Source organism: Entelurus aequoreus, linkage group LG24 (assembly GCF_033978785.1).
Source record: "Entelurus aequoreus isolate RoL-2023_Sb linkage group LG24, RoL_Eaeq_v1.1, whole genome shotgun sequence".
Lineage (NCBI taxonomy): Eukaryota > Metazoa > Chordata > Actinopteri > Syngnathiformes > Syngnathidae > Entelurus > Entelurus aequoreus.
Window position 1 is genome coordinate 16,039,109 of NC_084754.1, and position 72,089 is coordinate 16,111,197.

Sequence of the window (72,089 nt, forward strand, 5' to 3'; positions counted from 1 at the left end):
GTGAATTTGCAAACAGCTGAAATTATGCACAAAGCAAACTATAACCTGCTACCCAAGAATATACAACAATTCTTCTCAAAAAAAGAGGAGAAATATAATCTTAGAGAAAAACGTAATTTAAAACATTTGTTTGCACGTACAACACTTAAGACCTTCAGTATATCAGTATGTGGAATTAAATTATGGAATGGATTAAGCAAAGTAATCAAACAATGTACTAATATGATCCACTTCAAGAAACTCTTCAAACTTAAAAGTGTTTACAAAGTACAAAGAAGAAGAACCATGACAAACATTCTCAATTTATTTCATCCATCCATTCATTCATTCTTAAAGTAATCTTACTTATCTCATCATATGAAATATGACTTACTTCACCAATTATTATTATTAAATTCTTACTATTATTTATTTATTTATTTTTATTGTGATTACTTATGGAGTTTATTGTGAAAAAATTGTGAACAGGAAGTGAACAAAAAGTTTTGCAACTGTTATGTAAAGAAAAGGGGTAGGATTAAATAAGCTCTGCTTCTTCCTAATCCTTTTCGAACATGTTGAAAAGAAACTGGAAATTGTGATGTATCATGTTGTATGCTTGCATGTTCAAAATAAACTCAAACTCAAACTCAAACTCAAACCAACATTGAATGCCTGTGACATTCGATCCCTCAGGCGGTACTGCATCAAAAAGCGACATCAGTGTGTAAAGGATATCACCACATGGGCTCAGGAACACTTCAGAAAACCACTGTCAGTAACTACAGTTCGTCACTACATCTGTAAGTGCAAGTTAAAACTCTACTATGCAAAGCGAAAGCCATTTATCAACAACACCCAGAAACACTGCCGGATTTGCTTGGGACCTATCTCCCAAAGAAAATGTGTGGCGCAATATGAAGCCTAAAATACCTCAACGGAGACCGCGGACTGTTGCACAACTTAAAATGAACATCAAGCAAGAATGGGAGAGAATTCTACCGGAAAAGCTTCACATTTTTTTTACTGAGTGTTGTTAAAAGGAAAGGCCATGTAACACAGTGGTAAAAATGCCCCTGGGCCAACTTTTTTGCAATGTGTTGGTGCCATTAAATTCTAAGTTAATGATTATTTGCAAAAAAATAAAAACAATTATCAGTTGGAACATTAAATATCTTGTCTTTGCAGTCTATTCAATTGAATATAAGTTGAAAAGAATTTGCAAAGAATTGTTTGCGAATTGCACAACGTGCCAACTTCACCGGTTTTGGGTTTTGTAATTGTATGTAAATGTATGTTCATTAGTTTTTATGAGTCCCTTCTTTTGCAGTATATTTGATCACCATTAATTTTTTGTAATCAGCCTGACTTAATGTTTGATAAATAACACTTGCTTTCATATCAGTTGACACGGTTTATCCTAAACTGTAAGTAAAGGTTAGATACCATTATTGAATACCATTAAAATCAAGAACCAAATTACTTATTCAGTGTTAATATTTGAGTAGGCCCCGTGCCCCCTCTGTTGTCCTCTGGGCCCCAAAGTCAAAAAGGTCATTTTTAACAATACTTTTTTAAAACCATTATATTAAAGTAATGTTCAAACAACCATTGCAGACCCAGGATGTTGAGTACTGTGGAGTTTTCTGGTATTATTGTTTATCATTATTATATATATTTTTTATTTATTTTTTCATTTTTAACCTGTCCTGCCCATTCATATGAGCAAATATTGTTGATCTAAAAGCTGTGGTATACTTCCTCTGTTGCATTGTTGTATTACTAATATTATTATATCTAGCTTATGATAGTGGTTGTACAACTGCATTGAATTCAATTGAAAATGGGTTCTTAATATATGGGTTTCATTGTAGATGTGTAAGAGGGGGTATAATATATAGAGCTGACTTACGCAGCAACAACATAATTATGTATGTGGACTAAAATGAAGGAATGCAATTTAAAAGGATCTTAAACATACCACACATAAAAAATGAAAAATATGTCACTGACCTCTGATGGTCATTTATTGTACTGCAAGGGAAAGTTCATGCACAAAAGACAACCTTGCCCCAATCAAAAGATGAGATATTTGGGCAAAGTGATGGTGAATAACACTAGTGTGTATGTGGTTTCCTACACAATAAGCTTCTCCTTGTTTGCTTGCTTAGTCAGACTCTCCAGCAGGCTCTTGTCATCCTTATCTGGAAAACAAAATGGAATCTCTGTGCATGTTTACACTGAAAAAAGTCAGTGTTCAAAAACAAGGAAAATACACGCAAAAATTATTGTACTTGAACTAAGGAAAATTATTTGCCAATAGATCAAAAAAATTTGGCTTGTCAAGACCTTCCAAAACAAGTAAAATTAGCTAACCTCAATGAACCCAAAAATACCTTAAAATAAGTATATTCTCACTAATAACAAGTGCACTTTTCTTGGTAGGAAAAAAAAAAAAGTCATTTTTTCTCAATATGTTAAAAAATATTCTTAAATTAAGTAATTGCTAGTGCCGTTATCTTGACATAATGACGGCATTACATTTCTTGAAACCAGCATACTTATTGTAAAAATTAGTTAATTTTTCTTAATGGAAAGGCAACAAGGCAACTGCTTGTTACTCTCGGGGTCTACAAGCCGCTCAGGCAAATCATTTTGTCTAAAAATGCATTTTCCCATGGAGAACATGACATCATCGCGCCAAGTGCGAGGAATATATATATATATATATATATATATATATATATATATATATATATATATATATATATATATATATATATATATATATATACACACACACACACACAGCCCGGCCCCCGGCCACATTTTTTTAATTATAATTTTGAAGAATTTATCTGAATGTGCATGAACTATTTCTGTTCAAAATAGTTTGAAATGTCACATGCTAAATGCTTAAATATTAACTGTCAGTTTACTGTACTGTGCCAACTGTATTATGAGTACATATTTTCTATTGTTTCATTTAAAATAAAACAGCAAAGTCCATTTGGCTGTCATCCGTTTTAATTATGAGACACGACTGTGTCAAAGTCATGATTTTTTTATTTCATGCTCGAAATAAGAAATTATTACTTTGAAAAAGCAGTTTTATACCTGTGAGTGTTGATGACACAGCTTTGCAACAGTTGATATTCTGGTTTCAAGCACCTTTTACTCAATATAGCTCATAAAATCTCAGCAAAAAGCTGTAATATCTTACTGAGATCATTTAGGACCAAAACACTTCAAACCAATAAAATCTGCTTAGTGAGAAGAATTATCTTATCAGACAGAAAATAAGCAAATATCACCCTTATTTGAGATATTTAATCTTACTTAGATTTCAGTTTTTGCAGTGTACGTCTTTCGCCTTCTGTGTACAACTCACCGAAGATGACCAGGCTGCACGAGCACTTCGCCATCCCTAGTGGATTTTCCAGCACGAGAGTGTACTTCCCACTATCCTTAACAGCGCAAACAGGAATCACCAGAGTGCACACTCCATTAGCCGTCCTCTGCCAAAAGCGAGGGCGGTCAGACATCTTGGACTCTCCTTTGTACCAGGAGGCCTGTGCTCACAGGACGCACACCGTGAGAACAGGACATTGCAAAGAGTGCACATTGGAATATATTGTGGAGCTATACCCGCGGCGTTGGCATGCCCTGATAGGCACAGCTCATGGTGCAGTCGTGGCCTCGGTGCACAGCGTGGTCCTTCAGGGGAAGAAGGAAAGAAGGTTTCACCTGACGGGGGGGTGCAGCATATTCTTTCAGGCGAAGACTGCTGATGCACTCTGGAGGACAAAAGCGCAGGAAAATCCCACTCAAGTCACATATGAATGCAAACGGAATGGGTGTACCGCAGGGGTCTGTTCTTGGTCCATTGTTGTTCCCGGTGTATATTAAGGCTCGAAGAATCCCAACTAACGCTTAACGTTAACTGTATCCATATGCTTTTAGACCCGTATTTTGTTGTTGTTGAAGGGAAATCAAATGTGATGCGTCTGTAAAATGAATGTACTGCTTTATTCCCCCAAGATGGCGCCGCTGTAATGGCTGCTGGTGGCAGGAGCTCTGTGCTCTTGCATCATCATTTTGTGTTCCTGATGTTTCCCTCTTGTTTTCATCTGGGGTTTTTTTGCCTTTTGGTTCGGGATCCTTTGGGAGTGTGTGACAAGACGTGGCACTTTTGTGACTTCTGCGGTGCTTTTTTGTGAACTTCTGGATCTGCCTCCCGGGAGCCTTTTGGCCATGGAGACCAGCTGCTGTGTCTCTGTTATGTTATGTTATGTTATGTTATTTTCATTTATTATTTATTACTATGGGACAGCGTGGCGAAGTTGGTAGAGTGGCTGTGCCAGCTATTGGAGGGTTGCTGGTTACTGGGGTTCAATTCCCACGTTCTACCATCCTAGTCACGTCCGTTGTGTCCTTGGGCAAGACACTTCACCCTTGCTCCTGATGGGTGCTGGTTAGCGCCTTGCATGGCAGCTCCTGCCATCAGTGGGTGAATGTGGAAATACTGTCAAAGCGCTTTGAGTACCTTGAAGGTAGAAAAGCGCTATACAAAACAAAAATCATTATATTAAGAAATCTGTTATAATGAACAATTATAATCAGGGTGGTCTAAACTTTCTGGATTTCACTACACTAAACAACACCTTCAAGATTAATTGGATACGACACTATTTGAAAGACCCTACCTCAATTTGGAACTTCATTTCTCATCATGTATTTTCTAACCTTGGAGGCCTAAAATTTTTGCTATTGTGTAACTACAGCATTGATAGGATTCCTGTTGCTCTTTCAAACTTCCACAAACAAGCCCTTCTGGCATGGTCTCTTATATACAAGCACAATTTCTCACCTACCAAATACTTCATTTGGAACAATAAAGATATATGTTACAAAAGGAAATCTATTTTCCTCAACAATTGGTTCAACAATGATATTATTTTAGTGAGTCAGCTTTTCAATAAGGAAGGTCAACTTTTTAATTACCAAGAATTTCTCAACCACTTTAAGATCCCTGTAACTCCCAAACAATTTGCCATTGTATTTGATGCCATTCCAACGGGTGTTGTTATGTTGTACAGGGCTTACTCATCTCCTCTTTCTGCTGTAAAAATTGTGAATGATCCACTTGACACTCCTGTGGGGAAACTTTGCTTTGATCAGAAAAATAACAGAAAAATCCGCAGCTTATTCCAAAATGATTGTGTGTCTGTCTCCTACGTAATTGCGCTCTGGAATAATATTGTGAATGACATCTGCTGGGTCAAAACATGGTCCCTTCCTAACAGGTATTTACTTACCAACAAAGTCAAAGAGATATCTTTTAAAATCATTCATCGTTATTACCCTGTAAAGACTGTGATGGTTAGATACAAGAAGGACATTGATGTTACCTGCACCTTATGTAACATGCATCCAGAGACTGTTTACCACCTGTTTTGGACTTGTGAAAGCACTCGATCACTATGGCAGGGCATCTGTCGCTTCATCCTGGACAATATTCATGACAAATTTGTGCTTTGTTTTAAAGATGTGATATTTGGTTTTACACTATATGAACAAAAATTTGAAAAGGAATTTTACCTTTGCAACCTCATTATACTATTGGCTAAGTTTTATATTCATAAATGTAAGTTTCTCAATACCCGACCTGTCTTTTGTGCCTTTAAAAAAGAGTTAGAACTGTACATTAAGACACTCTCTACCTCTAGCAACCAGAAAGCTGTGAAGACGATTATGCTGTGTTCCAAATGTGAGTTGTTTACTGAAATTGAGTGAGCCTATGGCTTTGCACTTTGTTTATATTATATATATGTTTTTTTTGCATTCTATTTTAGTTACTTTGAATTTATAACCCCCTGGCGCTGCTTTGTATTCTTTTTGTACTGTTTTGTACTACTTTTGTACTTATTTGATTGTTGAAATGTTGAAATGTATAAATAAAACTTTAATAAAAAAAAAAAAAGAAAAAAAAAAAAAAAAGAAAAGCGCTATACAAGTATAACCCATTTATCATTTATTTATCATTTATTATGCGCCAACTTTTTTGCTTATTTTGCATCTACAGTAGGGAAGGGATTCATATGGCCCATTCTTGGGTGGATCTAGCGTGAAAGGAAGGGTGGGAGATTAATAATTTTGCAACATAGTCTGCTGAAAATGAGGGAAAGCGCCACTTTACATAGCAACTGACGCTATGGTCAAAGTTGGAATTTCCGCGAAACAAATTCTAAGCTATTCCACACTCTACTGCCACCTGGCGGCTAAAGTGGATAGTGCACCTCCAATTCGTCACGTTTCATGTGTCCGGTAAACCGCGACAAATGGGGCCATATGAATCCCATTCCTACTGTATTCACCTAACAGTCTGGCTGCTATCTGGCTAGCGTTCTAACTGTTTACGTTTTAGTTCGGCTTTTCAGCATTCACACGCAATTTCTACCAAAATTGCATTTTCTAGCTACTTTTATTATTTTCCTCATCTTATTAGCCTCCTGTGTGTTGTAAATTAGCACGTGCTAAAACACTCAAACAATACATCTTGTTTGTCCAATGAAATTGTGACGTCCACATCAAATAAACAATAAAAGTCAAGGCCACAGGAATGATCTTTTTTTGAAGTGTCTTGAAAACCAATTTAATAGAAAAACCAAAAGAAATAAGTCCAGTACCTCTTTCCCTGGCGATGATGAGCGCTTCACTTGAGTCTAAGGGATCACTGTCTCCGATAGAGTTCTGCGCTACAACCCTGAAATAGTACTTCCTCCCCGGCAGCAGTCCGGTGACGGTGTACTTGCTGCTGAAGACACACTCAGCCACGGTAAACCACGAAGGAGTGCTGGTATCTCGCTTAAGGATGACGTAATGGGCTCCTTCATTATCATCAACCAGGTCTGGAGTGTGATCCCACTGTAGGGTCACAGTCCCCGGGACCTCTTCCACCAAGCGGAGGTTCTTTGGGGGCCGAGGGAAGTCTGACAGCAACAGGAGAGGTTTTATTAAGAAACACATCACAAAAAAGAAATGGGAAAGAAAACAGTCTTGACAAACCTGTAACCCTGACATTGACGTTATGGTGAGCCTCTCCGAAGTCGTTCTTCAGGTGGACACGGTACTCTCCAGAATCACTCCGCTGGGAGGAGGGGAGGAGGAACTGGGAGTGATTGTTGCTTTTGGTGATGACTTCTCTTCCTGTGGTGATGCTGCCATCTTTGAACCAGGTTACAACTGGTGGGGGGGAGGCCTGTGGTGACAAAGCAGGTCAGGACGAGTTTGGACGAGGCGTTCACGTGTAGCTTCCAGAAGCATCTTGCACCGATTTAATTTATTTTAACTACTTTTTAGAACTCTTTTTATATATGTGTGTGTGTATGTTTTACGATTTTACGCTAAGGCAAACACATTTCCTCTTTTTTAGAGGATTAATCAAGTGTATCTAGTAAGTAAGTAAGTAAGTACATTTTATTGTAGCACTGTACAAAACATAGGTGAAGTAAAACAACAATTCAATTAAAACAACAGGGGCAACATCATAAAAAGAATACAAAGTAGTTTAAAAATTATAGTTAAAAGGTGCATAAACTAAAAGCTTTACTAAAAAGAGACATTTTCAAATGTTTCTTAAAAGTGTCAAAACAGTCAAGATCACGGAGGGACTGGTGCGAGTTGTTCCAGAGTCTGGGAGGTATAGCCTGGGAGGCCAGGTCTCCACGGGTTTTAAAAAAAGTTTTTGGGATCTTTAGAAGACCCTGGCCTGAAGACTGGAGGCTGCACCCTGAAGAGTAGGGGCATAGTAAGTCAGCGAACAGAACGTAGCCAGAACGTAGCTACTTGTCTTGTACACTATTCTTGGTTCCCTGGATTTGCACTGTGTGTTTTGTCTCTTCTGGATTCCCTCCTGTCTTCTTGCTGCCTTCCTGGATCTCCACCTCTTGCCTGTACACAGAGTCTGACGCTCGCCCTTGCCCTTGACCTTTCGCTTATCCACGGACCTGGACAACCAGAGCACCTGAGTGCTCTTGAGGGTGGATTGATGTCACTTCCTGTTCCGGTAGCTGAACTGGCGCTCGCAAATTTTACTCCAAACATTTAAGTTTAATAATGTAAGGAGGAAGTTTGCATGTCTGGAGTAACTAGCCGGTGCGCTGTTACAAAGACGAGATGGCGCCCGACTTTAACTCCAGACTCCAGATTGTCTTTAAAAAGACAATCGACACTCTGATCGAGGAAGTTGCTACGACCAAGGATCAGCAGAAAACTATCATGGCCCTTGTTGTGCAGCTGGATCAGATGAGGGCTGACAATCTGGAGAAAGATAAGAAAATCGCAATACTGGAGAACAGAGTTGCTGATATTGAGCAGTACACACGGATCAATGATGTGATCATAACCGGACTTAGCATCAAACCCCGGTCTTACGCAGGAGCTGTGACCCCAGCGAATGGAGGGGAGTCGGCGGAGTTGGATGTTATATCAATGGAGCGACAGGTAGCGGTCTTCATGCAGGCCAAGGACATACAACTGGACTGTAACAGTATCGAAACATGTCACCTTTTGCCCAGGAGAGGAACAAACGACAAGCCGAGCGTAGTGCTGAGATTTGCAAACAGAAAGCACAAGATCGCGTTGCTAAAACAGGGAAGAAAGCTAAAAGGAACACACGTATACATGTGATGTACTGAGGGGCCCCACCATGCAACGCACGGAATGTCAGGACTAAAACTTTTAAACTCAATGCGGAATTTAACTGGAAGCCAATGAAGACTGGATAAAATGGGGGTGATATGGGCTGTTCCGGTCAAAAGTCTGGCAGCTGCATTTTGTACAGTCTGAAGTCTCTTTAGCGTTGACTTGTTGAAAAAAGTGAAAAGAGAATTGCAATAGTCAATACGAGACGAAATGAACGCGCAAATGATTATTTCGAGATCCAATTTTGACAACAAATTGATCACCTTAGAAATATTTCTGAGATGATAAAAACAGTTTTTGGTCAGTTGACGGCCGTGACCCCCCAAAGACATTGACTGATCCAACACAACCCCAAGGTTTCTGAGGCTGCTTTTAACAGATGCACCCAGAGCACCAAGGGAGTTCTTGATCTGGGGGATCTTTTTATCGGGAGCAATTATCAGAGTTTCCGTTTTGTTAGAATTTATCTGGAGGAAATTTGAGGACAACCAGTTTTTAATACAGGATATCCACCTATCTATCTATCTATCTATCTATCTATCTATCTATCTATCTATCTATCTATCTATCTATCTATCTATCTATCTATCTATCTATCTATCTATCTATCTATCTATCTATCTATCTATCTATCTATCTATCTATCTATCTATCTATCTATCTATTATTATACGGCTGATGGAGTCTCACAGTGAAGCTCAGCTGAAGACAGAGTGTACTTCCTGCACAAACCACCATCTGACTCTTCATTTTACCCCGAGGATCAAACCTGGGAGCCACTGTGGGATGAAGATCTAAGTCAATAAATCAGGAGGACGAATAGACCGTGACAGAATGTAGTTGTTTTACCAGGAGGAGGCATCGCAAGGACCCCTTCAGACAGTTCAGTGGGCTCCCCCAACCCTCCTTCGTTCACAGCCCGGATACGAAAGTGGTATTTCATTCGCTCTTGAAGTCCCCCCACTGTGAAGCCGGTGCCAGCAATGGGGATCTTTGTAGATTTAGTCCACTCTTTGGCATCTTCAGGGCGGACTTCCAGGACGTAACCTGAGGGTGTGTCCCCCTGCTCTGGAGGTGTCCAGCTCAGAGAGATGGATGTGTTGGTGGAGTCCGAAACAAGCAAGTTCTTCACAAAGCTGGGAGCTCCTACAAAACAGTTGTTGTTGTTATTAAAACCCTAAGACAAAGGTAATAAAAAGGAAATTAAGTGTAAAGGACTCACGTATTGGGTCTTTGGCCATAACAGCGTTGGAACTATTGCTGGGACTACCTGACCCTGCTTGGTTTACACTGGTCACTCTGAACTCATATTCCACATCAGCAATCAGCCCGTCTACCACAAATTTAGAATCTGGCAATGACAAATTAAACACAAGAATAAAATAACTGACATGATCTGTGTGATACTTTTTGTGTTGTGTTCCTGTGTTTAGTGTTTCTTCCTGTCAAGCGCTCTTCATTTTGTTCTACTTCCTGTTTTATCTTGCAGCGACTTTGCCACTGTTTCTGAGCGCTGTTCTGCACACATCCTCCTGATTAGTGATCAGGGGAATCACTTGCCTTGCATCACTAATCAGGAGGGTTTATCTGCCAGTGGTGGCCTGGCTCAGATGGTAGAGCAGCCGGTCATAAAATTGAGGGTTTCTGGTTCAAATCCAGCATCCGCCATCCTAGCCACTGCTGTTGTGTCCTTGGGTAAGATACTTCACCGACCTTGCTCGCAGTGCCACCTACACTGGTTTATATGTAGCTTAAAAATTGTGTCGATAATTGGTTTCACAATGTAGAGCGCTTAAAGTCTCCAGAGAAAAAGCGCTATGTAAATATAATTAAGTTCCCTTCACAGTGTCACCTTCGTTACAACAATAGTTTGTTGTCTATTGTGGATTTGTGTTGTGTGCATTAGCTATTTCTAAGTGCCTTCAGCTTTTGTTCCTGTACTGTCCTTAATTAAAATAACTCGTAACTTGCATGTCACCTAATGTCTCTGCATCCTGGAGTCACACTGCCAGCAACAATGCAAGCATGTGACAGTAGTAATATTGATATTACCTACAGGCAGGGCTATTCGACCAAACTGATCGAGAGGCCACATTTCCAGAAAGCTAAGGACCAAGGGGATGCCCTTCTCTTTTTGATATTATTCTTATTTTGAGAACCAAAGTCTCTCCTGTAGTTGTTTTTGAGAGTTACATATGTTTCACTGTTGTGCAAAACACGTGTCCACTGCAGAGGATGCTAACTCTCAGATAAGACAGGTAAGATGTCAATGCAAGGATCTGCCATAACTTAAAAACTTAACTTCACCAATTGGCAAATTCTTATTTAGAGGAGTTTGATGACTCAGCGGTCATGAAGTGAGCTTCCTTTTTTACAGCAACCACCCCCAGTTTTTATTTTTTTAACCGAAGTCAGACTTGAACTGTTGTGACCCATTGGCTTGAAGCCCAAGTCATGCGATCAAACCCCGTACCCGTGTGAGTTTAGGCTGTCTCCTTGATGCCAGTGAGATAAGCCACCACACAGGGGATCATAATTAAGAGGAATTTGCTACACTCTTGACAGAACCAGTTTCGATATTAGACTTGCACCTGTGACACTTCGGTCTGTTTTGTCTTTAAAACTAATGCTCATCCCTTGGTGGGCTGAAATGATCGGCCTGTTGGTTCACAGCAAAACACATGAACTAAAATCTAAAATGTCGTAAAGCCACCTCTGACCTCTTCTAGTCGAAGCCTGCTGTGGAATATGAAAACCACCACTGTAGGTTTCAAGTCTGACCTGGGATCAGCTCCTTGTTGACCAGCAGCCACATATTGCTCCCCTTCTTTCTTCTCTCCAGGTTGTAGCCAAGAACTGGTGCTCCTCCATCATGACCTGGCGGGTTCCAGCTCACCGTCATGGCGTCCTTGGTGACATCAGACACCTGAAGCTGGGAGGCCGTGCCTGGAGGCTCTGAGTGGATTTCAGCAAAGGTACTTAGATTTTTTAGAAGCACCCTGGATGTTTTCTCGGTGTAAACAGTTCCTACCTATAGGCTCTCCGGCACACACCTCCTCTGTCCCCAGAGGGTCACTCATTCCCTCCGAGTTGACGGCTCTAATGCGATACTGATAAACTTGCCCCGCCTCCACTGTGTCGTCGCTGAAGACAGTCGAGCTGCTTTGGACTTCCCCCACCCTGGTCCACGACTTCTTAGTGGCCTCACGACGTTCCATCACAAAGCTGGTCACCTCCTTACCGCCATTGTCCCTGGGATGCTTCCACTTCATCTTGATGCACTTCCTGGAAAGCTCCAAGAATTCCACCTTGCCTTGAGGAGGTTTAGGGTGGTCTAGAGAAGAAGAAGACATCTTGAACAAAAGTTAATTGTATGTTGGCTGAATATGAATCATCACCACCCACCAATCACTTGGAGTTGCAAGTGAGCTGTGGTCGTGCCGCAGTCACTTTTTAGTCGAAGCTGGACTGCTCCGCTGTCCTCTCGCACACATCTGCTGGCACAGCAATAAACATTAGTGATCATGAGGCTTGAACATGTCAGAATGTCTGCCACCCACCTGTTGATCACGAGAGTGGTGCTGTCAGAAGTCCGCTCCACCTTCATCCTCTCATCCTCCACCATCTCCACACCGTCCTTGTACCATGTGACTTTGGGAGGTGGTTTGGCTTTGAAGGGGATCTTAATGGTGGCGGTCTGGCCTGCCTTTACTGTTACTGGTTGGCTCCCCAACATGTCCAACACAGAGGAATCAATCTCTGGAGGATCTAAGACATAGAAATACAGTTTTGCTGGAGGTTTCCTCTGCACACACACACACACACACACACACACACACACACACACACACACACACACACACACACACACACACACACACACACACACACACACACACACACACACACACACACACACACACACACACTCATACACACGTATTCTTGTATTTGTTAACTTCTTGAGACCTCCAAAAAATGCCTTATATTTATAGATATATAAAGATTTGTATTTACAACATGAATAATATATACATACTATGCAAATATAAAAAAGGTAAACTTTTAGTTAATTATTTTATTTTTCATTTTTTGTTTGTAATTTGTTTTTAATCTTCATTATTTACTTCAAGTTATTACAATATGTCTCTATATACTGTACATTAAAAAAAAAAAAATGTTGGCCAAAGGGTGGGCATTTAAATTTTTTACACACAATTGTTATTATATATGTTGGCCAGAGGGGGAGCACTTCAAATTTTTAAACACACTTGTTATTTCATATGTTGACCAGAGGGGGAGCACTTTTAAAACCAACGTGGTTGGGGGCGTGGTTAAGAGGGGAATATATTTAAGCTAGAATTCACCAACTCAAGTATTTCATATATATATATATATATATATATATATATATATATATGTATATATATATATATATATGAAATACTTGACTTCCAGTGAATTCTAGCTATATATATATATATATATATATATATATATATATATATATATATATATATATATACTGTATATATGTATGTATATATATATATATATATATATATATATATATATATATATATATATATATATATATATATATATATATATATATATATTTTATTAAACATATAAATAAAAGAAATACTTGAATTTCAGTGTTCTGCAGACTATCCAGTAGATGGCAGTATTGTCCTGTTTAAGAGTGTCACAATATTGCTGTTTACGGCAGACGAACTGCTTTACGGTAGACTAAACGTGACGTGTGTTGTTGTGTGTTGTTACCGCGCTGGGAGGACGTTAATGAAACTGCCTAACAATAAACCCATATAAGAAACCAAGAACTCGCCCTCGATCATTCTACAGTTATGACGTCATTGGGCAGGCAAGCTGTTTATATTGTGGGAAAGCGGACGTGAGAACAGGCTGTCCCCACTCAGGTCCGCGTTGAGCTGGAGGGGGCGTGGCCTCCAGCTCCGGCTAAATACCGGGAGTTTGTCGGGAGAAAATTTCTGCCGGGAGGTTATCGGGAAAGGCGCTGAATACCGGGAGTATCCCGCTAAAAACAGGAGGGTTGGCAAGTATGCTTTTCCTTGTTGGTGTCTCAAGAAGGGCAGAAATACAAGAACACACACACACACACACACACACACACACACACACACACACACACACACACACACACACACACACATACACAAACATTCTTGTATCTGTTACCTTCTTGAGACCTCGGAATAATGCCTATCACTTTAGAACCACCCTTTCTAGATATATAAAGATTTGTATTTACAAGCATTAATGATATATACATACTATGCAAATATAAAAAAGCTTATTGTGAAAAATTTGTTGGAATTTCAAAAGAAAAAGATCATGTTTCACAAGAACAACTTGGAAGTTTTGCAGTATCATAATAAAAGTCGTAATTTTACTCAACGGAAGTCAAAATTTAACAAGAAAAACTGAACATTTGTGCAATAGTATGATAAAAGTTAGAATTTTGCTCAATAACAGTCGCAATTTTACAAGAAAAGCTTAAAATTGTGGCAATTTTATGAAAAGAGTCGTAACTTTACTCGACAAAAGTCGCGATTTTATAAGAAAACTTAAAAATGTTGGCACTATTATAATTATCATCGGAATTTTGCTTTGCAAAATTATGACAAAAGTCACAATTTTACTCCGAAAATGTCGCCATTTTACAAGAACAACAAAACAATTGGCAATATTGTGATACAAGTCAGAAATGTTATATGACAAATGTCACCATTTTGCATTAAAAAGTAATACTTTTACATAAAAAAGTAATACTTTTACATAAAAAAGTAATAATTTTATGAGAAAATATTGCAATATTACAGAAGCTGAAAGAATATGAGAAATTATTCCCAATTTTATTAGAAAAAAGTCGGCACATTGTGAGAAGAAGACTGCTTTTAGTAAAAAAAAAAAATTGGGGGAATTTTTTGTTTGTAATTGTTTTTTAATCTTCATTATTTACTTCAAGTTATTACAGTATGTCTCTATATACATATTCATTTGATTCATTTTGGCCAAAGAGGGCGCATTTCAATTTCTTACACACACTTGTTATTGCATATGTTGGCCAGAGTGGGATCACTTCAAATTTGTACACACACTTGTTATTTTATATGTTGACCAGAGGGGGAGCATTTTTAAAACCGACACAAAATCCATTTGAAAAATCCTTCCTTTTTTGGACCACCCTAATTGAGATAGATTTCACCACCAGGGGTGCAAATGAGACATTCTCTATTAGATGCAATGGTTTTCCGTATTGGGACCATGATTTATGTCCTAACTTGTTCACCGGTCCTCATATGGAAGGTTTTTTTTCCTTGTTGATGTCTCAAGAATGGTAGAAATACAAGAACACACACACACACACACACACACACACACACACACCTGCAACAGTGAGTACAGCTTCACTCTCGGCCCCCTTTGCTCTGAAGGTGTACTTGCCCTCGTGAGCATCAGTCAATCCTGAGAAGATCAACTTGTGGACAGCTCCTTGTTTGACCACTTGAACGCCCCCCCGCCCTGTAATCTGTCCAACATCACACATTACTTGGGAAGTCTGTTCTCAGTCATTCAGGTTGAAGACGTTTCACCTTTCATCTAAAAGCTTTGTCAGTTCTAAATCTTAGCTGTGAAGTCTCCTGTTTACAGTATGACTGTGTATCCACCTCTGAGCGGTCACCATAGAGTTGTTGTTGTTGTTGTTGTTGTTGTTGTTGATTTTGACCAGTGTGGCTGCTGAACAACCACAATGTGTGACAAAGCAACTCATGTTTGGTGACTGAAGGTGACAATCTGAGGACATGCATTGTAAAAGTGTTTATCGTAAGGCCACAGGAAAATACTGGCAAATAATTGTATTAGTTTCACAGTGGCATTTACAGTAATTTACTGGAAAAAATCTTCACAGCAATTTACTGTAACTGCAGAGCTGTGCTTTACAGTTATTTACGGCGACGGCGTGGCACAGTTGGGAGAGTGGCCGTTCTAATCCCCACCTACTACCAACTTCGTCACGTCCGTTGTGTCCTTGAGCAAGACACTTCACCCTTGCTCCTGATGGGTCGTGGTTAGGACGTTGCATGGCAGCTCCCGCCATCAGTGTGTGAATGGGTGAATATGGAAATAGTGTCAAAGCGCTTTAAGTACCTTGAAGGTAGAAAAGCGCTATACAAGTATAACCCATTTATTTTATTTATTTACAGTTAAGTTAAAACAATATTCTGCTGTAACATATTAGCAATTGTCAGTTTATATATAATTACTCTCTCATTTTAACAGTGTACTGCCACCTACTATACAAGAGTAGCAACACAGTCTACTGAACCCCTTTAGAGACAAATCACTTTGAATTTACAGTAATCAGTTGTGGTATTTTTACAGAGGGATATGATTGCTTGTGCTCCAAACGAAATGTTTATTTATTCCGATTCTAAAACTATTCATAATTTTCAAGAATTCATTTTTTAATGCATTTTATTTGATTTTATTCTTTAAAAAAAAATTGTTATGGATTAAAAGTACTATGATTATTGATATTATAATATTGATAATATAACACCATTATTGATATTATTATTATTGATACTGTTGCTTTTATTAATTTTGGGGTTTCCTTTTTTTGTAGTATTGTATTAGTATGTCTTCTCAATTGCTTTGTAAATTTGTATCTTAAGTATTGAAAAACTGGGGTTGCTTTGGGGTTGGGGTTTTTATTTTTTATTTTGTCAGATTGATTAACATTCTGTGAATTTTGAAATAAAATGTAAACAATACATTTAAAAACAAAAACAATTTTTAGGCCAACACTATAAGTCGTATGTCATCCACCAAGAGGAGATTTTGTAAACTATTTTGAAAATATTTGATTATAATTTGTATACAAAATAATATATTAAGACAATCGTGTTGAATCAAGAAAAGGATTCTGAATCGAATCGTCACCTAAAGAATCGTGAGTTCCCCAAAGATTCCCACCTCTCATGATTACAGTATTTCACTGTGAAATATCAGTTAAATATGGGTATTGAATGTTGTACATTCATTTGTTGTAATATTACAGTACATATTGATAACAGTATTTTATTGTGAAAAATACTGTTAAATGCTGTGGATCGTGGGCAGACGATATAGATGAGGGCGCAAACCTCGTTCTTTGTTCAGGGAAGGCTTTTTTTAGTTTGACAGAGATTGCTTCTTTCACATCTCTTTTGGACAAAAGGTAAAACATCTTTAAAACATAATAAGAGTCCAGTTCCCCCCCTACTCAAGGACATAAAAGCTCTTACGTTTTTGAAGGGTGTAAGGACATTTTGGATTTCTATTTCCTATTTTTTGTGCTCAGTAACAAAAATATCAAACATTTAATGTCTTTTTTTTAATGCTGACTCTTTTTTAAAGGACTTTTGATCAGATAATGTCACATACATGCCATACATGTGACACAAAGGGTAGCCGTATAAACAATGCCATCACTGTCATAAACATGTGCCATATTGTGAAACCAAACTAAACAACAATGACAATCAACATTTCGGGAGAATATTTGCACCGCAACACAACATAAACACAACAGAACAAATACCCAGAATTCTCTGCACTACCAACTCTTCCGGGACGCTGCACTATTTTATTTGGTACATAGTGTAATGATAAGTGTGACCAGTAGATGGCAGTCAAACATAAGAGATGAGTCGCAAGTAAACAACGACAACATTTTAAATGTTCCATTGGAAAATATAGAACACTACACACGGCGCACAAAAATCTATCAAAATATTTTAGTAGTAAATGTTTTCGTGCCATTTATAATATAAAGTAGTGTAAAGTTCTTACTTATATCTGTCAGTAAACTCGCCATGAAAGCGCTAAAACATACCGGCGTAGTGAGTTTACATTATTCACCCAAGGAACTTTAGTTATTAGAGTTCCGGACACATTTCCGGTGTGGTTGTTTCCGGATGAGGAGATGCTGCACCGTTATTGATTTAAGTAAAGTCTGAATGTCATTAAAACAGTTAGGTCCATCTTTTGACACTTCTTCCACCCCCGTCCTTGCACGCTACACCGCTACAACAAAGATGACGGGGAGAAGACGCTGCCGAAGGTGAGCCACGTAAATAAGACCGCCCACAAAACGGCGCATCTGGAAGCGACTGTCAGAAAGCGGCTTGAAGATGATCTGTAAAACATAATCTATGCAACATTTTGACCAAAGAACCACCATTACATGTTATGTAGACCACAAGGAAGTGTTTTACATTTAGAAAAACATAATAATAATATGACTCCTTTAATGCGCCCTATAATCCGGTGCGCCTTATATATGAAAAAATATATTTTTTTAAATAGACCATTCATCGGCAGTGCGCCTTATAATCCGGTGCGCCCTATGGTCCGGAAAATACGGCATGTAAAAATATGAGGCAATAATAATGAGGCAATTAAACATTTCATATTCGTATACTGTACTGTATATTGATGATTACAAGACCCTCAGAGAAAACGAGTTGGACTCCCCTGAGTTACATCTTGGCCTGGAAAACGTTGAAGACCCCTGATTTAAAAAATAATACACTCATTTTGTCTGTCGAATACAGCGAGGGCCAATAAAAAAACTATCCCTAGGTTGCACTTTGGACATTAATGTAATTTAAAAAATCAAGTCTCATCTTGTACCTCCTGTCCATCTTTCAGCCACACTCCATCCACTTTTTCGTCATCCAGGACCACACAGAGCTCCGCAGGGCTCCCTGTAGGACACTGAAGGTCTGACATGCCACTCTTAACCGAAGCAAAGCGCTCTGCCAGCGTGACAAAACATAATGGATCCAAGAATAAAAAGTAATTTCATAGCTGAAGTGTGGGTTTGGCAACAAGGCTGACAGATAATTGTACCTTCCACGCCGAGTCTGGCCCAGGTGACGTATTCCTGCGAGTCGTTGTCCTGAGTGCAGACCACGGAGTATTCTCCCTCATCTGTTTGTTCACACTCCTCGATGACGACCTCTGCCCTCTTTCCCTCGCGCATAAAGGCGTAGCGTCGGCTGGCTGTGATGTCACTCCCGTCCTTTAGCCAGCGAACGTGCACGTCCTTGGAGCTCATCTCACACTCCAGTCGGGCCTTGCCTTTCTCCTGTGCACGCACGTTCTTCAAGGGGCTGGTGAAGGCGATGGGAATCCCTGGAGAGAAAAAAACCCAGATCATTTCCAAACATCTCGCTGAGGGGTCTCATACAGAAAAACTACAGTGCATTTGGAAAATATTCACTTTTTCCACATTTTGTTATGTTATGGCCTTATTCCAAAATGGAATAAAGTCATTTTTGTCCTCAAAAGTCTACACACATACCATATTGTCAATGTGAAAAGTTTTTTTTTTTAATAAAATTTTGCATATTTATTAAAAATAAAAAATTACATGTACATAAGCATTGACAGCCTTTGCTATAAGACTTTGTAGATGCACCTTTGGCTGCAATTACTGTTAGTCTTCTGTGCGCCTCTGGACACACCTGAAGTTGATGAGAGCTCCACATCCTTCTTAAGCCAGCGTGTCCTGCGTTCCAGTGCCAGAACATAGCTACTTGTCTCTGTACAGTAAGCCCTTCACGTCTCTAGCTCTCCTTGCATATGTGCTTCCTCGCTCTTCGTGTTTCCCCTCCTCTGTGCTCATTGTGTCTTGTCCTGTGTCGTCATCCCGCAGCTCTTCTTCGTTCCCTGGTTTCGAGCTGTGTGTCTCGTCTCCCCGGACTCCCCTCTGGACTTCTTGCTGCCTCCCTGGATCTCGACCTCTACGACGCCTCGCTCAAGCCCTTGACCTCTTGCCTGCCCACGGACCTCAGAGCCTGCCTTGCCCTCTCTGGACTTCCGCAGCTTTCTCAACACGCACCTTTAACACCTCCCGGTAACACTCACCACGTAATCGCCTCACATAGACACACACCACGTATTTGGGTTAATTACACACGTCACCTACTTGTGCTTAATAAAACGCTGCAAGCTAAACGACGTTCCTGCCTCAGTGCCGTCTCCTTTCCCCGCTGTATTGTTACAATTACAGTTTCAAGTCATTTTAAATACGATGCCACAAGCTTGGCACACCTATCTTTGGGCAACTTCGCCCATTTCTCTTTGCAGCACCTCTCAAGCTCCAGCCATCAGGTTGGATGGGAAGCATTTGGTTTTCATCCAGGTGGGTAAAGTGTCTTGCCCAAGGACACAACAGCAGTGACTAAGATGGCTGAAGTGGGAATTGAACCTGGAACCCTCAAGTTGCTGGCACGGCCGCTATATCAACGGAGCCACGCCTGAATTGGTACTGTACTAATACCCTGTACCTGGGAATCTGTATCCAAAAGTACCCATTTTGGTGCTATCTATCTTGTCTGTTCATGTGTTAATAAATATTAATTTATTTGATAACACAATACATTTTTTGGCATTTAACAGTTAGCTGATAATAACGGTGCTGCGCAGTTGTTATATCTTGTTGTCTTACACTTTTGAATCTCATTTGCGAGTATTACATATTAGACTTTACATGCAGTTGCAATTCCAAGACGTTAGATGGCAGTAGTGTAAAGGCTGCGGTGTGTTGGCTAAGCCATATAGTAGTCTTTATCTTTGGGCTGAATGTGCCAGTATTGTATTTTGTTGTGCCCTACAAAGTGTTTATACCGTAAGTATTGTACTTATTACACACCAGCTGTTTGATTGTAACGTCCTCCTTAGTTGTAGTTTTCATTACCAAATCTGGAGGTGTTGAAATTGCCATGTAAAAATGCTAATGCTAACCAGTAGCATGTATATGGCAAACACATTATTATTTAGCATTAAGCTAGCAAATTTTGATAAGTGGTCAGGTTCAACAAAGGTATTGAAATATGGCACCGTTTGATTTGACTTGATCCGGTACCCAGTAGTACCAATGGAACTCAGTCTGTGCCTTTAAAGGTACCGGATGTGTTACCCATCCTTAAACTGTAGGTGTCAAAGCAAATCGATGTAATATCTGATAGTATATCTCATGAATAATTAATTCATTTATCCAACTCGCCGAGGACCAGGGAAAACAAGATGTTGGTTAAAAATTGACCAATAAACCAAATGTCACGCTAAAAATGTAAACCGAACGACATGATACACCTTGTTATTGTACCCTCATTATGTAGTGAGAGAGAACAAGAAAGGCAGTGAGTAATTAACCTAACCTTAATCCTTGTTCTACTCATCCTTTAGTCCCAAAGAACATGTGTTCTACAGTATGTGTAATATTTACATCACTCAGATTTCACTTTTACTGATTTCTTTACACTCCGATAAATTATTGAGAATCATGATGAGCTTCATTTGGAAGGCAAACGATTCTGTTTTCTGAAGATACTGAGGACCAAAAGATGGAGCAGCTCATGTTCCACTGATTCTGCATCCTCGTTGTGATTAAAAAGTGTTATTTATAAAAAAGTGTACTCTCCATACTCTCAATGAAAAGCGGCACAGTGGCAGAGATGTCCCCGATGCTGATGGTGTAGTCTCCGGTGTCGCTGACTTTCACATCTTTAATCTTCAAGGTGTAGGTCAGACCATCTTCAGACAGCGACACATTAAACTTTTCATCCCTTTTGACCTCCTTTCCTTTCACCTTCAACCACACACATAATCATATGTCAATATATTGTCCCCGAGCTGGGGAATGTTCAATGTTTGAAACTTTACATGTGACATAAGTTACTGAGCATGCTACTCATAAACTACTAACCTTCCAGATCAGAGGAGCATTGGTCTTCTTGGAGAGACGCACCTCAAACACAGCAGTCTGGCGCTCTCTCACTTTTTCGGGCTTGAACTCAGACAGGAATTTCAGAGGTTCATCTGACAGAAACAAATGTAAAAAAAAAAAACGTTACACTGGTTTTAGTAGGGCGGCAGTAGGTTGACCGCCTTTGTGCAGCCCTAAGGCCCAAAAGTTCCTTATGTGATATGATTGTTCAGTTTGAATGTTAACTGTCTGAAATTTCGGCAAAGTTTTTTGTTTGTATAAAATTGCCTTGTGTTTTTGATTACATCTTTGTTAAAATAGGAAGCGTAATTCTCAGAGCGTAAATGAGTTAAACTGTCATTAGGATATGATAAGATAGACTTTTATTTACCTTACAATGGGGACATTATGTGGTTGCAGTCAAAAAGTCCACAGAACGTATTAAAAGTTGAACAAAAGTTACAAAATAATAACATAATAATACATTTAATTTCATAGCCCCTTTCAGGAAACTCAAGATCACTTTACAACAATATAAAATACAATAAAACCAAGGCATATAAATAAACAACACAATATAATAAAAATAGGCCAAGGGTATTTGGTGAGTTAGACGGAGTAGGCAGACCGGAACAGGTGTGTTTTGAGTTTAGATTTGAAGGTGGGCAGAAAGTCGCAGTTACGGAGGTCAGGTGGTAGATTGTTCCAGAGCTGGGGAGCAGAGCGACTGAAGGCTCTGCCCCCCATAGTGATGAGGCGGGCAGGAGTAACAGAGAGGTGGATGGAGGAGAAGGATCTGAGGGAACGAGTGGGGCTGGTGACCTGCAGGAGATCAGACAGGTATGGAGGGGCGTAGTTGTGGATGGCCATGAAGGTGTACAGAAGGAGTACAAAAGTGCCTCCCCTCGTTGCGCAGTCTCAAAGAGGTTTAGACCGAAAGGTAAAAAAACACATGAAAACAAGAGGGGAACATTTAAAAACACATACATACATATACACATACTGTATATATACATTCACTGTACAAACATACATGTACACATACTGTACATATACATTCACTGTTCAAACACACATACTGTATACACATACTGTACATATACATTCGCTGTACACACATATACACATACTGTATATATACATTCACTGTACAAACATACATATACACATCCTGTACATATACAAGTACATATACATACATACACTCATGCATATAATCACGTTTCATCAAACATATATTAACGTTGTTGCCCTAGGGGAAACTGGGTAACACATGGCACACTGACAAAGCTTAACCTATTGTTACTATAACAATCTATAAGGTTAATATAGTTGGCTTCTCTTTCTTCCCCTCCATTTATCTGCTTTCTTTTGTATTTCAAGTTATCATTACATATATGTATTGTTGCATTTGAACAATTGTATTGTTGATAATAGAGGTAATTGTCGTTATTTTTCATTATCAATAGTGCTATTTCTATTGGTATTTGCATTGGTCCATTTGTAGTGTAATATTGTTCATTATCATTTCAGTATTATTATTTATTTCACTAACTGTTTCTTCGCTATCACTTTTACCATCATATTTGTACATATCCTATTTGCTGATGTTGTTCTATTGTTGTTGTAGTTGTAGTTGTTGTTATTGTTGTGTTTGCTGTTGTTGTTGTCTCTCTGTCTTATCCCCCTCTTGTCCCTACAATTTCCCCCTCTGTCTTCCTTTTTTTTCTCTTTCTATCCCCTCCTGCTCCGGCCCGGCTGCACCAAACGATAATATAAATCCATTTAATAAAGTCAAATACAAATAAGGCAACAAGAGAAGTATCCCACACTTCTCTTTTGTAAAGTACATTTGTACAGCCGATATGGGCATCTACATCAACTTGCCTGAGTAGCTGGACAGGACAAAAAAAAAAGAAAAACAGAACACAAAGTGTATATGTAAAAGAGCACCGAGCTTATGCAACCAGCTGCTACTTCAGCGGCGCCATGTTTTCATGCAGCAACAAAAGTAAAATGCAATGAAAAACTAAAAATGAGAAGAAAAAAAAATACTGCTGAAATGCAATGAAAATGATCTTGGGCAGTTACAGATAACATAGCAGATGAATTATTGACCTATTCAATTCTGGAATTACCCAACCCACCAGTGCCTCCATGGAAATGCCCCCCTCTACCTCAAAGAACTGCTCACCCCCAAATCCTCCACACGACACCTCAGCTCCGGACAGGCTAACCTCCTCCAACGTCCGAGGACAAAGCTCCGAACTATGGGAGACCGGGCTTTCTGCTCCGCCGCTCCCAGTCTGTGGAATGCTCTCCCCTACCACCTGAGGGCACCACAGACTGTGGATGCTTTTAAAAAAGGCTAAAAAAAACTTCTTTTTGAAAAAGCCTTTTTTTTTTAGATATACCGGTATGTGTGCTAGTTCTAGCTATTAGGCTGTTCTAGTTTTTATTTTATTTTACTATTTTATTTTACTTGTTGGGGGCAGCTATTTGTGGTTCTAGCGTTGTTGTTTTTTAAATGCACTGTAGCACTTTGAGGTTGTTTATTCAATGTAAAGTGCTTTTACAAATAAAATCTATTATTATTATCATTAACCTAAAATATTCCAGTCTGTAACTTTTTTGTTCTGTATATTTTGACAAAAAGGCCATAAAACGTAAAATTTATAAATTGATCTGAAGGTGTTAAAAGATTTCAAGCCTTGAAAGTAAAACAATATATAGACATTTATTGCTGACTTATGACATTTTATTATTAGCGGATCCCTTTCGGATTCTAAGAGTGTGTATAGTCAATCTTAAGCTTGCACAAGGGTTAATTAAATGCTTGGGCTTTGGAACCGGTCATGGTTCAAGTCTTAGTGTGGACGAGAAAAAAAATGTAAACCAGTTTTGTCTGCTTCCAAAAAAATGGCAGATGTCACAATGAGAAAAAAGTTACGATGATGTGAATGACTTGCCTATGACTTTAAGTTTTGCTGACTGTCTCTTATCTCCAACCTGCAGGCTGTAGGTGCCCTTGTCACCCAGGCCCACGTTAGAAATGCACAGCATGTGCTTGGTTCCCATCTGTTTGATCTCATATTTGCCATGAGAGTACTGGAGGCGCAGCAGTTCTGTGCCCTGAGAACAAAAATGCCAGTGATGGAATGCTCAAGTTAAAAGTATGACATCACCCAAACAGACCAGAAACCACTGCATCCTTATGTTTGGATCTTTCAGTTCCAGAACGGTTTCAAACACAACGTTGCTGCCTGCTTTGGCAGTGATGTCCTCCAGGGGGTTTAGCACACGAACCACCTGGGAAACATGTTTCAAATACAATTATTAGAATCATTTCTGCATAAACTGTCTTTTTATGTGAAATGTGTTCTATTTCAAACTTTTCGTTTTTATTTCTGCTGGTGCATCAAGGGCCCTATTCTTGCGCTGAAGTGTTTTTATAACGCGCTTGAAGCTATGCATGTTTTTCTTATTCGCATTCTCCCATCCAGCCTGTGTAAGTGAGGCACAAGTGCTTAAGTCGTAAATGAAAATTACTAATGAGGCAGAATTTACCATGACACCATTTTTTTTGGCTTTGTGAAAATTTTACATCACCGGGTTTTCTTAGCATTTGATAACGCTTTTAATTTGAAAAGACCGTATCCATCCAGGCAGTCCTTGTCATGTGTATGTGTATTGTCATTGTGTTCTAGTGTGTGTGTGCACGCTACAACAGCTTCTTCTTCTTGGCTGGATGTGAATAATAATATGTAGATGAAGACTTTGTTTGATTGTTATTATAACCACCCTGATGTTGTATGAAATGTTGAGAATTCTGTTTAGTACAATTGTTTGTGACGCTATGACGCATTAGAGGGGCTTGACTGGCCAACTGTGTGTGTGGGTCTGTTGCGGCTTGAGCTTTGGAGCATAACAGTTTGATATTCACTGTCAATAAATAAATGCAATCAATTGATAGACACTACAATATAGGGGTTTCAAAAAAATTTGATTTTCAAATTAATCGTGATTCTTATTTGTAACAAATCTTAATCGATTCAAATAAATCAAATATCGATTTAAAAAAAATATAGATATATTTTTAAACATGTCCTGTCCAGCCACTCGAGCAGATCATATTGTTGATGTAGATGTTACGGTGGGGTCGCATGTTAATGCGCGGATCGTTTCCCCAAGATGCAGACGGAACTCCGGAGGCAGTGTGCAGGTAGGACAATGATATATTTTCCATAAAATCAGACAGGAAAACAAACAAAAATAGAACAAGCGTGCTGATAGCGCGGGAAGCTATGAAAAAGCTAACGGGAAAACTTAGCATAGAAACAAGACGTAGGAATCACCAATCGTAATTTGTTGCGTAGAGCAAACAAAACAGCCAGACCAAGTGTGGTGAAAGGCAGGTATAAATAGCTCTCTGATTAGTGCCCCGGAGCAGGTGAGCATCCCGAACATTAATCAGAGGCCGGTGAAAATAATCAGCACCCATGGCAACCAAGAAACACAAACCCAGGGGTGCTGAAAACAGATCTAAGGGAGTCTTAAACTAAACAAAACATGATCCTGGCAACAGATCATCACAGTAGATGCCCATTTACGCTGTACATATTTACTTTAGATAAAAGAATAGTTCTCTTGTTGCCTTATTTGTATTTGACTTTATTAAATGTTTGGGTAAAATTCTATTAAATAAAACCAGTTTCGATTTTAAGTATTATAGAAATTCATCAGCGCTGTTTATCTATTTTTTGGAGGAATGTAGTCAAATATAGAACTGGCACCCAATGTTATTAAAAAATATATTGATTTTGAATCAAGAATCATTTTGAATCAAGAATCGAATCGAATCATATGGTGCTCAAAATTCACGGCCTTACTACATTATATATGTCTTTGCCATTTAATAGTCACATAGTTCAATGATCAAGATCCAGATGAAATCGTTTTTGCGTCTGTTTTCGCTGTGGTCGCACTCAAGAGACGACGATGTGAATTCTGATTTTTGATAGTTAATTCAGAGTCATTTTATCCTCTTCTCAAAAGATGTTTCCAGGTGTCTCAATTGAAGCGATGAGAATATATTTGGTACTTTTCTCAAAGTTTATTATTTAATTTTAAAAGTACGGTCTACACTGCATCCAAACTTCAAGTGCAATATAATGTATTACCTTTCAGGGGCGCTGGACTTATTCCAGTTTTAGAGGCGCATAAGTACAAGCACTTGAGTCGATGGGAGAATACGCAATAGGCCAGATTTGACAGGGAACACCCACATTTGAGGGTTGTTCCACCCAGAGTGCGAATCTTGGATGAAGGCGGACAGGGACAGTCTGAAGTTGAGGGGAAGAATACTGCATGGCCACTTGAGCACATGGGAGAATGGGGTCCACAATGAATAAGTCTATGAAACATGTATCAAGTCTATGGCACACCTCCACTTCCACTTTCTTCCTCATCTCCTTCAGCCTCTTCAGGATTCCCCTGAAGTCGGTGAAGCCATACTCTGCACAGATCCTCTCATAGTCCTTCTTCTCAGCCCCAGACAAGATCTTCAGCATCTCCTCTTCTGTTGGAGGCTTCTTCTCCTCTCTCTTCTCCACACTGCTACATAAGAGGAAAGGAATTGGGTAGGACCATCTGCCCAAACACTTTATTAGACCCACCAGTTCAGACAGATGCAAAAATATTTGTTCAAAAGTATTATTTTGTCGGATGATTATTATTGTGGTAGAACTGCACTGCCTGGGGACGTCCAGTATTATTGTCTTGAACGATACACAAGCCTCCAGCTAGGTGGCAGCAATGCTCAAACTAATCATCAGGTTGCTTGTTCAACCCAATAGAAGCACACATGAACACTGACAGAGCTGATAGAGGAGAATAACGGAGACATTTCTGAATTGGAAATAAATGGATGAGGCATCAGAAGCAAGGAAAACAAGTTTAGTGGCTTAACAGTGACCAAACTTAAAGGGGACCTATTATACAAAACCACATTTTCAACGTATTGGTACCTCTTTTGGTGTATTTGGGATCTGCATAAGTCCAGAACATTTGAAATCAAACCATGGAGGAATGGTGGAGACATTTATATATATAAAAAAAATTATCTTGAGTTCTTTCATAAGTTTGGAATTTGAATTGAGTTGAGTTGAGTTGAGGCATTAAAAAAACAATGAATAGAACACATGTGGAGTTATGTACATAACAAAAAAAGATGAAATAACTGGAAACATGTTTTATATTCTAGTTCCTTCAAAAGAGCCACTCTTTGCTTTGATTACTGCTTTGCACACTCTTGGCATTCTCTCGATGAGCTTCAAGAGGTAGTCACCTGAAATGGTTTTCACTTCACAGGTGTGCTTGTAGCTCATCAAGAGAATGCCAAGAGTGTGCAAAGCAGTAATCAGAGCAAGGGGTGGCTATTTTGAAGAAACTAGAATATAAAACATGTTTTCAGTTATTTCACCTTTTTTTGTTAAGTACATGATTTTTAATGTTTCGTGTAAAATGGCCAAAAGCCATTGGAGCCAAGTTTGGTGCCATACCACGCCCACATCTTATGGCATATGAAAAATCTGTTCGCAATGTATCATCACCTCTATGTGTAGCCCGTTTGGCCAAAGTCCCTAGGAGGAGTTTGTTTAAGTACGACCCCTCTTTTTCTCCGAAAAATATAAGACGAAAACCAAGACGGCTGACTTCCTGTTTGTTTTCAGTTATGGGTTCCTGAGATTTTTATGTGTGTCCCGTCATGACAGACGCCTCTTGCGATTTTCCTGTCAACACGAGAGACTGGTAGAAGGGGCCATTTTTTTCAAATTTTAAGGGTGACGCTAGAGCAGGCCTGGGCAAATTTAGAGAAAAAAAGGCCGGTATATCTGATTTTTAGGAACACTATTATAAAACCTCAAAATATTGTCTGATTGAATGCTACAAATATATTGTACACGTTATGACAGACCGCCTTAAAAACACGGAATGGAATTTTACGTTTTTTTTTACTGAATAAGACACCCAGAATGTACATGAAAATAAAGAATGTGGGATTTACAATACTAACTAAGAACGATAAAACACTGAATATGAACGTCACACTCCCTCTCGATCGACATATTTTACAATCAAGCGAAACGCAACAAAAATGCAACAAATACAACGCAATATGAACGTGAAGGCTAAAAAAAAACCCACCTACAGTACAATCTGAAAAATCTGATACATCACTAAGCTTTAGAACTTTGCTATGAAAATCTCCTTTCGCGTCTGTCCCTGACACCCGCATTTCAGGCTGGCCGCTGTGGAAACACTCTGTGGAAACGCTCCCCACCCACACTGCTTGGTGCCTTGTCTGAGCTGCTGTGACTTAGGTTACCATAGTAACTAGTATACCTACTTAGTGGCCTAGTGGTTAGAGTGTCCGCCCTGAGATCGGTGGGTCATGAGTTAGAACCCCGGCCGAGTCATACCAAAGACTATAAAAATGGGACCCATTATCTCCTTGCTTGGCACTCAGCATCAAGGGTTGGAATTGGGGGTTAAATCACCAATAATGATTCCCGGGCACGGCCACCGCTGCTGCCCACCACTGCTGCCCACCACTGCTGCCCACTGCTCCCCTCACCTCACAGGGGGTGATCAAGGGTGATGGGTCAAATGCAGAGAATAAGTGTGTGTGACAATCATTGGTACTTTAACTTTAAATGCAAAAGCGCAGATTCCAACCATTGAACTACTTTGTATAGTTCAAAACTTACGGTCATTTGAAAACATCACTGCACATCATAATGGCAGCTACAGTTTCCATCTTAAAGATCTAAAAAAATGATTTGGGAATGTCCGGCGGGCCAGATTGAAAAGCTCAACAGGCCGCATGCGGCCCCCAGGCCTTAATATGCCCAGGTCTGTGCTAGAGGGACAATTTTGAGCCCAAAAATATTAAATATTTCGCCATACCCGACGTAGCTGAACAATAAGGGGACGTTTCGTGCATGTTAAGGGATTTAAAAAGGCGTCCAAACGTATAGAACAGTGGTGTCGAACTCATTTGGGATCGGGGGCCACATGGAGACAAATCTACTACCAAGTGGGCCGGACTGGTAAAATCACGGCACGATAACTTAAAAATAAAGACAACTTCAGATGGTTTTCTTTGTTTAAAAAGAGAACGAGCACATTCTGAAAATGTACAAATCATAATGTTGTTGTTTTGTTTTACACTTACATGTTGCGGTTAATAATATTCGGTTTCTGTACCTTCCGTTCATTCTATTTCCAATTCTGAAACGCAACTCAAAAAACAAAGTTAGATCCGTTTTTCGATTTGAAAACAAACAAAAAACGGTTGATTGTCATTAAAATATTGCCATCAAATTGGATTTTTTGCTGTTTACCTTTTATGGATTTTTATTTTTCCAGATAAACACAAAAATCGAGTATATGTTCATCCAAAATGCAAAAATGCGTGGCTATCTGTGTGATGACAAACTGAACCGGAAGCAGTTTCTTAGATTTCCCTTTGCGTTTAGCATGTTTTTAGCATAACGGTAACATCTTTGTTCAGCAGGAGTCCTATTGTCATTTTAAAAAAGTGTCATTAAATAGTTGTCCAACTTTTGTTTCGGAAATGAAAATAGAAAAAATGGCCCGAAATGTGTTTTTTTTCATTTGCATTTAAGAATTGGAAATAGAATGAACGGAAGGTACAAGGACCGTATTCTCTCTTTATTTGTGTTTATTTATACTTTTTGAATAAATTATGTGATAATGTTCTTCAGTCAACTCATTGGTGTTCATTTTCAATCTATCTAGATAAAAAAATATCAAAGTCAAATTACAGCATGTTATTTATGTTGTTTGCTCATTTTCCTCGACTGGTGCACTAATCTACAAAGATACAAAGAATTGCTATTGCGACATCTAGTGGACACATTTAGAACAGCAGTTTCTTTCATTCAAAAATTTCGACTTATTTTTATACTTATCAAACTAACCCCTCGGGCCGGATAAAACCTACGTTTGACACCCCTGGTATAGAAGAAAAAGAACGCAGCAATTTCAATAGGGCCAGAGCAGCGGAGCAAGGCCCTCAAGGTGAGATGCATAGCACTGCCAAATAACCATGCAGATTTGTACTCAACAATATATGCATACGACGGAGCGTGCAAGCTTTGTGCGAGTTTGACAGCGTGAGGATGTTGACATCTCAGAAGCATCGTCCCCCTGCTGTGTGACAACATCACAAGCACTCCTTCAGATCCTGCAGATATTTCTGGATGCATGCAAAACATTATGTGGGCTGGGATGAGATGAGAGGGAATGTTGACACGTCTGGGAGTGTCGAGGCTGGTAGGTAAAAACCTACCATTTCTTCAGCTTTTTTTTAAAGTCCAGTGCTGGATCTGGCAACAAAACCAAGAAAAGAAGTGAATAGAGTGCACGGTCACACTGTGAACTGTCATACAGTATAAACTGACTTTCTGTCACAATAAGCGATATGCTGTAGATGGCTTCGCCGTGCTCATTGGAAGCAATGCATTTGTAGACATCGGCATCCTCAAGGGTCAGGATTTTTATCTGAAACGAAGCACAGTGACCAACAATTAGTTTGCACTGCACAGCAGTACACTTTTAAAACAGCAGAGTGCAGTGTGATGCTTAACTTGGTGCATATGAGGCAGTTAGCCAAGGGTGATGCATATGTCAGCACCCACAAGTTAATTGCTTTAAAGTAGCTATTTGAGCTTCACTTAAGATCCCCGGGCTGGTACACAGAGAGAGCTAAATCCACTTTGGAGTGGTTATAGATAAAAGGATCAGAGAGCGTTTACTTTCTATATACTTCTGGTCGTGATGCTTGCTGTGCTGTCTCAGTTGACAGCACCAAGTTGGTAAAGTTCCTTTGCTTAATGATAGGCTGCACACAAGTGCTGACTTCTGCCAGTTAGTGCTTTAAGTCAAGTACCAACACTTTTTAAAACTGCAATTCAAGGCTGTTCTGATATTTGTATTGTAGCCTGATTTAGTCCGCGTGTATTAAATGATCTTCAATCAACACTACTGTATTACTCATCGTATGTATAGTTAGGCCTGATATTTACCTCAAATCCCCAGACAATATACATTTGTAATATGTAAATACAAAACCCAAAACCAGTGAAGTCGGCGCGTTGTGTAAATGGTAAATAAAAACAGAATACAATGATTTGCAAATCCTTTTCAATTTATATTCAATTGAATAGACTGCAAAGACAAGATATTTAATGTTCGAACTGAGAAACATTTTTTTTTGTTGCAAATAATCATTCATTTAGAATTTAATGGCTGCAACACATTACAAAAAAGTTGGCACAGGGGCATTTGTACCACTGTGTTACATGGCCTTTCCTTTTAACAACACTTTTTAAAAGTTTGGGAATTGAGGAGACCAATATTTGAAGCTTTTCAAGTGGGATTCTTTCCCATTCTTGCTAGATGTTCAGGTTAAGTTGTTCAATTTTGCGCTTCATATTGCGCCACTAATTTTCAATAGGAGACAGGTCTGGACTACAGGCAGGACAGTCTAGTACCCACACTCCTTTACTATGAAGCCAGGCTGTTGTAACACATGGCTTGGCATTGTCTTGCTGAAATAAGCAGGGGCGTCCATGATAACGTTGCTTGGATGGCAACATATGTTGCTCCAAAACCTGTATGTACCTTTCAGCATTAATGGTGCCTTCACAGATGTGTAAGTTACCCATGCCTTGGGCACTAATACACCCCCATACCATCACAGATGCTGGCTTTTCAACTTTGCGCCTAGAACAATCCGGATGGTTCTTTTCCTCTTTGTTCCAACGGACACGGCGTCCACAGTTTCCAAAATCAATTTGAAATGTGGATTCGTCAGACCACAGAACTTTGCATCAGTCCATCTTAGATGAGCTTGGGCCTAGGGGAGCCGGCGGAGTTTCTGAGTGTTGTTGATAAATGGCTTTCGCTTTGCATAGTAGTTCTAACTTGCACTTACAGATGTAGCGACAGACTGTAGTTACTGACAGTGGTTTTCTGAAGTGTTCCTGAGCCCATGTGGTGATATCCTTTACACACTGATGTCACTTTTTGATGCAGTACCGCCTGAGGTCCGTAAAATCATCGCTTACGTGCAGGCATTTCTCCAGATTCTCTGAACCTTTTGATGATATTACAGACCGTAGATGGTGAAATCCCTAAATTCCTTGCAATAGTTCGTTGACAAATGTTGTTCTTAAACTGTTCGACAATTTCCTCACGCATTTGTTCACAAAGTGTTGACCCTGGCCCCATCCTTGTTTGTGAATGACTGAGCATTTCATGGAAGCTGCTTTTATACCCAATCATGGCACCCACCTGTTCCTAATTAGCCTGTTCACCTGTGGGATGTTCCAAATAAGTGTTTCATGAGCATTCCTCAACCTTCTCAGTCATTTATGCCACTTGTGCCAGCTTTTTTGAAACATGTTGCAGGCATCAAATTCCAAATGAGCTAATATTTGCAAAAAATAACAAAGTTTACCAGTTCGAACATTGAGTATCTTGTCTTTGCAGTCTATTCAATTGAATATAGGTTGAAAAGGATTAGCAAATCATTGTATTCTGTTTTTATTTACGATTTACTTCACTGGTTTTGGGGTTTGTATATTCGTATAAAGTCACTGTTACATGCAACTCTCTGAGCAAAGCCGTAACTGCTGTGGCCCGCAATGAAAACCAGTTGGACACCGCTGATTCAGCCTATCATGTTGCATGCAACAACAATCCTGCTTTTTCCCATGAATAAATGAATAATACAGTACATAGTTCTACCTTCATACATTTCTTGTCTTTTTTGTAAAAATGTTGCGTAGACGTGTGGGTGTCAAACCTTGAGTATATGTTGATTGTTGATGTCGTCGTAGAACAACTTTGTGCCCTCCGACAGCGGAGCGCCACTGGCTCGCTGCCATCGAACTTGGGGTTTGGGCCTCCCTGACACCTTGGCTTTGAAAGCTGCACCGACACCTTGAGATGACAGACCATGTGTTAGAGGGGGACGGCTCCATGGATTTCATCTATGGCACACTGCAAAAACCACATTTCCAGAAAATTCCACTATAAGCAATTGTTTTGGTTTTTTTTTTTGCTAAAAAGAAAAAAAAATCTCGCAATTTTTACACAAGAAAAATACTCTTATAGCATTTAAAGTTAAAGTACCAATGATTGTCACACACACACTAGGTGTGGTGAGATTATCTTCTGCATTTGACCTCCTGGGAGGTGAGGGGAGCAGTGAGCAGCAGCGGTGGTCACACCCGGGAATCATTTTTGGTGATTTAACCCCCAATTCCAACCCTTGATGCTGAGTGCCAAGCAGGGAGGTAATGGGTCCCATTTTTATAGTCTTTGGTATGACTGGGGGGTTTGAACTCACAACCTACTGATCTCAGGGCGGACACTCTAACCACTAGGCCACTGAGCAGGTTTATATTAAGGAAAACTCTACAAATTAAGAATAAGGGTCACATGGTGGACTAGTGCAGGGTTGTCCAAAGTTTGTTTGGAGAACAGCTTGTTTTTTTTTTTATTGGCCCTCGGCATCTATCCATCCATCCATTTTCTACCCTTTGTCCATTTTAGGGTCGCAGGGGGATGCTGGACCCTATCTCAGCTGCATTCGGGCGGTAAGCGGGGTACACCCTGGACAAGTCACCAGCTCATATCGTACAAATAAAGTGAATTCATTATTGATAAGGTGTCTATTTTTTTTTAGATTGGTCTTCTTTTTGCATATCTAGGAATATTTGTATATATGCTTAAAACAAGTGTAGCATTAAAACAACTTGCAATTTTAAGAGCACATATTTCTTATCAATAAAAAATAACCCTAAATCTAGAATATGTAATAACATTTTGCTTAAACCTAGCCTCATAAAAGTTCATGCCATCTCAATTTATGAATCTAATACGTACATTTGGCTTGTAATAAGGACATTTTACTTACGTCTAGAGATTGATAAGAACAAATTGCCTAAACCTGCTTTCTTATTTTATAATTATTGTTAAAATCACAAAAAATATTTTAGTTGAAAGAATTCTAGCCAAGCAATTTTTGCTCACCCGATTTTTTGCTTGAAATAAGAAAATATGTCTCATTTTAAGATAATTCGTATGGCTGTTTTTGCAGTCATAGGTGTCCAAAGTGTTGCCCGCAGCTCGTTTTTTATTGGCCTGCAACACACTCTAGGTCGGTGTTTTTCATCCTTTTTCGAGCCAAGGCACATTTTTTTCATTGAAAAAATCTCGAGGCATACCACTAGCACAGGGGTGTCCAAACTTTTTCCACTGAGGGCAACACACGGAAAAATTAAAGCATGTGGGGGCCATTTTGATATTTTTCATTTTCAAACCATAACAAAATATGTGGATTTTTTATTTATTTTACCTTTAGGGGTCCCGGGGACCATAAAGGGTCTCAGTCATTAAAATGTTAAAAATAAGTCAGATTATTATTTTTTTTTTAATTATTTAACGCTTACAGTAAATCTCTATATCAACTTCAAGTTGATATAAAATAATACAAATTAATAAAAATGTTTTATGGCTTTTTTGTCAAAAACAGTTTTTTTTATAGTAAAACTGAAATATGCAGTATTTAGTAATTAGAGCCCTAAAAGATCAATAATGCAGGACACCATTGATTTTAATTATTTCATATTTTTGAGTAATCACAGAGAAAAGATAAATAAAAAATCACTAAATATATTTGGGATCCAAAAGGTGCCCCACTCATAAAGTGATACATTTTTATTAGGTTTTTCTTTTACTTTCAACACTTAAGTTACGAGATCAACTTCAGATATATCTGTCGATTTTATGCTGGAACTATTATTTTGTTTGTTTTATGCGTTTTTGTCAAAGAAAACTTTGATGTTTTTATATGGCTACTACACAATATATGCAATATTTACCACATAAAACATTTTAAAGTGAAATATTTGAAGTAATTGGAGCCCTGAAAATAATTCATTATAACATGGATTTTTTTTTCATTATTTTTTTTTTTAAGCAATGGCAAAAAAAGAAAAATGAAGAAAGACAAAAGAAAAAAAAACAGCCTGCATGGCAGCTTTTGTGTCAACATTGCAACTTTTTCTCGTTAGATTTCACCTCATTCCACTGTTTTTAATGTTCTTTTTTATTTTTACAATAGTATTTCCAGAATGTGTGGCGGGCCGGTAAACAATTAGCTGCGGGCCGCAAATGGCCGCACTTTGGACACCCCTGCACTAGCAGAAAACATAAAAAAATGAAACCCAGCAGCCGATATTGACAGTAAAAAGTCGTTTATAGGCGTCACTATAGCTCGTCTCAAAGTAGGTGTACTGTCATGACCTGTCACATCACGCCGTGACTTGTTTTGAGTTTTTTTGGTGATTTCCTGTGTGTAGTGTTTTAGTTCTTCTCTTGCGCTCCTATTTTGGTGTTGATTGTCATGTCATGTACGGATGTACTTTGTGGACGCCGTCTGCTGCTCCACACGCTGCAAGTCTTTGCTGTCGTCCAGCATTCTGTTTTTGTTTACTTTGCAGCCAGTTCAGTTTTAGTTTCGTTCTGCATAGCCATCCCTAAGCTTCAATGCCTTTTCTTAGCTTTTCTTAGCGGCACTCGCCTTTTGTTTATTTTTGGTTTAAGCATCAGATACCTTTTCACCTGCACGCTGCCTCCCGCTGTCCTCTGCGTATTGTGATCACGACAAACCATGTTCCCGACATCCACAAAGCAATTAGCTACCTGCTGCCACCTACTGATATGGAAGAGTATTACACGGTTACTCTGCCGCGCTCTGGACAGCACAGGCACTCAACAACGGCACATTATTTGCGGATTTTATCTACTGGTTTGCAAAAAATATTTTTAACCCAATTAGGTGAAATGACAATCTCCCACGGCACACCAGACTGTATCTCACGGTACACTAGTGTGCCGCGGCACAGTGGTTGAAAAACACTGCTCTAGGTGAGGTACCAGACAAAGAGCATGCACAAAGACCACTATGAATAAAACAAAAACAGGGACACAGATTTCACCCCTGATGTGCCGGCCCCAACTTGCCATCACGCACCCACTGGTGCCAGTGTGCCAGTTGTGCTACTTCCTAGCATTTTTTGGTGCCAAGGCTAAGAGGTGCCGCTCCCATTGCAACGACAATGGTTTAAATGTAACTTAGATAATGAGTTTCGCTATGTATTGTGCTTTGAGTCACTAGAGAAAAGCGCTATATAAATATAATTCACACACACACATACAATGCGGCGGAAAATGGCAAGGCCTGCACTGAATATCGTCCGTGAGTGCGTGCACAAAGAGCTGGCTGCTTTTCGTCATAGACACATCTATCTCAGCTGCATTCGAGCGGAGGGCGGGGTACACCCTGGACAAGTCGCCAGCTCATCACAGGCATTTAGTTTTTTTCATATTAAATTTTTTATAGCTTATCCTGCTATTTTTTGGACCTAAATGAGGCTTTTCCACGCATAAAAATGAATACATAAACTAAAGATATCAATATTACAGTAGCATTTTCTACTAGATGAGACCAAACCATCGAAGCGTGCTGTCCAGTATCGTGGCTGCTGATTGGCTCAGCCTCTGGGAGTTTTTCCTACACTGAATTAAAAGAGTGTTAAGGTGACGAAAGGTTGTTGCATCATGTCTGGAGGGCTCTCATAATGTTGAAAAGTGTATTTAAAAGGGAGTAAACTGCTTTTATGCTCTGCCTATCGAAATGTTTGATTTATAATTATAAAATTCATGTTTGGAATCATCCATCCATCCATCCATCCATTTTCTACCGCTTATCCCTTTCGGGGTCGCGGGGGGTGCTGGAGCCTATCTCAGCAACAATCGGGACCAAAATCAGCAATTTGATGTTTTCACTTTTTCCTCTTTTCCCTGCTGGAGTCCATCCAGAAGGTTCTACTGCAGGGGTCACCAACCTTTTTGAAACCAAGAGCTACTTCTTGGGTACTGATTAATGCGAAGGACTACCAGTTTGATACACACTTAAATAAATTGCCAGAAATAGCCAATTTGCTCAATATACCTTGAACTCTAAGTTATTATTAATAATTAATGATATTTACACTTAATTGAACGGTTTAAAAGAGGAGACAACACGAAAAAAATGACAATTAAATTTTGAAACATAGTTTATCTTCAATTTCGACTCTTTAAAATTCAAAATTCAACCGAAAAAAAGAAGAGAAAAACTAGCTAATTTGAATCTTTTTGAAAAAATTAAAAAAAATAATTTATGGAACATCATTAGTAATTTTTCCTGATTAAGATTAATTTTAGAATTTTGATGACATGTTTTAAATAGGTTAAAATCCAATCTACAATTTGTTAGAATATATTACAAATTGGACCAAGCTATATTTCTAACAAAGACAAATCAATATTTCTTCGAGATTTTCCAGAACAACATTTTTAAAAGAAATTCAAAAGACTTTGAAATAAGATTTAAATTTGATTCTACAGATTTTCTAGATTTGCCAGAATAATTTTTTTGAATTTTAATCATAATAAGTTTGAAGAAATATTTCACAAATATTCTTCGTCGAAAAAACAGAAGCTAAAATGAAGAATTTAATTAAAATGTATTTATTATTCTTTACAATAAAAAAAATAAATTTACTTGAACATTGATTTAAATTGTCAGGAAAGAAGAGGAAGGAATTTAAAAGGTAAAAAGTTATATGTGTTTAAAAATCCTAAAATCATTTTTAAGGTCGTATTTTTTCTCTAAAATTGTCTTTCTGAAAGTTATAAGAAGCAGAGTAAAAAAATTAATTAATTTATTTAAAAAAGTGAAGACCAAGTCTTTAAAATATTTTCTTGGATTTTCAAATTCTATTTGAGTTTTGTCTCTCTTAGAATTAAAAATGTCGAGCAAAGCGAGACCAGCTTGCTAGTAGATAAATAAAATTTAAAAAATAGAGGCAGCTCACTGGTAAGTGCTGCTATTTGAGCTATTTTTAGAACAGGCCAGCGGGCTACTCATCTGGTCCTTACGGGCTACCTGGTGCCCGCGGGCACCGCGTTGGTGACCCCTGTTCTACTGTATGCTACATATTGTGACATATCCAGTAGAAGACCAATCATTTAAGCAGTGTAGATCTTTGTCTACATGTTTCGCATCTTCATACTAAAAAGGTAATTTTATCGGGCATCAATGGTGAATTTAAAACACTTATGACCGAAGACAATTCTGTCAAACTGTCTCTGATTTGATTTCACATGACTAATTTCTAAAACACTTACAGTATAGATAGATATTAGAGGATGCAATGAGCAAAAATGGCTTGATATGCATTGAAGAAACTTACCCTCTTGTGCTGTGATAGGGCGTAGTTTTTCCTCAAAATCTGGGACAGACTCCCCCTCTGGGAGGCTGGTAGTCTTCTGTACTTGACTGAAGGTCTCGACCACAGCAGATGTTTTACGCTGTACCCCAGTGATGTCTACTGCATGAACCATATCATCAGCACTAAATAGTCAGAGATTTACCTATACAGTGGTATCTTGCTTTTCACACATGCATGTACAACTATATTTAGGCTCTATAGAGGTCTTGAACATGGGTTCTGCAGAGGTGATGCAGAGGGGTTGTGAAATATTTGGTTAATTAGACTTTTTTTTTTTAGTATTTTTTTGCATTTAAAAAAGGTTCCTGGATGACAATTAAGAAAACAAAAATATTGGGCTCTTCTTTAAAGTGATTTAATTGACAGCACACTTTATTTTTATTTTTTACATCTCATGTGTAAGATTCTTACCATCTAAGGTCTTGGACAAGCCCTGAGAGACCTTTCGCAGCCGGGCGGAGCTGATGGAGGAACTGAAGGAGGAGGAGGAAGACGAGGAGGAAGATGAAGAAGACATATGCATGGTCCTTCTCATCTGCTGTTCCATTTGCGCCATTCTGCCCAAAGTGGTCTAGGGAAAGATGATGGTCGTATGTTATTAAGATGGTGTCTGAATAAAGAGACATCCAACTATTGAAGGAAAAGGACACTTCATGATGGTGAAGAATTTCAGCAACCAATTGTCACATGTCCAGTAGATCAATCAATCAATCAATCAATCAAAGTTTATTTATATAGCCCTTAATCAGAAGTCTCTCAAAGAGCTGAATGAGATGAGAGGAAGTCAGCGGTGTGGCAGAGGTGGCTAAGTTTAGGGGAACCAAAGTTGATTGATGTTGCATTTCATAAGGCTTTTTGTGGTCACATACTAATTCCTATAGTCATTTATACTGTACAAAGACAAAAAAAAGAACTAATTATTTGCATGGTGGAAGAATACTGAGGCTGGAGAATACATATTTTCTACATTGAGGAGAGGAAAATGTCACTTTTTTGTAATCTTTATTACCTTTATTGTGCCTCCCATAGTATAAGGCAGTGTTTTCTGAGCCAAGGCACATTTTTTTCATTGAAAAAATTCTGAGGCACACCACTAGCAGAAAACATTAAAAAATTAAACTCAGTATTGACAATAAAAAGTTGTTCTCGCAATTTTTGGATATGAATTCAAACCATTACAATCATGCATCATAAGTCTGTCACATCACGCCGTAACTTATTTTGAGTGTTTTGCTGTTTTCCTGTGTGTCGTGTTTTAGTTCTTGTCTTGCGCTCCTATTTTGAAGGCTTTTCCTCTTTTGTTGGTATTTTCCTGTAGCAGTTTCATGTCTTCCTTGAGCGCTATTCCCCGCACCTGCTTTGTTTTCACAATCAAGACTATTTAAGTTGTGCGGACGCTATCCTTCTTTGTGGGGACATTGTTGATTGTCATGTCATGTACGGATGCACTTTGTGGACGCCGTCTGCTCCACACGTTTTAAGTCTTTGCTGTCGTCCAGCATTCTGTTTTTTTTAACTTTGCAGCCAGTTCAGTTTTAGTTTCGTTCTGCATAGCCATCCCTAAGCTTTAATGCTCAGGTTGGATGAGAAGCGTTGTTTTTTTTAAAACCAGGATATCTCTCAACATTGCTGCATTCATCTTAGTCAAGTCAGGGAGGTGACCAAAAACCTGATGGTCACTCTGTCAGAGCTAGCGCAGTCCAACCATCCCTGCAGCAATCCACCATAGTATAGTGGCCAGACAGAAGCCATTTGTTAGTAAAAAAAAGTTTGCCAAAATGCACCTGGAAGACTCTCAGACCATGAGAAACAAAATGATTTGGTCTGATCTGACTAAGATTGAACTATTTGGTGTAAATGCCAGGCATCATGTTTGGAGGAAACCAGGCACCGCTCATCACCAGACAAATACCATCCCTACAGTGAAGCATGGTGGTGGCAGCATCATGCTGTGGGGGTGTTTTCCAGCAGCAGGAACTGGGAGACTAATCCGGATAGAGGGAAAGATGTATGCAGCAATGTACAGAGACATCCTGGATGAAAACCAACACTTCTCATCCAACCTAGTGGTGCATGAGAAGTGCTGTAAAGAGGAGAGGGCAAAGCTTGAGGAATCATATGCAAAAAGACTTGAGGCTGTAATTGCTGCCAAAGGTGCATCAACAAAGTATTGAGCAAAGGGTCTGAATACATGTGACTTTTGAATTTTGAATTTTTTAATAAATCTGCAAATGTAAAATAAAAAAATAAAAACAACTGTTCACATTGTAATTACGGGATATAGTCTGTTCAACTTTGACAACTAAATTGAATTTATTCCATTTTGGAAACAGGCTGTAACATAACAAAATGTGTAAAAAGTGAAGCTCAGTGAATGCTTTCCTCTCTCTCTCTCTCTCTCTCTCTCTCTCTCTCTCTCTCTCTCTCTCTCTCTCTCTCTCTCTCTCTCTCTCTCTCTCTCTCTCTCTCTCTCTCTCTCTCTCTCTCTCTTTCTCTCTCTGTGGGAATTGGATTTGTGGATTTCAATACCCTCTACTTGCTCTATCGTCTCCTTTTCAACACACACTACAATGACACTTTGTTATTTTCAGGTTTAAACAAAGATCCAATTAAAATACTAATCCTCATACACCTGCTGTGTGAGATAAAGCAGGGTGTGTCTATCTCTACCGCACTCCTTCCTGTTAAATATGGCTGCTGTCATTTGTTTCCCTTCATGAGCGCTGGTGCTGCCTTCCCGCCTGTACACATCATGCCGGCACACATTAGGTAGCAGAGGGAAGATTAGTCACATTACAACTGCTTAATGCCAAACACCAGCAGGAGTCGAGTTTCACTCTACCGCTAATTAAAATGTGTCACTCACCGAACCGTCTTATAAAACTTTTATTCTATCATCCTCAAAAGGCCACGTGTGAAAACATTTGATGAGTCAGTACAGACGCACCTGTCTGATATAATGGCAATGATGCGTTGTAAGAGAGGTAGTAATACAATATATCTTTATTATTGTATTTGTAGAACTGTACTACATTATACTGATACCACTAAATTAAACCTTTCTGTACACTCTTGTAGAATATAATATGTTTTTCCAAACACGGGAAGGAAGAAAGTGAGTTTGAAGAACCACACTGAGAAGAACAAGTGGATGATATTCATTGAATTGCAAAATAAATCATCAAAAACATGACCGAATGTGTCGCCAACCTGGCAGAGCAATTTGAGCGTATCAATCAACCAATCAATCAATCAATCAAAGATTATTTATATAGCCCTAAATCACGAGTGTCTCAAAGGGCTGCACAAGCCACAACGACATCCTCGGCTCAGATCCCACATCAGGGCAAGAAAAAACTCAACCCAATGGGACGACAATGAGAAACCTTGGAGGGGACCACCCTGTCCGTCTTTATTATTATCATTATTATAAAACAAAACAGTGTTTAGTACACACCTTGGCATTAAGGCCATATTTCGGTTCATTTCTGGTACAGGAAAGGAAGTAAATGTGAAACATTAAACTGTTTAGCCTTTTTGTTTATTTATTTTTAAAACAAAGCATGAAAATGCGATTCCGACGGCAGGTTATTCTCAATTAAAAATATAGTCCAAAATGTAGTCCACTTTTAGTCACACTGCCCGGGCTTGTGGAAGTGCTTCGCATTGTCGAACGTATACTTTTTGTACCTCATTTGAAATGTGTGCCAAGTGTGAAATCGCTGGGGAGCGTTGGGTTTAGCAGAGCATGTGTAACAATTCGATTGGTTACACCACTAGTGTGCCGTGAGATACAGTCTTGTGTGCGGTGGGAGATTATGTAGTTTCACCCATTTGGGTTAAAAATATTTTTTGCAAACCAGTAATTATAATCCGCAAATAATGTGCCGTTGTTGAGTGTCGGTGCTGTCTATGTAGTAGTTATAAAATTGCTGTAAATATGAACATGCAGACAGTAAACGAGAAGGAAGAAAAACAAAGCTTTAATTTATTATAGTATCTGGTAAAAGTAAGAAAAAAAGGGAGAAAGAACATCATAACTAATTACTTTACAAAGTTTAAAAAAGGGTATGAAGACAAACCAAGCTGTGATAAGGTGATCTGCCATCTATTACTGTTGCCTGGTGCAAAAGAGTCTAAAAAGACAAATTAAAAAAATAGTAATCTGTGTCAAAAACATTCTAATGCTTGTTTGGAAAATACTTCCTGGTTTTATGTTGTTTTTCTTTAGTACCTGCGTTTTAAAAATGCTTAATTGTTGTTTTAGTTACTGATCGGGTTTCAACTACTTTTGCCTGGGGAGACACGTTCTTTCATTCAGCCATTACAGACTGGACTTGAATGAGTGAACATCGTGTCCGTGTTTCTGTTCAATATTCCCCCCTCTACAGGGGTGTAACATTTTGGAGGCACCGCTGGGATCGGGTGAGACGAGGTTCGACTTCTGCCGGCGACAGACGTCCCCAGCTCTCATTCAGTCCCGTTCAACTTACCCAGGGAGGCAGCATCCAGTGACTGAAACGGTGACGGTTGGAGTGTCTACAACACAGCACAAGCAATCTGAGGTGGACTTAAAGCACCAGGAGCGCCATTGCCAAGGTTTAGCACACAAACTACCACTGCAACAGTACACTGAGTCGTTGCCACAGCAATAATGGAGTCAACTGAGATAGAGACATTGCAGTTGGAACTAATTGGACTTTTATGTAAACTGTCAGCAGACAATCTAAAAGAACTGTGTGTCTCTCTTGCTATTGCTGGAGATGCTCTTAAACATGTGGAAGGAAAAAATAGAGCATCGTTAATTACAATGATAAGTAACCACCTGCAGAGAGAGGAGCTAGAGCAACTCGAGGATATGGGAATGGCAGAGCTCCTCTCCTTCAAAGACGAAGTAGACAAGATCTGTAATAAGGTAGTACCAAAGGAAGAGCCAAAAGGACCTCAAACCCCTATCTCCTGGCACAAAGAATTTAAAATAGCTGGACAAATTGGAGAACCAGGACAAAAGGACCGCCTCACATTTTCCAGCTTAGCCCGACAGATTGAGCATGGCCTTCTCAAAGGTTTCCCAGAGACTGAAATTGTTGATGCTGTCATAAGAGCCATTGTTCCAGGAATGCAGTTACGCAGCTACTTAGAGGGGAAAAGTGACCTCACGTTACCGACTTTGAGAAGAATACTCCGCTGTCATTACCAAGAAAAGAGTGCCACAGAATTATATAAGCAGCTGTCATCTGAAGTCCAAGGCACAAAAGAGACTTCTCAAAACTTCCTCATCCGTGCTCTCGATCTAAGACAGAAGATTCTGTTTGCCTCACAGGAGGCGGAGTCAGGCTTAAGGTACGACCCAGTGCTAGTGCAGAACATGTTCCTTCACTCAGTTATGACTGGCTTGCAGAATGATAATATCAAACGGGATCTCCAACCATATCTAGAGCAAGCTCGTGTTCCTGATGAACTCCTGTTTGAGAAACTGAATACTGCATGTGCCTACGAAAGTGAGAGGCAAGACAAGAAAAAAATGACAACACCACAGCGACCTGTAGCTGTTCACTCTGCTCAGTCTGACCACACTCCAGCTGAAAAGAAGGAGAAAACAAGCCACAATAAGAATCAAACTGATATTCTCACAGAACTGCAGGAGATGAAAGCTAACATGTCCCTCTTAAAAGATCTTAAAGCTGAAGTGGCTTCCATTAAAGAGTCTATGCAGCAGCCTTCTTACTTCCCCAGACAGCACCCAGATCCATCAGCTGCACCAGACTGCCCTCCACATCAGTCAGCACCAGTTCACTATCACCCACCACAGAGACACTGGGCCACTCCTGCCCCCGCAGCACAACACTGCTATCCTCAACTCAACCAAAGGTTTGGCAATCAATATGCTCCGCCCACACCTGCACCACGCCGTAGAATAAGATGTTATGCTTGCCAGCAGACAAACACTGAAGATTGCATTCACTGCTTCAAGTGTGGCAGTAGTGAACACTTCGCAGCTGGTTGCAGAATGGGAAGATCAGGTCCATTCAGAGGGAGTGGTTTAAATGGGCAAGGGTCACCCCAGCGGGGCAGGGAGTGACCGTCTCATCAATAGTGCCCCAAGTCTGTGCAAAGTGTGGTGTACGTGGAAGAAATGTGAGGCTGAGACAATGTGCAACATGTAAAGGTGTGTTATACTGTTCAAAAAAATGTCAACATGAACATAGGGAAGTCCACAGGAATCAATGTACAACAACCTCATGCAATACAGTCCAAACTACACCACAAAAGAGAAAACAGGTCAAAGTCGCTCCACTAGTTGGAAGGAGATATTTAATTGACTGCCATATTCAAGGTCAGCAGGTTAGAGCTCTGTGGGACTCTGGCTCACAAGTGACTGTAGTGAGTGAACAATGGAAAACAGAGCACTTACCACATGTAACATTAAGGGACATTTCTGAACTTCTTGAAGCTGATGAAACTTTAAACCTCATTGCAGCTAATGGGGGAGACATGCCATACACAGGATGGATAGAGGTGACATTTAAATTAGCTTCAGAAGGAGTCCCTACAGCAGAGGTCATTGTTCCCACCCTGATCATTAAAGGTAACAGTCTTTCTCAACCTATCATTGGCTCAAATGTGATTGGACTGATAGTTGCTACTGAACTGCAGCAGGATAATGCCACCAATAAACAGCAGCTAATCAAAACTGTCCAAGCAGCTTTTCCTGGCTTTGGGATGGATCAGGCTGAAGTTTTTTTAGAGCAAATTACTGCTGAGCAGCAACCTCGGGAGTATGCAGTTAAGACGACCAGAGAGCGAGTGCACATCCCCAGACACACCTCTGTAAAAGTAGAGTGTCGAGTTTTGACTGCACCTTTACAAAAGGAGACAACGCTGATCTTTGAGCCTAGTGTTAATCCACAATGGCCAGAGGGCCTTGAGTTTACTGACACTGTTGTGATGTTGAGGAAGGCTGCAAAACCATTCATACTTGTCGACGTGCAAAACCCAACAGATCATGACATCGTGCTCACTGGCAGAACTGTTATTGGGACGGTACAGCAAGTTCAAGCAGTTTATCCAGCGACAGTCTTTGAACGGCCCTGCACCACCCCTCCAGTAACAGTGAGTAATGTGGGAGTAAGGAATGAAAAAGCTTCTGGTGGTGAATGGGATCCCCCAGTCAACTTGGATCATCTCAGCTCACCTGAAAAAGAAAGAGTGAAACAAATGTTAAAAGAAGAGTCAGGCTCCTTCTCAAACTCTGATGACGACATCGGCTGTATTGAGAATCTGCAGCTCACCATCTCACTGAAAGACACAGAGCCAGTGGCCAAGACCTACCTCTCTGTACCAAAACCACTGTATCAGGAAATGAAAAGCTACCTACATGATCTCATCACACAAGGTTGGGTGCGCAAATCAAACTCCCCCTACGCGTCCCCAGTTGTGTGTGTCCGGAAAAAGGATGGGAGCTTACGACTGTGTATAGACTTCCGTGAGTTAAATCGTAAGACTGTACCAGACCGTCAGCCCATCCCCAGGGTGCAGGACATCATGGATGGCCTGGGTGGCAACTCCTGGTTTTCACTCTTAGACCAGGGGAAAGCCTACCACCAGGGGTTCATGGCAGAAGAGAGTCGCCCCCTCACTGCTTTTGTGACCCCCTGGGGTTTATATGAATGGATTCGAATCCCTTTTGGCCTAATGAATGCACCGGCTGCCTTCCAGAGGTGCATGGAAGAATGTCTTGAGGGGGTTCGAGATGACATTTGTGTACCATATCTTGACGATGTCCTTGTGTTCAGTCAGTCATTTGAAAGCCATGTTGAAAATGTCAGAACTGTGCTGAGGCGCCTGAGAGAGAACGGTATAAAGTTGAAGCCGTCCAAATGTGAGATGTTTCGACGAGAGGTTCGCTATCTTGGGCGGGTCATTTCAGCAGAGGGTAGCAAAATGGACCCTGCTGACACCATAGCTGTCAGAGCCCTAAAAAACAAGCCACCAACCAATGTGGGAGAATTAAGAGCTATCATGGGTCTCCTGAGTTATTACCGTCAGTATATTCGGGATTTTTCTCAAATCGCTGCCCCTCTCTATGACCTCATGAGAACCCCTGCTGATGTACAAAAGACTGACGAACGTGCTAAAAGAACAAGACAGCTTACAAGAAAACACAATGGCGCGCCATCCAACCAGCCCATTGTATGGACAGAAAAACATCAACACTTACTTGAGGAACTGTTGGACCACTTAGTTGAACCACCAATCCTTGCCTTTCCTGACTTTAACAAACCTTTTGTTTTACACACAGACGCTTCCAACCTGGGCCTGGGTGCAGTTTTGTATCAGGAACAGGAAGAAAAACTGCGTGTAATAGCATATGCGTCCAGAGCCCTCACCACATCCGAGAAGAACTACCATTTTCATTCTGGAAAACTAGAGTTCCTCGCCCTTAAGTGGGCCGTGTGTGAAAAATTCAGGGACTATTTGATCAGTTCATCATGCACTGTGTACACGGACAATAATCCGCTCACATATGTCTTGTCTACAGCTAAACTAAATGCAACTGGATGCAGGTGGGTTGCTGAATTAGCGGATTTTCACCTCACCATTCGATACAGGCCAGGAAAAGAAAACGTTGATGCCGACACACTCTCGAGGATGCCATTGGATATTGAGACAATGTTTAAAGACTGTACTGAGGAAATGTCATCTCGTTCGGTACAAGCAGTCGTACAGTCAATTGAGGACCCAAATTCTAACACAGTGTGGTCCATGGCTCTGTCTGCTCAGTGTAAAGACATCAACAAGCCAGAACATCAGCCTCTCTCGCTAGCGAAGATTTGTCATGCTCAGAAGGAAGATAAAAATATCGGCCCAGTGATGGAGTGTCGTCAGTTAAATAAGAGACCTGAAAACAAACAGTTAAAATCATTCAGTGCGCAGAGTAAAAGACTGATGAGTGAATGGGAAAAACTTACCTTGGATGATGACGGCGTCCTGCGTCGAAAAACAGCTACACGAACACAGCTCGTTTTGCCAGAAAAGTACAAAGCAACTGTTCTGAAGGAGCTGCATGATGATATGGGGCACCAAGGGATTGACCGAACCACATCGCTGGTAAGAGAACGCTTCTTTTGGCCCTATATGCAACAGGACATTCAACACTATGTGGCTCGAAGCTGTTCATGTTTGAAAAACAAGAAGCCCAGCCGAGAGATTAAGGCACCCATAACCAACATTGTCACAACTCAGCCCTTTGAGTTAGTCTCCATTGATTTTCTACATGTTGACCAGAGTGCAGGCGGGTATGAGTACATTTTGGTAATTATTGACCATTTCTCAAGATTTGCCCAAGCGTACGCTACAACCAACAAGTCAGCAAAAACAGTGGCAGATAAACTTTTCAATGATTATGCACTGAAATTTGGATTCCCTCAACGTATCCATCATGATCAAGGTGGTGAATTTCAAAACCAGCTCATAGCACAGCTGAAAAAGACCTCTGGAGTGTTAGGTTCGCGAACAACGCCCTACCACCCTGAAGGAAATGGACAAGTCGAACGTTTTAATCGTACACTCATACAGATGCTGAGAACACTGACAGAAAAAGAGAAATCAAGCTGAAAGACTCATTGAATAAGTTGGTTTTTGCATATAATAGTACAAGATGTGAAGTCACTGGCTTTTCTCCATTTTATCTTCTTTTTGGGAGGACGCCAAGACTACCTGTCGACATACTCTTCCGACTGACACCAGCAACAGGTACACCTGACCACAGAGAGTACATGCGGAAGTGGCGAAAAGGGATGCAGGAAGCCTACGAAATTACAAAGAACAATGCAAAAAAGTCAGCTGAAAGAGGAAAAAGAAACCATGATCGCAAAGTGAGGAGCTCAGAGTTGGAACCAGGAGACCGTGTTCTGGTCAGGAACTTGACCCCAAGAGGAGGAACTGGCAAGCTACGCAGCCATTGGGAGGAAATTATCCACAAGGTTGTTCGTAGGGTGAATAAGGATGCTCCAGTTTACGAAGTTGTACCGGAACAAGGAAAAGGGAGAGATAACAGGATATTACACCGCAATCTCTTGCTCCCGTGCGATCACCTGCCCTTGGAAGTTCCCCTAAAAGTTGCTAGACCGCAGAGAAAAAAAACGACAAATGAGGGGACGATCAATACTCAGCAAGAGGATGACAGTGATGAGGACTCAGAGGATGACTGGTTTTATTACCTACCTCCACAACCTCCTCAAGATGCACAGCCGCAGACATGTAATGAAGAGGAGCATACTGGCCAGTCGGTAGGCACTGAACCTACAAGAACACATGACAAACAAGGAGAGGAACAGGAAAGACTGCTACAGCCGGAGGAGGATCACAGCAGGATTGATTTGCTGAATAGCGATGAGGCACCTGAGAGACTTGGAATTCTTGGAAATGACCCTGTGCTGCCACCTCTGTCACTCCCTGCACATGAAAGCCACAGTGACAACAGACAAGCACAAGAACGCTCAAAGAGGGAACGACGACCACCAAAGTTATTCACCTATGATGAGTTTGGTAATCCAGCCTGCTACAATATGGATGTCCCAGCCAGATCCATGTACCCAATGCAACATTACGGAGCCTATCAACCAGGGACCCGGTGGCCAGATTATGTTCAGGCCCCCACCTACCAACCTGTGCTTCTGTACGGGTAACCACTCACATGGACTCTTGTGAAACTGAACACATCACACCCATATACATACACATACATTCATGGACTCTTTGACACGCACATTCACACTCACATGGACTTTTGCGAAAACAGAGTGCTCACAAACATACACACATCCCACTACACTCATGGACTTTTGCGAAAACAGAGTGCTCACAAACATACACACATCCCACTACACTCATGGACTTTTGCGAAAACAGAGTGCTCACAAACATACACACATCCCACTACACTCATGGACCGTTGCGAAAGCAGAGTGCACACAAACACACACATCCGGCTACACTCATGGACTTTTGCGAAAGCAGTGTTAATACACACGCACACTCGTCCTGGACTGTTGAAACAGCTGCGATTTAGAATAGACGTTACCGGTTAAGCGCAAGGACTTTGGGTGGGCCGATTGTCTATGCACGAACTGCTGAGAATCTGAATTGTATACTATGTGACTGCCTTACTCGATGAATGTCGAGGACGACATCTATATTGAGGGGGAGTGTGTAGTAGTTATAAAATTGCTGTAAATATGAACATGCAGACAGTAAACGAGAAGGAAGAAAAACAAAGCTTTAATTTATTATAGTATCTGGTAAAAGTAAGAAAAAAAGGGAGAAAGAACATCATAACTAATTACTTTACAAAGTTTAAAAAAGGGTATGAAGACAAACCAAGCTGTGATAAGGTGATCTGCCATCTATTACTGTTGCCTGGTGCAAAAGAGTCTAAAAAGACAAATTAAAAAAATAGTAATCTGTGTCAAAAACATTCTAATGCTTGTTTGGAAAATACTTCCTGGTTTTATGTTGTTTTTCTTTAGTACCTGCGTTTTAAAAATGCTTAATTGTTGTTTTAGTTACTGATCGGGTTTCAACTACTTTTGCCTGGGGAGACACGTTCTTTCATTCAGCCATTACAGACTGGACTTGAATGAGTGAACATCGTGTCCGTGTTTCTGTTCAATATTCCCCCCTCTACAGGGGTGTAACATTTACAGCTCGGCATAGTAACCAAGTTATTCTCCTCAATATCAGTAGGTGGAAGTTGGTAGCTAATTGCTTTGTAGATGTCGGGAACAGATTGTGTGACAAGACGATGGTTTGTCGTGATCAGAGTATGCAGACAACAGCGGGAGGCAGCGTGCAGGTAAAAAGTTATCTAATGCTTAAACCAAAAATAAACAAAAGGTGAGTGCCCCTAAGAAAAGGCATTAAAGCTTAGGGATGACTATGCAGAACGAAACTAAAACTGAACTGGCGACAAAGTAAAGAAAAATAGAATGCTGGACGACAGCAAAGACTTACAGCGTGTGGAGCAGAGACGGCGTCCACAAAGTACATCCGTACATGACATGACAATCAACAATGTCCACACAAAAAAAGATAGCAACAACTTAAATATCTTGATTGATAAAACAAAGCAGCTTTTGAAACTGCTACAGGAAAATACACAAAAAAGAGAAAAAGCCACCAAAATAGGAGCGCAAGACAAGAACTAAAACACTACACACAGGAAAACAGCAAAAAACTCAAAATAAGTCACGTCGTGATGTGACAGGTCGTGACGGTACACCTACTTTGAGACAAGAGCTATAGTGATGCATGGTTGGTTATGGTTTAAATTCATATCCAACAATTGCGACAACGACTTTTTATTGTCTACTGAGTTTCATTTCTTAATGATTTCTGCTGGTGGTGAGCCTGCGGATTTTTTCAAAGAAAAAAATGTGCCTTGGCTCAAAAAAGGTTGAAAAACACTGCTCTACACGACACCCCGATCAATGTAAGAGTTGGTATACCTGCAGCGAGGAAGCTCCATGCTGAGGTTGCTGAATTAATGGGTTGTGTTAGTTTTAATTTTTACACTCCCTTCAAAAGTGGATTTCTACAGGAGGTAACAATAAAAAAAAAAACTATCATTGACAGGCTAGAAGAATATAGATTGCTGCCTCACAGCTTTCCTTGTTATTTGTGGTCCTTGTTTGCTTCATCTCCTCTCTGTCTTGCAGTTTTCAGGGTGGTAAATTACAAAATCTTTTTCGTTTTTTTTTAAGTTTCTTTTCAGTGGTGCAATTTTACAAAAAAACAAAAAACAAATGGGACTTACGTAACAGCAAAACAGTTTCTAACAGAAGTATAGTTTCCAGAAGTTCCTTGCTCAGCTGCTTCCAGCCAAAATATCCCCTCAAATGATGTTCTTAGTCTGCATCCGCTCCCTTCTTGTTAGACTCCTGTCATCTTGGTATCCACTTGGGTCTTATTTCCATGTATGAGCCGCCGCATGGACTCATACTTGGACAAATAAGGCACTGATCTGTTCAAAATTGGTTGGGCTCATTGGTCCCAGGCTGGGTGAGCAAATCATTGCTAAAATCTTCCACTGGCCTCCACAGAGCATCCTCTGTGGGATGTATTAGAACATTAACGTTCTTTAAAGAGGGTGTGTTGATGGAGGATTTGTAGCAGCCTCTCAAGCTCATACACACGGGGGCTTGATAGAACATTTTAATACGTACTGATTTTTGACCTCAGTTACCTAAAGTTAAGCCCGCAATTATTCATACTTAATCAAATTTGCATGCAAAAAGTTATGTTAAACCGCGGGTCAGCAACCCTCTCTTTAGCACCGCCCCAGTTGCTCCCTGGAGCTTTTTCAAAACTACAAAAAGATGGCGGAAAAATATATTTGTTGTTTTAATAATGTTTCTGTAGGAGGACAAATATAACACAAACCTTTCTAATTGTTAATATGTTTGTGTTTATGCTTCACTGATGAGAGTATTTGGCCAGCGCCGTTTTGTCCTACTAATTTTGTCGGTCCCTGAACTCACCGTAGTTTGTTTACATGTGCACCTTTCTCCGTCGCTGCCACAGTAAGACGTGTTTCATGCCACTCCTCCTTTGTCTCATTTTGTCCACCAAACGTTTTATGCTGTGCGTGAATACACAAAGGTGAGCTTTGTTGATTTTATTGACTTGTGTGGAGTGCTAACAATCCATGCTAACATGCTATTAAGGCTAGCTGTCTTTTTCATATTTATTTAAAAACTATATCTGTTTAAAAGATGCCACCAGACACCAAAATGCATTAATTGAATTTGTTTTACTCAGCCCCTTAAGGCGGCGGTCAGCAACCCACGACTCTCGAGCCGCATGCGGCTCTTCGGTGCCGCCCAAGTGGCTCCCTGGAGCATTTCAAAAAAAGGATTGAAAATGGAAAAAGATTGGGGGGGAAATATTTTTTTTTGTTTGAGGACAAACATGACACAAAACTTCCCACTTGTCAGAAAGCCCACTGTTCAATATGTTTGTGTGTATGCTTCACTGATGAGAGTATTTGGTGAACATCGTTTTGTCTTACTCATTTCTGCGGTTCTTGAACTCACCATAGTGTGGACTGTGACACAACAGTTTGTTTACATGTAAATTCTTCTTTGTCTCATTTTGTCCACCAAACATTTTATACTGTGCATGAATGCACAAAGGTGAGCTTTGTTGATGTTATTGACTTGTTGGAGTGCAAATCAGGCATATTTGGTCAGTGCATGACTGCAAGCTATTCAATGCTAACATGCTAAGCAGCAGTCACAGTTGGGGGGGGGGGGAGGTTTTATAGGGGGCTTTTGATGGTCTACGAGTAGAAGCTGTCGTGGAACAGAACTAAATAAAGCAAGAGTCTGAATCTTGGGAGACTGTGGAGTGGTTAAGGTGGGCAGAGCTTGCATCTTTGGGGGCGGAACTTGTCCATCATGTGGTGAGCTGTTGAATTACTGTAACTGGGTGGAGGCTGCTTGGTAGACTAAGTTGGGGGGAGGAGGGGCAATCACATGTGCCAACGCTCGCTTTCGTAGCCTGGGGTGTGACGTCATCGGAGCGCACCCCCACATGTTCCCCAGATCCTGGTGGCGTGACGTCACCATGTTGCGACCGGCAAGCCTCTTGTCCACTCTGGATAGCCAGAGCCGCATGAACAAAAGAGAGGTGGGCATCAAACATACCGGACTCGGCTCCTGGCAACAAAATGGAAACAAAGAAAAAAAGAAGTGCTTGGAACATAACTAAACACAAAACCTCGGAGATCAACGCTACAAAAACCAACACAGGACATCACACAGAGCCGGTTAAAACCCCCCCAAAAAAACTACACTACCTGTGATGCAGAAGTGCTTAACACGTGCTACGTGCTCCTTGAATATCGAAACCCTCTTCAAGTTGTTAGCTCTTAAAAATAAAGTTTTTTTACTCCACATGGACAACAGAAGACACATTTTAATATTTAAAAAATGACGGGGTACCAACTACTTAGATGGTTAGCCTACTAACAATATACTCACTCTTATTGTCTGATGTTTTCTTTTAAATTACAAACCATTAATTTTCCGCATCATATCACTGCTCTGTATCAAATATAAAACAAGAAAAAGCACAGAGCCGTTTCCAATGTGGTGTTGCCACTGGGCAACAGAGGGAGGCCTGTGCATGGAGGAACAAGAGAAGACAGAGAGCCCCATTGACAGTTCTTTAATCCTCTGTGCTACACCTGGCTGTGGCATACTAATGATGGAGAAATGACCTAGATTTCATTCTTAGTGCACAACACAATGAAAGCTTTGGGATTTGGTCACTTGTGGCATCCTTGTCTGCGGCAGTGTTTGTTCTGAAAAAGGAGGCTCTGTCGATTAGCGAAGTTCCAAATAGAACGTCAGCAAATAACATTCAACGCTTGTTCTAAGGGCAATATCTCCAACGGTTGATGAGTAGACTACAGCCAGATCGATTTTTACTGTGCTGTAGTTGACACGCCAGATTCCACTTGCTGCAGACGCCAGGTCAAAGTGAGGGCATATGAGTAGAGGTGGGTGGATTTATCTAAATATCAATATTATTGATGCCAGGGTAGTAGGAATGGGTATGGTTTATTTATTCCACCAAATTGGTACTTAAAAAAAACAAACGGTGCTTAAACGGTGCCTAAACAGGTAATTGAAAAATTGAAAGTATGCAAATAAAATGATGAAACAAAAAAAACTACTTATTGCCACGGAATTTTGTGACATTCGAGTTGAACAGATAATCTAAATACAAGTAATACATTCAAAAATAAGAAATACAATCCACACAAATGTTCATAATTATTGCAGCAATACAGAACATGGAGAATGTGCAAAAAGTGACGTTTGTAATATATTGATGCTCATAACTCCGGGGGTTCATGAATGCAACCTCGCTTGCTGTAACCATCATTGGTGCAAAATGTGAAAGAGCTGTGTTGTTGTTGTTAATGTGGCTACTGGCTGCCGATGCATGTTAATGTCCGCAATAAAGTTTAAAAACAGAGTAAGACTATGTGTGCTTTTTTTGGGACACTACATTACTAACAATACTAAGCCGATGTGTTTACTTTGTAATAATAATAATAATAATAATTAGCTTTATTATCGCCAAGGAAAAATTTGTCTTGGACATCAAGACACAGCGTTTTACATACATACATACATACATACATACATACATACATACATACATACATACATACATACATACATACATACCAGTGGCGTGCGGTGAGGTTCATGTCAGGTGAGGCACTGACTTCATCACAGTCAGATTTACAAACATATGAACCCTAAAGAGTATCTTATTCACCATTTGATTGGCAGCAGTTAACGGGTTGTGTTTAAAAGCTCATTCCAGCATTCTTCCCTGCTTGGCACTCAGCATCAAGGGTTGGAATTGGGGGTTAAATCACCAAAAATTATTCCCAGGCACGGCACCGCTGCTGCCCACTGCTCCCCTCACCTCCCAGGGGGTGAACAAGGGGATGGGTCAAATGCAGAGAACAAATTTCACCACACCTAGTGTGTGTGTGACAATCATTGGTACTTTAACTTTACACTTACAAACTGTAGCACACAAAAAAGCACATTTAATAAAAAAAACTTTATTATGGTCTTACCTTTACTTATAAGTGCGGGAGCAGTGGTGTTCGTGTTGGAAGAGTCGTGAATGAATGAAATATGAAATCCGCGCAGCAGTCTGCAGGTGTACCTAATGTTGTGTCCCTGTTCACGGCTCCTCCGGCGCGCCGCGCGAGCATTGTTGTTTTTGCACTTTTTGGCTTCTTGTTAAGTGACTTTTTTTGGGTGGATTCGGTCTTGCACGTGGAGGGTTTGGGTGTGGGCTTTGGTTGGTGTGGCGCTCCCGTCGGGCGGTGCATTCTGCGGCGGAGGTGCTTGGCACCAGGAGGCGGGGTTATGAGACGAGCCTCCAGTTTTATGATCGCTCAGCACAAGAAATACGTTACACACATACAGTTGTTGACAAAATACACTGTACATTATATACCTCAGCTAACTAAACTATGGAAATGTATAATATAATTCATATAGCAATACGGTCTCACTGCACAGCAGGCCAGCAGTTAGCCGAGTCATTGCGCACAATCCATGTTGAGGCACAACGCAGTGACGTGCCTCAACTGGCTGCTGATCACCGCATCGTCTCTTCTCAGTATTTGAACGGCAAATGTGAAAATAAAAATACAAATAATCTAAAACTGGTGAAGTTAAATGGAAAATAACTTTAGTATAATCACTGGATACATATAACAATTTAATTAATTTTTTTTCTTTTTACTTTTTTTTTTCTTTCCATGATGGCAGGTGAGGCCCCCCCCCCCCCCCCCCCCCCCCCCGTATTGCACACCTCCCGTATTTCCCTATCCCAATATTGCACTCCTTATTATTGCATCCGGTTATTACAGTAGTTTTCTGTTGTTAAGTGCTTTCATTGCCAGTGGGACAAAGGAAAATCTATACCTGTTGAGTTTGTATGTTGCTGTTCTGTACCGTTTACCATTTGGCATCAACACAATTTCACTACGAAGTATGTGGTATGGGTTACGGGTGATTTTTAAGACCCTGCTTCCTCACGGTCTTGTCGAATATTTCTTGAAGGGAACAAGGAGGCTGCATGCCAATTATTTTACCAGCCCTCTTGATAAGGTTATGAGGTTTTGTGATTAAGTAAACACAGTCTCAAAGGAATATAACCTGCGGAGGCACTTTCTGCCGAAATATCTAAATTTCGATGTCCGATTCTTGAGCCCTTGGGCTCTTGAAACTGGGGCCCTCTTAATTATGTAGTTGAATAGACCTGGTGTAAGACAACCAAGGGGCCATCGTATATTGTTTAGATATTCAAGGAATACATAAAATATTAGTGTTTTATTCTGACTATAACAATACAACAATTAAAATAATTGAATAATGTTGAAAAATGTCGAAGTAAATCGGTATTGATATCAAGGATACTGGCTCTGCATTTAGTACACATTTGTAGCATCGTAGTACTTTTAAGAGCCAGTCAGAGGTATCAGTGGGATAGTGATTAATATAACAGCAGCTGCAGCCCCATGATATTTAAAGTGTTCTTCTCAGGAGAATTTTCACATGGATTTGAAAGGAACAGCTGCAGTCAGTTAAGCATTGAAGGGAAATTTATTAGAGAGATAATCTCAATCATTTTTGCAGGCAACTAATACCGGTAATACATTGTCTACCCCTTTGATAGTCCAAGTATTGTTCAAAGGTAAACAATATTATGCTGATACGGCGGACATCCTCTCTTGTCTGTATCAGCCACTTCTCCTCTTCACCTCTAATAATCTCATCTTCACCATAATTCAGCAGGTGGCCTTTTAAGCTTTACGGTACAAGGTCTCTCTGGACATCAGTTTAAACACTTGTTCCACCGCAGAAGAAAATAATAGAGGAGGTCTGCCGGGATCCAGGAGGCAAAACCTTGTAGAACCCACATTTTAGCTGAAGCAAAAAAGTGAGGGGTGTTTGTGAGAGACAAAAAGAGGACAAAGACTGCCAAATGACTGATAATAATAATTAATAACATTTAATATTAACACATATTTATACTCATATTATTCATAACTTTTATCCCATAATTGTTCTACTTTAATCTTGTATTATTATCACGGAAGTAAACATTTAAATAAAAAATATTTAATTGTGATTAATCACATTTTGTCTGTAGTTAACTTACAATTAATCATGATTATTCGCAGATGGATAAAAGTTTTTCATTTTTGATAAGTGTACCGTAGACAAATAATTTTGTAGTTTTTCTAGTTTTTACAATACTATCAGCGTGGGACTGGAAAATTAATGTTAGCTTCATGCAAATCATTTTAAACATTTTGATTGTTTTAAACAGCTCAACACAAAATGGACACCCATCCATCCATCCCTCTATTTTCCTCCGCTTATTCGAGGTTGGGTCGTTGGGGCAGCAGCCTAAGCAGAGAAGCCCAGAATTCCCTCTCCCCAGCCACTTCTTCAAGCTCCTCCCGGGGGATCCTGAGGCGTTCCCAGGCCAGCCAGGAGACATAGTCTTCCCAACGTGTCCTGGGTCTTCCCCGTGGCCTCCTACCGGTCGGACGTGCCCTAAACACCTCCCTAGGGAGGCGTTCGGGTGACATCCTGACCAGATGCCCGAACCACCTCATCTGGCTCCTCTCGATGTTTTCCCGCACCCCCTGTACGGTACGATCACACATAACGTTAAGCCTACTCAGTGGCCTTGTGGTTAGAGTGTTCCCCCTGAGATCGGTAGGTCGTGAGTTCAAACCCCGGCCGAGTCATACCAAAGACTATAAAAATGAGACCCATTACCTACCTGCTTGGCACTCAGCATCATGGGATGGAATTGGACCAAAATGATTCCAGAGCGCGCCCACTGCTGCTGCTCACTGCTCCCCTCACCTCCCAGGGGGTGGAACAAGGGGATGGATCAAATGCAGAGGATCATTTCACTATCAGTGGTACTTTAACTTTAACTTTAATCCTGTTCAAACAAAAATTGTGCTGTGCCGTTACAGGAAATTAACGTTAATGTCATGATCTCATTGACAGTTTTCGGAGTATTTGTGTTGTTTTCTTGTGCTCGGCGTTACTTCCTGTCTAGTGCTCTTGTTTGTTACTTTTCCTGTTTTGTTTATGTCTTGCAGTGACTTCACCACTGTTTTAGAGCGCTATTCTCCACACCAGCTCTTAATTAGTGATCAGGGGACTCACCTGCCTCTGATCACTAATCTAACCTGCTCAGTGGCCTTGTGGTTAGAGTGTCCACCCTTAGATCGGTAGGTCGTGAGTTCAAACCCCAGCCGGAGTCATACCAAAGACTATAACAATGGGACCCATTACCTCCCTGCTTGCCACTTAGCATCAAGGGTTGGAATTGGGGGTTAAATCACCAAAAATGATTCCTGGACGCGGCCACTGCTGCTGCTCACTGCTCCCCTCACCTCCCAGGGGGTGAGGGTGATGGTTCAAATGCAGAGGATAATTTTACCACACCTAGTGTGTGTGTGAGACAATCATTGGTACTTTAACTTTAACTTTAACTAATCAGGAGTGTTTATCTGTTGGTGTCCCCTTCCTCGGGACACCGGTTTGTTGTCTATTGTGAGTAACGTGGAGATTGTGTTTTCGGATTTTGGCCTGTCGACTTCTAATTTAAAGACTGTCGTTTCTGAACCAGTGCACAAAGCAAGGTCCTTAATGGGACTTCATTCTATCCACGATTCTGAGGATGAATAGCGATAGTGAGCCACCAGCTCCTCTACCAGTATTAGTTCAGTCTGACCATGGCTGCACACACTGTCTCCAGGGTTTTATCACCTTAGGGCAGGGGTCGGGAACTTTTTTGGCTGAGAGAGCCATGAAAGCCAAATATTTTAAAATGTACTTCCGTGAGAGCCTTATAATATCTTTTTAACACTGAATACAACTAAATGCGTGCATTTTTAAGTAAGACCAACATTTTTTGAGTATAATAAGTCTCTTATTCTTTTTAATAACATTGTTATTCTGAAGCAAACCAATAATAAATAAAATACTTCTTACCATTAATGCGACTTCTTGAACAGGTGCGGTAGAAAACGGATGGATGGATTAAAATGCATGAGAATGTTTTATATTTTGAACGTTATTTTCAACACTGTGATTACCAGCTGAATTATTCATTACTTATCGTGTCAAGCAATGTCAGCTAGGATGTATCTGAGAGCCAGATGCAGTCATCAAAAGAGCCACATCTGGCTCTAGAGCCATAGGTTCCCTACCCCTGCCTTAGGGCAATACAACGTACCAAGTGCATCTGATAAAAGAGCGGTAGGTCGCAGTTTTTTGTGGTAATGTGAAAACTATCTCCTAGCTGGAAAAGAACGCTGACACTTGTCTTTATGCAATAAAAAAAGAGTGACTGTCCCCTGCTGAGCTTGTGATACATGCCTTCTCCTTGGTTGAAAGAGAATAAAGTCAAAGTGGAAATAACATAGTGAACATCAGGCGCTGAGTAGGGAGGAGGATCAAAACTAAAGAGTGAATCAGAACCTAGTGGCGTCTCTAGAGGAGACGGAACAAAGCAACGAATAATGCGATTGCACGCTTTTGTATGACTTTCAAAACCTGGTGTGAGGTTGTGTGAGGAAACCTAATCAGTTTTCACCGCAACAACCATCGCGAGGTGATTGTCATCTGTACACCAGCTCGGGCATGAACAATGTTTGATTGAGGTCGTTCAGTATGTACTCATTTCAATACCAGATGAATAGCAGCGTTTTTCATCTGTGCTCGGTGTTTGTGCTGCAGATTACAATATTAATCCACACAGACCGAGGATTAGGGTTTGAATCAGAAGGCACATCTGGGACAAATTGAGGTCATATTCTTCGAAGCCAGGTTTGTGTCCTTTGATCCTTTGTCTGGATTTTCTTTGAAGGCATCCCTATTTTAGTATGGCTGCATTCAGAGGATTGGACACCGGATAAAGCCCACAAATATTTTATTGTGTCAAGTGAAGCAGCTGAACTACATGTCACATGTTTCATTTGCACTCTTCATGCACCCTGAGACAAAACCTGATTTATTTAAATTATTTACAAATAAAGATTTTCTCTAATGAGTATTTTACTGTTACAGTGGTTTGTTGTCACATTATAGCCGGAAGGTTTAAACCTGATGACTGGCTGCATCATGCCAAGGAGATACAGTCGTGGTCAAAAGTTTACATACACTCGTGAAGGACATAATATCATGGCTGTCAGCAGATTTGGTCACATTTTCAGTGACAAACAAGTATGTGCTCCAATCACTCTATCACAAAAAAATAAGAGTTGTAGAAATTATAGGAAACTCAAGACAGCCAACTCTTAAAGGGCCCCTCTAATGCTGACAATATTAGTACTTATTTCATAGTTCTGGACATTAAAATTATGTCCACAGGTAAAATTTCCCTCAAAATAGGCACACTAGTGATTTTAGGCTTGACGAGTTTCATCATACAGAAGACTGGAGTGGAGACAATTTCATATTGTGTAATATGGGCCTGATCTACTATAAGATCCAAATACCACACGCTAAACAGCATGTGAAAACTATAAAATGTTGTTTACTATTAATGTACGTGCTGCGTGTGATCTACTAAGACTGTGTGTACAATGGATAACTGGTGCAGACCACCTTTTTTTAAATTAGATTTTTGTGCGTACTATGCGGATTTCACCATGGTGACACTCATTTATTACAAATCCATGTTATCATGCTCCTACCTGCAGCGTTTTGCTATGTTTGGAAACATGCAGCAGTCCATTATCTACCACTTTTTATGGATATTTTAGACACAGTCCAGCATTGCATCTACAATGGAACCCACTTTATTAGCGCACTGAAAGTGCCAGCGTGCCCTGGAATGTTCCAGATGCAAGAAAATGCATAGTGGACTACGTTTTTTCATATGCTAGATGATATTTATATTTGAAATGAGCTATGTTAATAGTATATTTTCCATTTGAAAAAACAAACATAATTAAAAATACATCAGTAGACACCAAAATGCATCAATTAAATTTGTTTTAAAGGGGCTCTTTTATGCAAAACCAACTTTTCTTACCTACTTATACCCGTTTTTGTGAATTTAGGATCTGCATAAGTCTAAAAATTATAAATCAAACTATGGAGGCATGAATGTATTTATAAAACAATCTTGCCTTCCTTCATATACTGTATGTCATGTAGACCAAGAGGAAGTGTTTTAAATGCAGAACAACTAATCACAATATGACTCCTTGAGATAGATTGATGAATAGGTAGATGGACTTATATTAATCCAAAAACAGGGAAATTCTGGTTACAAGGCAGGTTTTTACAAACAGTAAAAGAAGTAAAACATAATGGAAGACTAAACATTTGTAATAAATAATACACAATGCACACAATGACCTGGACAAATGTGAACATCCTTGGACATATTTGTATGACGTATCTAATATGTTTTGCAATAGAAAGTGAGCATTTTTTAAAAATCATTTTTAAGAGTAAATCCCACATTAAAATCACGAAATGAATCAACAAAACAGAGTATTTTGATGGCGATGCACGTGTACCAGATACAAAGTTTGATGTAATTTTCCATGTGGCCAGAGGAGGGCAGCAATGCGTACATATCCCGGGAGCGTCTGGTTGAGTGTAGCCAGCCACGCCCTTATATGTAATTACCTTTAACAAGCAGTTTAATGAGTAGCAAATTATGTGGACACGCAGATTAGTTATTTTATTTTAAGCAAAATGGCAAAACATGTGATAATTTTAAAAATGTATTGTAAATATTCAGATACATCAAACTGGTGGTACACAGTTTATGATTGCCATTTCACATTAGATTTACAGTAATCCATCCATCCATCCATCCATTTTTACCGCTTGTCCCGTTCGGGGTCGCGGGGGTGCTGTAAAATAAGTATAAAATGTAAAAAAACACACACATACGGAAATATTTTCCTAGATTGATTTTTTAAATCTATAGCACAAGTTTTACTTAGCTATTGTCTCCATCCATTTTGGATGGAGACAATAGCTAAATAAAAAAAGAAATACAAATAAGATACATCTAAGAAAATATTTCCGTATGTGTGTGTGTTTTTTTTGTACATATTATACTTAATATTACTGTACATTTAAGGTGAAACGGCAATCATAAACTGTGTAGCACCAGTTTGATCTATCTGAATATTTATAATATTTATGATTTCCGTTTCACATTAAATGTACAGTAATATTAAGTAAAATATGTAAAAAAAAAACACACATACGGAAATATTTTCCTAGATTAAGTTTTTTTAATCTATATACTGTATAGTACAAGTTTTACTTAGCTATTGTCTCCAACATATTATATTATATATATTGTTGACAATATATATATGAGACAATAGCTAAGTAAAACTTAAACTATAGATAAAAACATAAAATACAATAAAATAAATCTAAGAAAATAATTCCGTATCATGGCAATCATAAACTGTGTAGCACCACTTTGATCTATCTGAATATTTAATATTGTTTTAATATTAATGATTGCCGTTTCACATTAAATGTACATTAATATTGAGTATAATATGTTAAAAAAAAAACACACATACGGAAATGTTTTTTTGATTTTTTTTTATCTATAGCACAAGTTGTACTCAGCTATTGTCTGAATAATAAAAAACACACTAATAATAATAATAATAATTATTATTATAATAAATAAACGCTGATCGCTGACCTTGTAGCCCCGCCCCTATGAGCAAAGATACTGCGTTTTAATTGGCTGTTGGCCGTGTCACTCTTCATCCTCCCAGGGTAGGTTGCTCTGCACCTTTCAGCTGCTCAATTGATGGGCGTCCTGAGCGGAAAGCGGCTACGTTTACGTGTTTTAATCCAACTAAACAAAGGAGTAGTTTGCGGAGCCTCTTGCTTAAATATTTTTTTCTCCCATCCACCGAGGTTTTTTTTAAGGCTTGGACGATATCTGACATTTAGTCATGAAGATGCGCTAGGATTCTACCTTTTTTTTTTTTTTTACGCTCGACTAAATTGTCATCTAGAGGAGCACGCAAGCTACTTTTACGGAAATGTCTGCCATGCACCTGCCGAGGATTATCGGACTCCTCGTCCGTCTTTACCGTGGATTCCAAACGGAGGAATGTTGGCTTTGACATGCCTCGTTGTCGTGGTGCATGTGTGAAGTGCTTAGCTCGGAGCCCGGCGTGATGACAGCCGAGCGCCCCTCCTCTCCCGGGACTTGAATAAAAAGGCGCTCCCACACTCAGCCTCACTTTTTCACAAGATGGAGCTGTGACATGTTGACGTCTCCCCACCTGCTTACCTCCGACGCCGAGCGTGGGACGTCAAAGTGCCCGACGCGGATGATCCCTACTGAGGGGAGGATTTGTGTAGATAATCGCCAGACTGCTATTTTCTGTCCTCTTAAGTGAATTTTTGGCGACATGAACAAGTGTCACCCCGAAGCGGCGTCACTTCTCCACGCTGTTGTTCCCACCGTGCGAGCAGAGGTGGTCCACGGAGTGTAAGGTAACACTCCCCCCCCCCCCACCAGCCGCTCCACGCAGTCCCGGATACGTTCTGACTCTCACTCGGGCCGCCAACGGAGGATGTTGGAGTCAGGATGCTGCGCTTCCCCGTGAAGAAGATCCGGAAGCAGTTCAAGCTGCTGCTGCTTCTGGTGCTGCTCACCTCCGCCGTGTGGTTCACTTACCTGCACATTCACCAGGGGAAGACCATCAAACTCCACTTTAACTACGGGAAAGGTAAGCGCTTGGGTGTTTTTATTAGGGTGTAACGATTCGTTTTAGCAACGATTCAGAGACGTTTTTTTTTCTCTTTAGATTAGACTTTAAAGGCCTACTGAAATGAAATGTTCTTATTTAAATGGGGATAGCAGGTCCATTCTATGTGTCATACTTGATCATTTCGCGATATTGCCATATTTTTGCTGAAAGGATTTAGTAGAGAACATCGACGATAAAGTTTGCAACTTTTGGTCGCTGATAAAAAAGCCTTGCCTGTACCGGAAGTAGCGTGACGTCACAGGTTGTGGAGCGCCTCACATCTGCACATTGTTTACAATCATGGCCAGCAGCAGCGAGAGCGATTCGGACCGAGAAAGCGACGATTACCCCATTAATTTGAGCGAGGATGAAAGATTGTGGATGAGGAAAGTGAGAGTGAAGGATTAGAGGGCAGTGGAGGCGATTCAGATAGGGAAGATGGTGTGAGAGGCGGGTGGGACCTGATATTCAGCTGGGAATGACTAAAACAGTAAATAAACCAAAGACATTATATATATACTCTATTAGCCACAACACAACCAGGCTTATATTTAATATGCCACAAATTAAAGGCCTAGTGAAACCCACTACTACCGACCACGCAGTCCGATAGTTTATACATCAATGATGAAATCTTAACATTGCAACACATACCAATACGGCCGGGTTAACTTATAAAGTGCAATTTTAAATTTCCCGCTGAACTTCCAGTTGAAAACGTCTATATATGATGACGTATGTGCGTGACGTCAATCGTTGAAACGGAAGTATTGGTACCCCATTGAATCCAATGCAAAAAAGCTCTGTTTTCATCTCAAAATTCCACAGTATTCTGGACATCTGTGTTGGTGAATCTTTTCCAATTTGTTTAATGAACAATGAAGACTGCAAAGAAGAAAGTTGTAAGCGGGATCGGTGTATTAGCGGCTGGCTGTAGCAACACAACCAGGAGGACTTTGACTTGGATAGCAGACGCGCTAGCCGGCGCTAGCCGACGCTAGCCGACGACCGCACGGATGATCGGGTGAAGTCCTTCGTCCTTCCGTCGATCGCTGGAACGCAGGTGAGCACGGGTGTTGATGAGCAGATGAGGGCTGGCTGGCGTAGGTGGAGCGCTAATGTTTTTATCATAGCTCTGTGAGGTCCCGTTGCTAAGTTAGCTTCAATGGCGTCGTTAGCGACAGCATTGTTAAGCTTCGCCAAGCTGGGAATTATTAACCGTGTATTTACATGTCCATGGTTTAATAGTATTGTTGATCTTCTGTTCTATCACGTTAGCTCAGTAGCCAAAGAGCTTCGCCGATGTATTGTCGTGGAGATAAAAGTCACTGTGAATGTCCATTTCGCGTTCTGGACTCTCATTTTCAAGAGGATATAGTATCCGAGGTGGTTTAAAATACAAATCTGTGATCCACAATAGAAAAAGGAGAAAGTGTGGAATCCAATGAACCCTTGTACCTAAGTTATGGTCAGAGCGAAAATAGATACGTCCTGCACTGTAGTCCTTCACTCTCACTTTCCTCATTCACAAATCTTTCATCCTCGCTCACATTAATGGGGTAATCGTCGCTTTCTCGGTCCGAATCTCTCTCGCTGCATTGTAAACAATGGAAAAATATGAGGAGTCCTTCCTCCGGTGACGTCACGCTACTTCCGGTATAGGCAAGGCTTTTTTTTATCAGCGACCAAAAGTTGCGACCTTTATCGTCGTTGTTCTCTACTAAATCTTTTCAGCAAAAATATGGCGATATAGCGAAATGATGAAATTTAATGAAATTATTTTTTTTTTATTCAAACGGGGATAGCAGATCCATTCTATGTGTCATACTTGATCATTTCGCGATATTGCCATATTTTTGCTGAAAGGATTTAGTAGAGAACATCGACGATAAAGTAGCGTGACGTCACAGGTTGTGGAACGCCTCACATCTGCACATTGTTTACAATCACCATTAATTTGAGCGAGGATGAAAGATTTGTGGATGAGGAAAGTGAGAGTGAAGGATTAGAGGGCAGTGGAAGCGATTCAGATAGGGAAGATGCTGTGAGAGGTGGGTGGGACCTGATATTCAGCTGGGAATGACTAAAACAGTAAATAAACACAAGACATATACACTACCGTTCAAAAGTTTGGGGTCACCCAAACAATTTTGTGGAATAGCCTTCATTTCTAAGAACAAGAATAGACTGTCGAGTTTCAGATGAACGTTCTCTTTTTCTGGCCATTTTGAGCGTTTAATTGACCCCACAAATGTGATGCTCCAGAAACTCAATCTGCTCAAAGGAAGGTCAGTTTTGTAGCTTCTGTAACGAGCTAAACTGTTTTCAGATGTGTGAACATGATTGCACAAGGGTTTTCTAATCATCAATCAGCCTTCTGAGCCAATGAGCAAACACATTGTACCATTAGAACACTGGAGTGATAGTTGCTGGAAATGGGCCTCTATACACCTATGTAGATATTGCACCAAAAAACAGACATTTGCAGCTAGAATAGTCATTTAGCACATTAGCAATGTATAGAATGTATTTCTTTAAAGTTAAGACTAGTTTAAAGTTATCTTCATTGAAAAGTACAGTGCTTTTCCTTCAAAAATAAGGACATTTCAATGTGACCCCAAACTTTTGAACGGTAGTGTATATATACTCTATTAGCCACAACACAACCAGGCTTATATTTTATATGCCACAAATTAATCCGCATAACAAACACGTCCATATAACCCGCCAATACAAATCAAACACCTGCACAACACACTCAATCCCACAGCCCAAAGTACCGTTCACCTCCGTAAAGTTCAGACAGCACATATATTTCCCCAAAGTTACGTACGTGACATGCACATAGCGGCACGCACGTACGGGCAAGCGATCAAATGTTTGGAAGCCAAAGCTGTGTACTCACGGTAGCGCGTCTGCTATCCAACTCAAAGTCCTCCTGGTTGTGTTGCTGTAGCCAGCCGCTAATACACCGATCCCACTTACAGCTTTCTTCTTTGCTGTCTTCATTGTTCATTAAACAAATTGCAAAAGATTCACCAACACAGATGTCCAGAATACTGTGGAATTTTGCGATGAAAACAGACGACTTAATAGCTGGCCACAATGGTGTCCCAATATGTCCGCACAATCCGTGAAGTCACGCGCAAACGTCATCATACCGAGACGTTTTCAGCAGAATTATTTGCGGAAAATTTAAAATTGCACTTTACTAATCTAACCCGGCCGTATTGACATGTGTTGCAATGTTAAGATTTCATCATTGATATATAAACTATCGGACTGCGTGGTCGGTAGTAGTGGGTTTCAGTAGGCCTTTAAAAGACTTGGTTTTATACGGAGCTCTTAAAGGGACATGGAGGGGAAAAAATGTTTTGTGAGATCTCGCGATACTTTTTTGCGAGATCTCGCAAAAGGTTTTTTTCCTATGTCAGTGAGCCGGAAGTAAAACAGACACAGCAATGGTGAACCAGAAGTGACACGGACAAAGCGATGGAGGAGCCTACCCATCATCCGTGGGAGAAGTTTATTAATTTCTATTTTAGTATTGGCCTAACATATAAAGACATAAAATCGTATTATGGTCCCACAACCATACTTGCCAACCCTCCCGATTTTTTCGGGAGACTCCTGAATTTCAGTGCCCCTCCCGAAAATCTCCCGGGGCAACCATTCTCCCGAAATTTTCCCGATTTCCACCCGGACAACAATATTGGGGGCGTTCCTTAAAGGCACTGCCTTTAGCGTCCTCCACAACCTGTCGTCACGTTCGCTTTTCCTCCATACAAACAGCGTGCCGGCCGAGTCACATAATGTATGCGGCTTTTACACACACATAGGAGAATGCAAGGCATACTTGATCAACAGCCATACAGGTCACACTGAGGGTGCGCGTATAAACAACTTTAACACTGTTACAAATATGCGCCACACTGTGAACCCACACCAAACAAGAATGACAAACACATTTCGGGAGAACATCCGCACCGTAACACAACATAAACACAACAGAACAAATACCCAGAACCCCTTGCAGCACTAACTCTTCCGGGACGCTACAATGTACACCCCCGCTATCACGAAACCCCCGCCCCCCTTCCCACACCTCAACCCCGCCGCCCCACAACAGAGCACAGAGGATGGGTAGGCTCCCGCATGCTCCCGCTCCTTCATCGCGGTGTCTGTTTCACTTCCGGTTCACTATCGCTGTGTCTTTTTTACTTCCGGTTCACTGACATAGGAAAAAAACCTTTTGCGAGATCTCGCGATACTTTTTGCGAGATCTTGCGATACTTTTGCGAGATTTCGCAAAAGGTTTTTTTCCTGTCAGTGAGCCGGAAGTAAAACAGACACAGCGATGGTGAACCGCAAGTGAAACGGACAAAGCGATGGAGGAGCCTAGCCATCATCCGTGGGAGAAGTTTATTGATTTCTATTTTAGTATTGGCCTAACATATAAAGACATCAAATCGTATTATGGTCCCACAACAGAGCACAGATGATGGGTAGGCTCCCGCATGCTCCCGCTCCTCCATCGCGGTGTCTGTTTCACTTCCGGTTCAGCATCGTCGTGTCTGTTTTACTTTCGGTTCACTGACATAGGAAAAAAAACTTTTGTGAGATCTTGCAATACTTTTTGCGAGATCACGCAAAAGGATTTTTTCCTATGTCAGTGAACCGGAAGTGAAACTGTCAAAGCGACGGAGGAGCCTACCCATCATCCGTGGGAGAAGTTTAACATTGTCACCTTATCGATGGGAAAATTTATTTTTAGACAATATGATTTGCCTGAGCGGCTAGGAGACACCGAGAGTAACAAGCGGTAGAAAATGGATTAGAAATGAAAGATTAAAAAAATTAAAAATTGGGGACCCGTGGTTTAGGGGCTACGAAGATTTAGACTTCACTTTATTGTCATTCAAATTTGAACTTTACAGTACAGATAAGAACGACACGTAATGCAGGATAAAAGAGCAATAAGGTGCAGATATAAATAAATAGATTACTGCACAGATAAATATATTGCACTTTTTCATATGCATCCATGTTTATGGATGTATGTTGTATTGTCTTTATATTCCAGAGAGTTAATCCGTTTTTGGGGGGGGATTGAGGGGATTATTCCCTCAAGAGTCTTGTGGCCTGAGGGAAGAAGCTGTTACAGAACCCGGAGGTTCTGCTTCGGAGGCTGCGGTACTTATTTCTAGAGTCCAGCAGTGAAAACAGTCCTTGGTGGGGGTGGGAGGAGTCTCTACAGATTTCCTGAGCCGTGGTCAGGCAGCGGCTTTTTGCGATTTCCTGTTACAATCGGTACGATCCAAAATGTTCCAATGATTTGAAATCAATTCAGTAACTTTTTAGCAATGACAAATCAACCAGTGTGGCTGAAATATATGCTGGATACTGTACACTGCATGTGAGGTTTCTAATATATTTGTTATTTGTTTAAAAGGAATTAGGTATAAATTAGGGATGGACTTCTTCACCCCAGAAGCCGATTCAACACGCATCTCAATACATGATCACCAATAGGATACAGCAACGATACAATGAAGCCTCTTGCCGATTCAATGCAACTCCTATTCACTCCTATTCTCGATACGATTCACTCCTGTTCTCGATACGATGCAATTCAAAATGATTTCATAACGATACAACATAGACCTTACAAAGGGGTTCAGTTCGATTAGTAGTTTTATTATGCAGTACCATTCGGTTCAGAAATGTTTAAGTCTACATCCAGTCTCTTGCCTCAAAAGCTTAACTCTGCCTTACTCTTTGTATGAACTTGAAGGTTGCATTTCACATTGCTTTTTTTGTGTGGAGCAAACCAACAAGCCTATTTAAAAATGACAATTCACTATTTGAAAATGAAATTACATTTTATTATCAAGCACTCCTCTCTGCTTATTATGTTAACCCATTTTGTTTTGACAAAGCATAACTTTACAATTGTAGAGGGCACTCTTCACTCCAGTATGAGCAATATGCATGCTCAGTGCAAACAATCATGACTGTTATGCAAAGAAAAATAGTGTCTATTATATTGATATTATCATAAATGTATGTTAGTTGACCAAGTACTGAGTGTAAATAACTGTAATTTGTTTGTATAAGAATTAAACAACATAAATACAAGTTTCTGATAAAAGTAGAAATATAAAATACTATTGGCAGAAAGTTTCAGCAAACAATACTCTACGTCTCTTCATGTGTGTAGCCAGGTTTGTCGTGCTACTCATGTATTTGATAGCAGCATGAATTGATTACGTGGACCCCGACTTAAACAAGTTGAAAAACTTTTTTCGGGTGTTACCATTTAGTGGTCAATTGTACGGAATATGTACTGAACTGTGCAATCTACTAATAAAAGTTTCAATCAATCAATCAATCAAAATCAAGGCATTCTTTACATATTGCATGTGTCTCATCATTCTTACCGTCTTTCTTATAAAACCCAAAGTATTTCCATACGTCCGATTTATGCGAGTGTTTGGGAGCATCGACTAGCTCATCACTGTCCTCCATGTCACGTGCATTGTTCTGTGCTGCTCCTTTCCGGAAGTCAGTTTCCTTATGTGCCGACTCCGGAAATAGGACAGAGTCAGGGCTGCCAGTCAGATCTCACCGCAGACCTCCATGGATCTTACGTGAAAAATAAACAACCGACACTGTATAAAATGAGTTTCTACAACAAGTGACACTGGGCTGAGCAGGAACATATAGAACATATTAATATCGATCGGACGCATGAATTAAACCGATTGAGAGAGGCAAGAGCCGATGCATCACAGACTTGCCCCTGTTGTTTATCGATGCATGATGGAATGTATCGATGCAGTCACATCGCAAGTGTTTGATTCGAACCACCAGTGCGAATCGGTGAATCTGTCCATCCCTAGTATAAATGAGTTATGGATACAAACAAGCAAGGAAAGAACAATTATTGGCCAATACATTCACATTTTATTTGAATGTAGTTCAACCAATACTTTAGATTGAATTAACAAGAGGAAACATTTTCTGCTCTCATTTTCAACATTCAAGCAATTTTCGACAACACTAGAGTATATAACATTTCAACAGTGCATTTACCTGCTAGATAAAGTTTCCCGACCCATATTCTGTATTCTGTTCTTCACACTGGCAGCGCCAAAGGTGGACAGCGTCTTAGGCAGGGGTGTCAAACCTACGGCAGGTTTTATCCGGCCCGCGGGATGAGTTTGCCAAGTATTAAAATTAGCTGCTTTTTTTTTTTTTAACGAAACAAACTGCTGTTCTAAATGTGTCCGCTGGATGTCACATTAGCATTTCTGTTAGGCAAGCAAACGGTTTATACTGGGGCCAAGCAAGAGGTACACAGTAAAGGGTGACTGTGGCTCCTCCTCCTCGACCCACATGAAACTTAAAACCTGCTGTTTTGTCTTTTGCTTCAAACACATTGTCATTTGGCACCCTAGTTGCCCCAAAATGTCTCTGTCTCTCTCTGTCAAACATGAGAAAAGTGAACTTAACCCTTTTGAATAGTTTTTACCTCCGTTTCTTACGGTTTGTTGAGTTAGCACTGGATTGATATGTTCTTAAATTCAATCTTTCTAGTATCGATAAAATCGAACAATTCCCTTTTAAAACTATCTTGTATACAGATCAATATATTTGAAATTTAGGAATACAAATCAATCTGCTGATATATCATTTAATCGTTACACCCCTAATCATGATATATTATTTGGTATATAATGTAAGTAATAATAGAACCATT

General features: G+C 40.2%; 2 protein-coding genes across 3 annotated transcripts in view; one reads left to right on the forward strand and one right to left on the reverse strand.

The window, feature by feature from the left end:
- Positions 1 to 1,988: 1,988 nt before the first annotated feature.
- LOC133641454 (immunoglobulin superfamily member 22-like) lies at positions 1,989 to 39,484 on the reverse strand. Its single transcript, XM_062035187.1, has 26 exons — positions 39,340 to 39,484; positions 38,890 to 39,027; positions 33,387 to 33,523; positions 30,979 to 31,078; positions 30,867 to 30,903; positions 26,935 to 27,106; positions 26,724 to 26,864; positions 24,686 to 24,799; positions 24,460 to 24,622; positions 21,491 to 21,603; positions 21,211 to 21,373; positions 18,628 to 18,912; positions 18,409 to 18,533; positions 15,118 to 15,259; positions 12,246 to 12,453; positions 12,091 to 12,179; positions 11,717 to 12,019; positions 11,467 to 11,640; positions 9,908 to 10,036; positions 9,535 to 9,831; positions 9,376 to 9,464; positions 7,048 to 7,240; positions 6,669 to 6,971; positions 3,628 to 3,776; positions 3,371 to 3,551; positions 1,989 to 2,183 (listed from the first exon to the last, which is right to left on the reverse strand). The coding sequence occupies exons 1-26, from the start codon at positions 39,482 to 39,484 to the stop codon at positions 2,116 to 2,118; spliced, it is 4,158 nt and encodes a 1,385-aa protein (XP_061891171.1). The 3' UTR covers positions 1,989 to 2,115.
- Positions 39,485 to 63,387: 23,903 nt separating this feature from the next.
- b4galnt4a (beta-1,4-N-acetyl-galactosaminyl transferase 4a) overlaps positions 63,388 to 72,089 on the forward strand; it is a 503,111-nt gene continuing 494,409 nt past the window's right edge. For both annotated transcript variants that reach the window (XM_062036152.1, XM_062036153.1), the window contains exon 1: positions 63,388 to 64,306. In XM_062036152.1, the coding sequence (XP_061892136.1) occupies positions 64,165 to 64,306 (142 nt within the window). In that variant the 5' untranslated portion in view covers positions 63,388 to 64,164. The remainder of the gene's footprint in view (positions 64,307 to 72,089) is intronic.

Bases quoted from the DNA above. Each gene is read 5' to 3' on its own strand.
- LOC133641454 (XM_062035187.1), bottom strand. From the start codon at position 39,484: ATGGCGCAAATGGAACAGCAGATGAGAAGGACCATGCATATGTCTTCT. The intron at 24,623-24,685 runs GTCTGTTTGGGT...TTTTGTTCTCAG, and splicing joins TAAGGATGCAGTGGTTTCTG to GGCACAGAACTGCTGCGCCT. The intron at 3,777-6,668 runs GTACTGGACTTA...TTTGTCCTCCAG, and splicing joins CATCATCGCCAGGGAAAGAG to AGTGCATCAGCAGTCTTCGC.